A 72,089-nucleotide genomic window follows, 5' to 3' on the forward strand; every position below is an offset into this window, starting at 1 on the left:
TTTGTTGATTTTAATAGGTGTAGGAAGTTTCTCTCCACTATGTCTAGTTTTTTCAGTAATGAGGATCCCAAGATATTCAAATTCATGGGTATTAGTTGTTAAAGAAAAAACCTCTTGGATTCTCTTATATGATTGAGAATCTATATTCTTGCCTTGGGCAATAGTTTTGTTTAAATTTAGCTTATAATTAGATACTCTACTAAAGTCTTTTACTTCTTGTAAAAAATGAGACATTGAGCTAAGTGGATTTGATAATGAGATGACCACATCATCCGCATACATTAATATCTTATAATCTTCTGTACCTAAGTTAAGACCTTTTATGTCTTCATTGTTCCGCACTTTCTTAGCAAAGAGTTCGAGAGAGTGAATGTATAATAAGGGTGAGAGGGGGCATCCTTGACGGGTACCGTTCTGCATGTCAAACCATTCCGAGCAGAGCCCCGAGCCAACATAAAAAACATCATCATCAGTCTTATCATTTTACTCAACTCTTTGTGAAGGCTATGTAAATCTTTGCATTATTCTCTAAACACTGTGGCAAGCTGGCTAAAGCTACCCATGGCATAAGTAAAAGCTTAAGAAGCTATTACCACCAGCTATTAAGTTGCAGGTTCTGCAACCATGGGGTCCATGTTTTATAAAATGGGGAGCATGAACCAGTAAGGTTAGTTTCTCCATTTTAGTTAATTGCATCTAGAATCAGAGTAACTAGGGGGTTGTCTGGTTTAGAGCAGAAAGTAGCAATAGTCTGTCAAGTCCGAAGCACAATCTTTCAAAGTAGTTTGTTCTCATGATGAGTGAGATTCAGGAGAGGTCTAGCTAATAAAAAGAACCATTCAAAAGATCATTTGGTATCTCATTATCGTTGAGTACACAAGACCCTGAGCTGCTCCCAGAATGGTAGGACACTCGTACAACCCTACCAGACACAAAAGTTAACACTTTTTGTTAACACTCCTTCCATTACAAGTCTGAGGGCTTAAAATACATATTATGAAGCTGCAATAAAGTACCAACTAAAGAGGGGTTTATACCATGCTTTTTGGGGTAACACAAGAAGAAGCTTTAGACGCAGCCTCCCATATCTCTTGCCAGAGATATGATAGTTCCCCTTCCCATTTGGAAAAAAATGTCAACAGAGCTATAGGAGACTGAGAAAGAATATGGGTGTAAAGTTGTCAAATTAATTGTTTTGGCATCTCTTAGAACATGCTTCTTAAAAAAAATAGAGACCTTAGCATGACAAAAACTCGATCGTTGCATATAGCAAAACTCGATTGTTGCATATAGCAAAACATGTCTGAAGGTGTAAAGTGAATTGAGGGGAAAGATCAAAGGAAAGAGTATAGTACTGGTGCTCGCCATATCAGAGAATCAAAGTCAACTAAGTTCCAAAGGGAGCAGGTTACATATATGGTGGAAAGGCCCTATTTCTTAAAAGTGGAGTAAGGGGATATGTGAGAGATTGACATTTCCCAGAGTGGGTAGCCTTATCCCAGACTTGTAGAGAATTAAGTATGGAGGGGTAATTCATTCTAAGAAGAAGATGGCAAGGACAGGTAAACCACACATAATGGGAAAGATTACCTGAGGCCATCAAGAATCTCTGTAAGTACATTTCCGAGTGCCTGTTGGAGCATGTCACACTTAGACTTTGGTAAGATTGACCACTTGGTAGAAAATAACAAAAACTGGATAAAGGCCTCCCCTGAGAAGTAGGAAATTACATGACACTTCTGGACACTTTCCTCCTTTCATTTGACCAAGTAAAGCTATAAATTCTCCTTTGAATGGTCTCATAATTCAAAGGAGAGCTAACATTCATCCCTACCCCGATAACTCCATGTATATGGTACAGTAGAGGAGTGTAGAGTACAGATCTTTGTGCTCATTCATCAGGAAGACCACCAAATACTTCACGATTCTTAGAGAAGTTACAGTTTAGGGACATTAGCTATTGTTAATCAGGGGAACTTTGATTTATGCTTCAGTCCCACTTGGTTACAGTATGTAGAGAGCATCGAAAAGAGGCATCGCTAATATGATAAAGGTTGACAACCCTTGTATGACTACAATAAGAAGCATCACCTGTGCTGTCAGGGAGTGGTTAACTGCCTTAAGAACGGTTGTGATGGTCAGGGTAAAATTAGTCTAAAAAAAAAAAAAAAAAAAAGGAATTTGGTTGGCTTTAGTGTACCACAATAGATTACGGTAATATACCTACATGTGTTTTTTGTAAACCTGACAAGGAGTAAAACCCACGTGATCCGGATAAATTAGAGAGCATAAAAAGGGGTTTAGTGTATCCGCCAATATTTTCATTGAAATTGTAAGGTCTGTGTTAGGCTACAATATGGGTCTATAGCTGCTTGGATTAGTAAGGTCCTTTCTTCTTTGGGGATAAAAGCAATATTAGCTTCTAGCATATCCTGGTGGAAGAGGGAACTCTCTGAGATGCTCCTGAATAATTTAATCCAGTTGCTAGATGAAGGAGTAATAAATCAGAAAAACATTTACAATAGAAATTAACAAAACCATCAGCTCAAGACAGTTTATAAAGCTTTAATCCCTGTTACGCGCGCCGCCGCGGCTCCCTCTCCGGCTGCTAACGCCGGCTCGCCGGGCGTCGGCAACCCCACCTCCGTCCCGCACGCGGGTTGCCGACGGGTTACACGCGCCGCCGCTGCACGTACCTTGGCCACTCACGCTGGGTCCCCCGACGTCGGCGGCTCCGCCTCCGGTGCTGCCGCGGTCTCTCGGGGGGCTTGCGGTCGGGAACACGGCGGAAGTGCGCCATCTTGTGGTGGTTCCAGATAACGCACCTAAAATCAATTTAGGGCGCGACACGCTCTACGGCGCGGCTGATGACGTGAGTGTTTCCTTTTCTATTTAAACCCCATTCGTTTGCCTTGTCTTTGCCCGTTCTAAACGTTCTCTAGCGTTGGGTGTGCTATAGGTTTCATTCTATTTTGATCTCTACCTTGTGTACCGACCTCTTGCCTGTTTAAACGACCACGATTCTTCTCTGCCTGCCTACGAACCCGGACCTGTTTACCGTTTTGCACCTGATCTACCAGCCCTGACCTCGGATTGTTTTTGACCTTGCTGCCTGCTGTTGCCCTCGACCTCGGACTGTGTTCTGGACTTTCTTTAGCTGTGCTTACCTGCATTGTTGGATCCCTCGTCTACCTGACCGTAACAATCCCTTGATGGTACAGTCTACATCCATACTTGTAATAGCAAAACTTAGAGACTCTATGTGGTCCTTTCTTGGGGTAGGCAAGTTTATAGAGGCTAATTAACAGTCTATATGCTCCTGAGTTGTAGCATTCCCAGACGTACAAGTGTTGAAATGATGGTATAAAAATGGAGCACAATATTTTCCCAATTTCAGAGGGGATGCTAGTAAAACTGACACTTGGAGAAAAGTGAGGGGGATATGCTTTCTAGCTTGTCTATCCTATAACCTACAGTTATGCTGTGGGCTTGAGATGTATCATCGTCTGTATCGTCTGTATAGATTCGTAGAAATTGCCTGACTTGTCGATTCTGTGGGAGAACATTTATTTAAATGTTCTTACCTCCTTAGTAATAAGAGAGCCTCATATTACTGCCTTATGTTTTACCCAGCCACAGCTGCCTCAGGAGACTGACTCGGAATAATATTTAATCAGCTCAGTGATGCACCAAATTGTGATGACAAAACTCTCTATAAACTCATTCAGAGAGGAAGTGCCCATACGATGAGGTAGCGTTCATGTCCCCATTTACTATTAGAGGTCCCTTAACTTTCCCTATAAAGAGATTTGTATGTGAGAACCAAAGGAGGGAGCGGGACATCACGTGTCAAAATACAATATGGTTTATTTAAGTCCCTGCTGGAAGTAAAAATTGACTTTTCTCATTTCGATAAGTGTCACAAACCACAAAAGGACATATATTAAGTAAGATAATAGCTACTCCACCTTTTTTATTCCATGCATTGGAGTAGTAACCTCTGTCAAACACATGGTTTGTAAGGGCAATTGGTCGAGCCCTAGGTAGTCATGTCTGTTTTAAGAGTGTAATGTCTGTATGTGACCTACTCATTTATGAAGCCATTTATAATTACATAGTTGTTTGGCTCCTTTTTAAATCATAATAATAACAGATATCACCCAAATGGCCCTGATCAAAAGTTTACATACCCTTGAATGTTTGGCCTTCTTACATACACACAAGGTGACACATACAGGTTAAAATGGCAATTAAAGGTTAAGTTCCCACACCTGTGGCTTTTTAAATTGTCTGTGTATAAATAGTTAATGAGTTTAAAGATGGAAAATGATATAAAAAGATATCCAAAGCCTCGAAAATGCCAGTCAGTAATGTTCAAGGTCAGGTAGACCAAGAAAGATTTCAGCCACAACTGCCAGAAGAATTGTTCTGGATACAAAGAAAAACCCATAGGCAACCTCTGGAAAAATACGTTGTGGTTGTTTCAAGAAGCACCATACGACAATACTTGAACAAAAATGAGGTGCATGGTCGAGTTGCCAGAAAGAAGGCTTTACTGCGCCAATGCCACAAAAAAGCCCAGTTACGATATGCCTTGAAATGCCTCACAGCTTCTGGCACACTGTAATTTGGAGTGACAAGACCAAAATAGAGCTTTATGGTCACGAACATAAACTCTATGTTTGGAGAGGGGTCAACAAGGCCTATAGGAAAAAAATACCATCACAGTCTCCTGAACTTGGAGTGGCCATCACAGTCTCCTGAACTTAATATCATCGAGTCACTCTGGGGAGGTCTCAAACATGTGGTTCATGTAAGACCTGGAGGCATTTTGCCATGATGAATGGGGAGCTATACTACCTGCAAGAATTTGAGGCCTCGTAGACAAGTATTACAAAAGACTGCACACTGTCATTGATACAAAAGGGGGGCAATACACAGTGTGACGGGGCCGTCACACACAGTATTAAAAACTAAAGGTATGCAGGCTTTTGAACAGGGGTTATTTTTTATGTGCTGTTCTGTTATAACCTACAGTTGAATATGAATCCCATAAGAAATAAAAAAATGTGTTTTGCCTGCATACTCATGTTTTCTTTAACCCCTTCAGTCCCCTATAGACGTACCTGTACATCCTAAAAATGCATGTAGTAAAGCCCTTTAGGACATACAGGTACGTCCTGACTTTCTTGCAGCAGCAGAGAAACATCTGTCGTTTGACAGCCTGAACTCCACCCTGTCAGCAGAAGCCAGCATCACTGCCTTTCTGCTGCTGCCCAATCGCTTGTAACGGATGCCGGCGTGACGTCACCAGGAAAGTCAACGGAGGACAGGATATATATATCCCCAGCAGGGTCTGTCTAGATGACTATTGCTCTGATGACACATCGATCACGGACACTGTGAACTCCATGTAAGTCTCTGTAGACTTGTATTGGGGATCACAGTGTCTGTGATCAGTGCAGGGGGGGTCGCAGGGAGGAGAGTTTCTCACTCTGTTTCTCATGTTTCTCACTCTTCTCACAAGCTGGGGGGGGGGGGAAAGTGTTTACCAATAAAAAAATCAATAAAATAATACAATAAAGTGAGCTAAGTGATGTCATTGTGACATCATTGGTATTAATAACATGTTTAAGAGGTCCCTAGGAGGGTTCTGTTTTACCCCTACACTAAGTGCTTGGGGGAATATGAAGGGTTAATCCCTTGAGCTTTCAGCGGCAAGGACGATCTCTACGGAGGAGCTATTCGGACTGTATAGGGATCCCCATCACATAGATAACATGGTATTGACGTGTATGCTTAAGCCTTTAATTTGTAAGTGTCAGATGGCATGGTGAGGTCATGAGGAAGTAAATGCAATAGTCATTAAGTAAAGTCTCTACAAAAGTTCAGCCCTCAGGACTCTAGGAATAACCCACAGCCTCTGGGGTTATCCGAGTAAGAATATGAGGAAATTTATTTTAAGACAGATAAGGGGAGATGAAAGTGATGTTCTGAACTGCCACCTTTCTTATGCTAGAAAACCACAGTGATGGGTTTTTGTTTTGTTTTCTTGGTTCAACTTGGAGCAAAAGGTTTGATAGCCATGTCAGACGACTGACCATCACACCTTTATGAGCTTGTTGGACATCCCATTCTAAAACCATGGGCATTAATATGGAATTGCCCCCCCATCTTTGTGGCTATATCCTTGTGGTTAAATTTTCTGGGAAAGTTTTCCACAAGATTTTGGAGTGAGTCTGTGGGAATTTGTGCCCAATAAGCCAAAAGAGCATTTGTAAGGCCAGGCCGAGAAGGCCTGGCTTGCAATCTGGGTTCTAATGCATCCCAAATGTTCAGTGGGGTTAAGGTCAGGGCTCTATCCAGGCCACTCGACTCTCTCCACACCAAACTTGTCACACCATGTCTTTATGGACCTTGCTTTATGTACAGGCGCACAGTCATGTTGGAACAAGAATGGGCCTTCCACAAACTGGTGCTACAAAGTTGAAACTCAAAGTCTAAAATGTCTTCACTGTAACTAAGGGGACTAGCCCAAACCATGCAACAGCACATGCATTAGGCACTATGTATTACGCTAGGTAGCATTCTTCCGGAATCCGCCAAGCCCAGATTAGTCCATCAGACTCCAAGATAGTGAAGCATGATTCATGACTGCAGAAAACTAAATTCCAATGCTTCAGAGCCGAGTGGAGGTGTGCTCTACAACACTCCAGCCGACGCTTCAGATTGTTTGCAGTTGCCCAGCCCTGGAAACTCATTTCATGAAGCTACAGATGCACAGTACTTGTGCTGATGTTGCTTCCAGAGGCAGTTTGGAACTCTGTAGCCCTGCTCTGCATGGTCTACCACTTTGTGGCTAAACTGTTGTTTTCCCTAAACGCTTACACTTCACATTAATAGCTAATCAAGCAAGGTAGAAAACTGACTTGTGGCAAAGGTAGCTGCTTATGACAGTGTCACGTTTAATGTCCCTGAACTCTTCAGTACCATCCATTGCATTGCCAATGTTTGTCTATAGTGATGCTATGCCTATGTGCTTGATTTGATATACCTGTTAGCAATGGGTGTGGCCAGGGCTGGTGCAAGGATTTTTGCCACCCTAGGCAAAACATAATCCCCTCCTGCAGGGCAGGAGCATAATTACAATAAGGGGCGCCGCGCAAGCGTGCTGTGGCGCTCCCATAAGGTCCTCCTAACTGGCTGACTCGCTCCCACTACTCCCCATAGTGACCGTGAGCCACGTTTGCTGAATGACCGCGGCCACGCTTCTAATGAATGACCGCGGGCGGCGGTTCGGTGTGGCTGAAACACCTGAAATCAATAATTAGAAGGGGCATCCATATACTTAAAGTCATATAGTGTATGTTCAACGTTCCTACAAACTCCCAGTTCAGTGCATTTGACTGTGGGGATTATGAGGCTTATTTACATAAATGTGAGTTTCTCCTCACTGACTGCCCAAGCGTTATGAAATGCAGAGCTAAAATGACTCTATTCACATGAAAAACATCCAGCAGCTTGCCCTTTGCATTTCCATAATAAATGTGACATATTCATCTCTCTTACAAACTCAAATCTGAGTAGCATCACTCAAAATAGGACTCAGACAAAAATAGATTAGTGCAAATTATATAACTGACAGAAAAGTATGTTTTCTTTCATCTCCAAATGCATCAGTCCTGACTTATTTTCATTCATTTCATATAAATTCCTTACGGCTAGAAACAAATAGATTTGTATTAATTTCCTCCAGCAGCACTAATATTCTAAATGTTGATATATCTGTGGAATAATAATCTTTTACGTATAATCCCCCCAGGTCTTTGTATTGTATACACTACTACCTGGCTCCATGAATGTAAGAACACCATCTGGTCGTTGACTCCCAGTGGTATGGACTTCCTCTTCCTCCAGCTGGTAACTGTCAAAACTGAAGCTTGTGACCACATTAACTTCTGGAGTCAGAGCTGGGCTTAGTCCTTTGCCACTGTTTCTTCTAACAGAGGGCATTGCCATCTCTTTGGATTCAATAAGATGACCCCTGCAAATGAAGCAGACCAATGATTCATTACAGATATTTCTCTTGGTATAGTTATCGATTCATTGAAATTATATTATTTACAAAATTAATTTATTTCTTGTAAATACTATTTATTTTTCTCAAGTCATAATATTGCAATTTGGCACAATGTTACATTTTGTTTTTTTTCACTGGTCCTCTGAGGATGCTTCGGATGCTAGAGACAATCAGGAGCAGCTGAAGTTGGATCCCCAAACTTGATGGCTCCTGAAGTGCCATCAGAATAGACTGGGTAACAGGCAACTGTAAGCAAGCTGCCCATCTTATGCACCAATGGCTATTATGTTAGGACACAGCAACCAAAATGCAACATTTATCCCATTTATCAACATAGATAGATGACACATTTTAACAACTGTTAAGGAAGCAAGACAAGATGGAGATTTGGATGTAATGTTCATCTAGGGACAAATGATTTGTCAAGTAAGCAAGTCAGCGTGGTAACGGATGTTTTCAGTAAACTAGGCAAGGATCTGAAACAGGTTTCATCCACAGTATCTTTTTCTGATGTTTTATCTTTGTATGGGCCATCCTGAATCTCAACTTACTTTGAAATCACAAGCCTCCTGAAAGCACATGTCACTTTTCATCTAGGTGCCATTTTCCATCTAAATCCATCAGTTTCCTAAGTGCCATTAAACATGAGTTTACCAATGGAATAATTCCACTGCATACTCTGTTGATTAGCAATTCTACACTCTCCTCCATGTGTCTGCAATTTTATTGCAGGGCAATTAATCAGTTAGTAAATACCTGACACGGAGCTATCCGTTATATCTCTACTGACGTTTGACAGACCTGCTGGCGTTTTGATGTTCCGTTCTAGCCACGTGAGCATACATAAACAGGGAAATAGCTGGGCCATAACCAAGCCCTTACTTGTGGGTGTCCTTAAAGTGAAGGTCCTTAAAGCTACCCCCTTTGTTTGTTCTACTCCCTTTATTCTTCACTAGCATTTCACTCCTATCACCATGATTCTCCAAGTACCATGTCCACAATCCTCTTGTTGCTTTTCTCAATTTTATCTATTGTTAACAGAATGGTGCAATCATATCCCTGTCTTCTCACATTTGCTGCCTTGGTGTCACCCTTGACTCTGACCTCTCATTCACCCCCCACATCCTGTCTGTCTCCAACAATTGCCATCTCCACCTTACAAACACTGTCCCCATTTGTCTCTTCCTAACACAAGATGCCACAAAGGCACTTGTTCATGTCCCATCTTGACTGCTAACCCTGTCTTAGCTGGTCTTCCTCATACCTATCTTGCCCCTCTACAATCCACCATGAACGCTGTTTCCAGACTTATCTTCCTCAGTCGTCACTTTACTAACACCTCTTCCCTCTGTCAGTCTCTTCACTGGCTGTCTGTGTGTTTCAGGTCCCTTTTCAAAATCCTGCCTCTTGCTTTCAAAGCTCTTTATAGCGGTTTCCATACTCACTCATCTCCAAATACACTCCTTTGTCTGATGTTTTATATGTGTATGGGAGAGAGTATGCTATACACTGTGAATAAGAGGTTTTCATTTATGACTTGGGAAATGGTGCCAAGAACAGAGATTTTACACACTAGACCTATATGGTGTATTAAGGAATTCTATAAAAAAGAGTCTAGTGAGCAGTTCAACAGTTTAATTAATGGGTATTTAAATTAGGAAGAGGACAATGGGATGCTACAGGATGACACTACTTGAGGAATACAGGTTAGCTTGACTCATGTTTACTCCAATCAAATAAATTCCGTAGAAGTTTCTGCCACGCTGATTAAAAGTAAAGTTTAAATAAATTTACAATTGCATTTTTAATGGGTGTGTGCATAAGTAGGGAGGAATTACACAGTTGTAAAGTATATGCATAAAAATCTATGAATGGGGCTAAATGAAGAATTTAAATGGAAAATTTTAAAAAACAAAAAGCAGAATAAAAGTTAACTAAACTACTGCTAAAAAATGAAGTATAATAAATCCAATACGCTAAATATAATGAAAATAATGAAAATAGTCTGTGACTCCAAATGATCCTGTATAGATATATATATATATGTTGTAAAAGAATAAAAAAGTCCTAGTAAACTAACTATTCCCACAAATATACAAACAACTAATTTAAAAGTCCAAAAAGGAATATGTAATGAAATAGTTAAAACTAATAAAAAGAGCTGTATACAGAAAAACATATTTGACAAACATGAATATGAAAATGCAGCTAATCCCTCGCCAACACTACCAATATACAGTATAATGACCAGTTATAGTAAATAAATCATAAGTTAATAAAAGTCATAAATCACTAAAGCAATAAATTTATTGGTTTATTTATGAATATATTTACACAGTACCATATGTATTTATTTATTTCCTGATGGATTGTTTTTGCTATTATGAATTGTCTTACAGAGTGTTTATCTATTTATCTACTTACTAATTAATTCATTTGGTGTTTTACTTGAATTGTAACTGCTTATTATTATTACGGATATGCATATGTAGCATTTATTTATCGATTTAGTGATTTATTCACTTATTGATTATTTCCTTGGTTTGATGAAAATATGCATTTTTATATTGTCTCCTATAGGTCTTTTATTTTTACCATAACAGAACATTTTCCCACATATAAGATAATACTGAAATACAAGAGCGTAAGCAACTACAAACATTAAAATGTGCACATGGCAGTCCTCAAATAACTTGGTATAGCTACCTGCACACCTGAGAACTTAGTACCACTGTTTAATAAGATTCAGGACACAAAAATATAGTATAACCTGCAAACCTCACATCCATGGTCTACCTTGCATTATTTAGGTTTCTGGACAGGAGATCTAGCAAGAAGTTTGTTGCAGAATTCAGTCTTAAGCGTGCTGTAGGAGGAACGTTAGATTTCATATAAACATACTAATATTCACTAGAAAGTAATGGCCAAGAAGAAACAAATGATAATACTAATATATTTGTTGAGGTTTAACAGGATTCTCAGATCACTGTGCAGCATCACTCGATTATCAGAGAAGGCAATGGGCGTGCTGTGTCCTGCAGCAACATTTTATCATCCCAATTGTTGCATATGGCAAATTGAAATCGGGTTAGCTTATCAACAAACAGTTGCCATTTGCTATGTTTACAAACAAAAAACAAATTGAAATACTGCAATTGTTTACTTTCATTTAACCCCATGAATTCCACAATTCGTTTTAGATTAAACTAGAATGTTGCGTGGGGCATTCTCTCATATAGTAAATATGTTCTTCTTCCTCTTGAAACTCACAGCCAGTAAATGCCGGGGAAACGCATCCGATTGCAGGAAAACATAAAAAGCACAGTATATGACACAGTATGTAATATTTGACCATCTAATGCTATAGGAAGTATATACAAGGGAAGGAGATGCAAACATGGAGGAAAAACAGTAAGCGCATTTGCCATAAGAGAGATACTGTTCCTACCTAGAGAGACTGCTTCCAGGAAGCGGCTCAAGGTACCATCCAACACAAATGATGGAGACTGGATAGAAAGATGGAGGCGTGAGGCAGACTATGATTTGCAGAAACAAAACCTCGGCAATGATAACGAGAGAGCTCAGCTCATTCGCGTACACCTATGCAGATCACGCTCGCTCCTCTCCCTCTTGCTTTTGTAGCCTGACAGAAGACAGCTTGGGGGTTTCCAGTCCTCGACAATCCCCTTTCACCCTCCCCCAACGCTCTGTGACTAGTGTTGTCTGTGTACCTAAACAAACAGTGCACAGCTGCCGGCCCGGAGACACTTGTTTACGGGGAGATATTGTGATGGCTGTCTTCTCATATTCAATACCCGCTAAATGCAATCCTTGAACATGCAACTAAAGGAAGTATTGAACACTCTACCCCCTGCCTCAAAGGATGCCACTAACCTCCCATGTGCTAACTGAAAGGGCAGTGCCTATCCGTCACATTAATAAACATACTAATTTGATTATTCTCTAAAGCGCCTTTATTTTATGTATTGTACTGGCCTCCAGGACACGTGAGAGAATACACTGAAAAAAGATGTCTCTACAAAAAGGTCTGTTGGTTATATGAATTCATCTGAGGGAGTACATATTACACTGAACCCCTAGCAATAGGTAGCAAAGTGACCTAACAAGATTCAGTTAAGAGTTATGCTCTATGCCATACTTCTATCCATCAACAAGTGTTCATCTTCAAATCCATCATTTGAAATGTTGAAAGAAATGTGTAGATTTACTTCACTAATTGTACGTTTTGCTATGCAACCTTGTAATATACACATACAACTCGCTCATTCTGAGCTCCAATTAATGACAAGTGTCACAAGAAGAATAGTGACATATGGATTTAAATAGACAATGTAGTATCCCCTACAGTTCCACCGTATGAATGCATAATATAGTAATTTGAAGGTATCTTAATATGCATTCTTTAACCTGTTTGGAAGAAAAGACAAACTACTTACCTTAAGGATAATATCTGTAAAATATAATAAAATACACTATAATTTCTTTTAACACAATTTAACATTTTATGTAACCAGAAAAAAGTTACACATGATATTAGTGTTCCTCTGAGTATCTCTAGCCCTGAGGTTCTTAACCTGTGGGCATACACCACACCAGGTGAGGTTTGGACAGACTCCAGGGGAGGTGCGCGTAGCCTCTCAATTATAAATTGTTTATCCAAACCCATCCTGCCTAAGCCTAAATTCTGGGCCGTTAGAACATGGGAAGGTCGGTCATAAGATTTTTCACAAGGGAGGTGTGACCAGGGCCGGCCTTTGGGGTGTGCGACCTGTGCGACCGCACAGGGCGCCACACTCCAGGGGGCGCCGCCGCCACCGTAGCGTACCGCTGCCGCCAGCAGCGTACCTAGCGGCGGGGGGGGCGAGCGGCACCCGGTGCTGCTCATCAGGGGGGCACCCGGCACCCCTCCAGAGACGGACAGTAATGTCCGCCGCTGGAGGAGCAGGCTCGCAAGGGAGCGGTATCGGAGGTCTTTAACCCCTTCGTGACAACGGCTGATTTTACTTTTTGTACCCTTCGTGACAATGGCTGTTTTATCGTTTCTGCGGTGTTTGTGTTTAGCTGTAATTTTCTCTTAACCCATTTACTAAACCCACACAAGTTATATATTGTTTTTTTCAGGACAAGAAGGGCTTTCTTCAGACACCAAATTTTTTTCATATGATGTAATTTCCTATAATAAAAATAATAAAATATGACGAAAAATTGAAAAAAAAACACATTTTCTCACTTTTATTTGAAAAATCTTTTATTCATCATAAAAAACTACTGAAAAAACCTGCTAAATAGATTCTACTATTTGTCCCGAGTTTAGAAATACCCAATGTTTTTATGTTTTTTTGCTTTCTTCTACACGTTATGGGGCAATAAGTACAAGTAGCGTTTTGCTAATTCAAAACCATTTTTCTCTGAATCTGGTAATTCTGTCTCTATGTGGTATTTGGGGCATCTTTGAAGCCAGCAAATTAAATTTACCCCACCAAACCATATATTTTTGAAAACTAGACACCCCAGGGTATTTTAGATGCTGATAGTTTAACCCTTTCCATGCACTAATCCTACCACCAACCCTTGTCAAAGTTTGGGATAGTAATTGTTTTTGGTGTTTTTTTCACATACTTTGTACTTCAGGTGTGAAATTACAGCTCCTGGTATATGTTGCTGTCACACAACACCCAGATATGTGTCCAGCAACATCTCCTGAGTACATTGATACCCCACATGCATGGGTTTGTCAGATTGTTTAGGGGCAAAAGGGCCACATTTGGAACATGAGCAATTCAAATTCAGTAGGAATTTTACATCTGGGTAAAGAAAAATGCTTGTACCCAACTATCAGTAGGGACAGGTTACAAGAAAGCCTGGCCTATCTCCAAGAAGGGATTTGATCTAGCACCTTAAGTGGTCCCTCATGCCACGGAATGGACACAGGGGTCGCTTGACAGTGCAAATAAAAACGCTTAAAAATGGTGGAGCAAATAAAAGCTAAAAAACAGTAAATGTAACAAAAAATTAAAAAAAAATACAAAAATGGAGCAGGAACAAAAAAAAAATTAAAAATGGGAAACTGTGTGATACAGCTTGAAGCAGTCACTGACACAGAGTGCAGGTTTTCCAGGGCAATCTGGACAGTAAAATGTGGTGTCCTTTCTTTGCCCCCTGCTGTAGCATACCCTGCATCTCTTTTGGGGATTCTGCTTCTTTGCTGTAGGGGGGATTTTAAAAATAAAATGGGTAGCCCCAATTCTGTTGGTTCCCATCACTACTTGGGGACCAGGTGCATCACGGTACAAGATACCTGAAATTACTTCGAGCTGAAACTGCAAAAAAGACAGCTTCAGCCCAGTGTCTGCTTTTTTGTGCAGCAAAAAAGCGTTATAGGTTGCAATTTGCATTAGATAAATTGCAACCTTCTTGTACCAGGCCTTTGTCTTCCTCATAATGAGGTAGGGCTGTAGGAGTTGATCTGACAGATCAACTCCACCCATGTGCTTGTTATAGGCCCTGATGCACACTGGCTTTGTAGTGACCCCAGCTCTGCCACGGACAGAAACCTCCACGGTTCTCTCATCGTGGATGGTGCTCAGCATGCACACCTCTTTTCTGTCCCTGAACTTCAATGCCAAAAGCTCCTCTTGGCGTAGAGCTGAGGTCTCCCCCTTTCCTAGCCGGGTTCGTACAATACAGCAGCTTGAACAAAGGGACGCTTGTATAGAAGTTATCTACATACAAGTGGTAGCCTTTGTTCATAAGGGGGAATATTAGGTCCCAAACAATCTTGGCACTGGTGCCCAGATGATCTGGGCAACCTGGAGGGTCAAGGTAGCTATCCTTACCCTCGTATACCCGGAAGGCATGAGTATATCCTGTCTCGCTCTCGCAGAGCTTATACACCTTCACTCCATACCTGGAGCGCTTGGAAGGAATATACTGCTTGAATCCCAACCTTCCTTTATATTTCATTAGGGATTCATCCACGCAGATATTCTTTCCAGGTGTATAAACCTCTGGAAACCTGGCAGCGAGATGGGTAATCAGGGGGCGGATTTTGTACAGCCTATCAAACTGGGGGTCCTCCTTAGGGGGGCACAGGCTGTTGTCGCTAAAATGCATGAAACGAAGAATCATTTCATACCTTTGCCTAGTTATAGTTTGGGCAAAAATGGGGGTACTAAAGATGGGGCTGGTGCTCCAGTAGGAGCGGATGGAGGGCTTTTTTATAATGCCCATTAACATTGTGAGTGCCCAGAATTTAAGAAATTCTGGCACGTCAATGGGAGTCCATGGCTGTTTTGCCCAAAAAGAATTAGGGCTAGCAGCACGGTGCTGCTGGGCATAAATGTTTGTTTGTGTGACAATGTCTCCCAATACATCGTCTCCCAAAAAAACCTGCACAAATTGCAGTGGAGTGAATCTTGTAACATCAATATTGATGCCAGGAATTCCAGAAAAAGGAGGGATAGCTGGCTTGTACCTATTAGGCGCTACCCATGCCTCTGGTGCACTGCCACGACTACGTGTGGTAGGCGTCCTAACAGCCACAGATACATCACTAGATGTATCTGTGAACTGACCAACGTCAAAATCTGACGCTGTATCAGTGGCCTCAGAATCTGTGGCCAAAAAGGCATACGCCTCCTCAGCCGTATACCGCTGCATGGTAACAATTGCAGCAAAAATAGTGGGGAAGGAAAGGGTTAATGGCTATAATAAAAAATAAAAAAAAAACCTAAAAAAAGTAAAAAAAACTAAAAAAAGTAAAAAAAACATGTAAAAAAAAAAACAACCCAAAAACAATTGCCACTATGCAAGATCACTGTTTATGCAGTGATCAATGGCAATGAAGGGGTTAATATTATATGGGTGGCTCTTATAAGAGCCTTTGGATCAATATATATATATTTTTATTAGGGAATACCTGAAATACCAGAACACACCGATCTGTCTCTCTCCCTCACTAGAAGCAAGTGAAGGAGGGGGGCAGATCCAATACTGATCAAAGGCAATGTTTAGAAAACATTGCCTTTGATTTATCAAATCATGATCACTCTTATGAGTGATCTGACCACTAGGGGTGTTATTCACTGGATGTCCATGACATCCAGCAACACCCCCCCGATGATGTCAGCAGGCTCCGCCCCCCGGCTTGATGGGCGCCGCCATCTTGAAACACCGCGTGTGTTTCGAAGACACCGGCACCGGGAAGGTAAGTTGAGCATTTAGGAAGCGATCGCGAGTCGCTTCCTTTGCTAAACAGGTGTTGCAAAGATGCCTCGATACTGAGGCATCTTAGCAACACCAGCTAAGCAAAGGAAGCGACTCGCGATCGCTTCCTAAACCCGTTTTTCGGCGGCGGGCGCCGCCATGTTTGAAAGACGTGCTGTGAGGATCGTCTTACCAGAAGGAATCCGGGATGCAGGAAAGGAACACGCTTGCTCAGTACAGGACACGCACAAGGGGCCTGAGGTGGATAACAGGGCACTTGGCGGTGTTGCTGTAAGCACGGGTGATCAGGACAGCGCCGTTAAGCAGACCAGGGTCAGGATACCGGAGGTTCTCAGAGTCGTTAGGAAAGCCAGGGTCAGGATACCAGAAATACACAGGAGCCGAATGGAAAGCCGAGGTCAGGATGCCAGAGATACACAAGTCGTAAGAATAGCCAGGGTCAGGATTCCAGAAGTTCACGATAGCCGTTGAGCAGACCAGGGTCAGGATACCAGCAATAGTAACAAGATACAGGGAAAATACGAGGGGCTCAAAAGGTACGGAAGCACCAGTACAACTGAGCACTGGTGGATAGGTTTGAGAAGTTTAAATAGCCCGGGGGGGCGTTCCCCGGCTTCCCTGACGTAACCCTGCCCACCGTCGCCATAGCGACGCAGCGGAATCCAGGCGGCGGTCAGCCGCATAAATATTCATGAAGCGGCCGCGCGTGCGAGCGGCTGCTTCATGTAGCAGGGAACGGTGCCGGCGTTTCTGCCGGGAGGATGGAGAGGAACTTCCCCGCGTCTGCCAGGTAAGTGCCTTACAGGATCCCCCCGCAAGATGCGACCTCTGGGGGCGTGGAGAACCCGGCTTGAGAGGATGCAGCTTGTGGAATCTGCGAACACAGACGGGGGCATGCACCTGATCTGCCGGTTCCCAGGTTCTTTCTTCTGGGCTATACCCCTTCCAGTGTATCAGGTATTCCAAGTGTCCACGATGGATCCTGGAGTCAACAATCTTTTGTACCACATATTCCTCCACCCCATTGATGACAACAGGAGCAGGTGGAGGAGGTACACGGCCAGGAAAGGGGTTAGCTACCCATGGCTTGACTAGAGATACGTGGAACACGGGATGAACCCGACATGTAGCGGGCAGTTTCAGCTGCACTGTTACTGGATTGATGATCCTGGTGATGACATAAGGACCGATAAACTTGGGTCCTAATTTTTTCGATGGCACCTGCAGGCGCAGGTTACTTGTGGACAACCAGACTTTGTCACCGCAATGGTAGGTTGGTGGGCTGGATCTATGACGATCTGCATATAATTTGTATGTTTTACGAGCCTTGATCAGGTTCTCTTTCAGGGTCCGAAATTGTCTGGCGAGAGCGGTGACTCGGTCCGTAATTCCAGGAACCGTAGGTCCGGTGGGTAGGCCCGGAATCATGGTAGGATGGTAGCCGTAATTAGCAAAAAATGGTGACATTTGTATGGAACGTTGTTTTTGGTTGTTGTAGGTAAACTCCGCAGAGGGGAGGAACTGGAGCCAGTCAGTCTGGAGGTGAGTGGTGTAACATCTCAAATATTGTTCCAATATTTGGTTTAAACGTTCTGTTTGACCGTTGGTTTGAGGATGGAAGGCTGTGGACAGCGTGGGACGAATGTGCAGATCTCGACAGAAGATCTTCCAGAAGCGTGATGTAAATTGTACCCCCCGGTCAGAAGTGATGGTCTGTGGTAGTCCATGGAGCCGAAAAACGGTATTCAGGAACAAGGTGGCTGTGGTCGCTGCTGAGGGAATACCAATGGTGGGAATAAAATGTGCCATCTTAGTAAATCTGTCTACCACCACCATTATTGTGTCGTGTTTCTTTGAGGGTGGTAGATCCACAATAAAGTCCATAGAAATTTTCGACCAGGGGGCCGATGGGATAGGTAACGGGCGGAGGAGGCCTACCGGTTTTTTGCGTGTGGTCTTGGTTCGGGCACAGGTGGTACACGAGCGGACAAACGAGGTAACGTCTCGATCCAGTGAAGGCCACCAAAAATGACGTCGGACGAGATCTAGGGTCTTCTTAATGCCCCCATGTCCAGAAAGGAGGGAGTCATGACAGGTTTGTAATACCCTTAGACGGGCCGGTCGTGGTACAAATATCATGTTACGGTAGTAGAGAAGGTTCCTGGTACGACGGATAGGAGGATGAGTTCTTGGTATTGGCACGCCGCGGGATGAAGTACGGATGTAGTCCATAAGGGGTGGTTGGTGAGTGAGAAACAAATTGGATGGGAGAATGGTATCGGACTGACTCTTAGGGTGATATGAAGTAACTGGTATTCGGGACAAGGCATCTGCTTTAATATTTCGGGATCCAGGGCGGTAGGTGATGTGTAAATTAAATCTTGTAAAGAAGAGAGCCCACCTTGCCTGTCTCGGGCACAACCTACGTGCAGAACGGAGATACTCGAGGTTCCGATGGTCGGTATAAACCGTCACGGGGTGTATGGTACCTTCAAGAAGATGACGCCAAGCTTCTAGTGCCTGCTTGATGGCCAACAATTCTCTATCCCCCACAACGTAGTTCATTTCCGAAGGGGTGAGTTTGCGAGAGTAATAGGCTACTGGGTGTAGACTCTGTTTTTCTCCATGTCTCTGAGATAAGATTGCCCCTACGGCTACATCCGAAGCGTCTACCTCCACATAAAAGGGTTCAGCAACGTTAGGTTGGATGAGAATAGGAGCCGTGGTAAAATACCGTTTCAAGATGTCAAATGCCTTCTGAGCGTCAGGTGACCATGCGAAATGAGAGGACTGGCGAGTAAGTCTCGTGATGGGTGCGATGACATGAGAGAAATTTCGAATGAATTTGCGATAGTAATTCGCGAAGCCGATGAAGCGTTGGATCGCTTTTTTATCAGAGGGTATCGGCCATTCCAATATTGCTGACACTTTCTTAGGATCCATTTGTAGACTCCCCGGCGTGATAATGAACCCCAGGAATTCTACAAAGAAGATTCCTGCACCGGCGGGGGAGGTAGACGGACGAATAAAACCCTTGGCTAAATTTTCTTGGATATAGTCTTTGAGGTAACGTAGTTCAGGTTCCGACAATGGAAATATTCTGCCAAAGGGAATGGGAGCTCCTGGGAGAAGATCGACAGGACAATCATAAGTCCTTTGGGGAGGAAGAGAGTCGGCTCCCTTCTTATCGAACACGTCGCTGAACTCTGCATATTGCTTGGGGAGACGTAGGACCGGAGAAGAGGATGAATCGTCAGGGAGTAGCAGGAGTGATTGGCGATTGGAGAGACAACGAGTGTGACAAAAAAAAGATTGGAAAGAGAGGGTGCCTGTGGCCCAGTTTATCGTAGGATTATGAAGCCTCAGCCAGGATAGTCCGAGAATAATTGGGAACATAGGTGATGGGATCAAGTCAAAGTTCAGATGTTCCATATGATTATTTCCCAGTAGTACCTGGAGTCGTGGTGTTTCTTGGGTGATGGGTCCAGAGGATAGCGGAGTGCCATCTACCACTTGGATATGTATTGGAGCTGCTTTGGTCAATGTTGGTATGTGCAATTGCTTAGCAAAGTCTTGATCCATAAAGCAGCTACTGGCACCGGAGTCAATGATGGCAGACACGGTAGTAGAATTACTGGTCCACTGCAGAAACAAAGTAATGGAAAGGTGAGGAGACCCGTCTCTAGGAAAGGAACTCAAGCAAACTGTAGTATGTGTGGGCTTACCCTTAGGAGGGCGTCGAGGACAGGAGTGGATCAGATGACCGGGTTCACCACAGTATAGGCACAGATTGTTTCTCCGACGACGGGTTTTCTCAGCTTCGGATAGTGGGCCGCGTGCCAATCCGATCTGCATCGGTTCTTCCGGAGGGGGCATGATCGCTGGTAACTGGAGAGGAGGAAGGGTAGGAGCCGTAGGAGCAGTATGAGCCACAGGAGGGAAGTGGCGTCTTGGGGCAGGAACGGCTGAAGCAGCGCGTTCCAGGCGTCTTTCCCGAAACCTGCGGTCAAGCTGGATAGTCAGATATATTAAATCCTCTAATGAATTGGGGATACCCACACGGGCCAGTTCATCCTTTAAGCTCTCGGATAAACCCAGACGGAATTGGTCCAGAAGTGCTGGTTCGTTCCATGTACTTTCAAAAGCCAGGCTCCGGAATTCTGTGACGTATTCCTCCACAGGCCTTTTGCCTTGGTGTAACGCACGTAAGGCTGCTTGTGCAGAGGTGGAACGAAACGGGTCATCAAACAAGGTATCCATAGCATGACTGAAATCAGCCCAGGAGTTCAGGACGGAGTTATTAGTGTGAAGCAAATGATGGGCCCACAGTTGGGGTTCACCAGAGAGCAGGGAGATCACAGTTCGTACTTTAACATGGTCAGAGGCGTACGTTCTAGGTTGTAGTGAGAACAGGATCTGGCAGGATGTCATGAATGTGCGATAACGCGTTCTGTCCCCAGAGAAACGTTCAGGTAAAGGCACCTTAGGTTCAGGAGCCGTAGCACCGATTTCCTCCATCACCGGGGGCGGAGCTGTTCCCGAAGGGGATCCCCCGGAGGCAGGTAGATTTGTCTGGAGTTCCTGAAGTTGACGCTGCATGTGTGCGTGGCTAGTTTGGAGGTCTTGAAGAGAACGAGTAAGGGAGGCAATTTGTCCCGTGAGAGCCGAGAGTGCGTCAGCAATTCCTGCGGATTCCATGTTTTAGGGCTCAGTTGTTCTGTGAGGATCGTCTTACCAGAAGGAATCCGGGATGCAGGAAAGGAACACGCTTGCTCAGTACAGGACACGCACAAGGGGCCTGAGGTGGATAACAGGGCACTTGGCGGTGTTGCTGTAAGCACGGGTGATCAGGACAGCGCCGTTAAGCAGACCAGGGTCAGGATACCGGAGGTTCTCAGAGTCGTTAGGAAAGCCAGGGTCAGGATACCAGAAATACACAGGAGCCGAATGGAAAGCCGAGGTCAGGATGCCAGAGATACACAAGTCGTAAGAATAGCCAGGGTCAGGATTCCAGAAGTTCACGATAGCCGTTGAGCAGACCAGGGTCAGGATACCAGCAATAGTAACAAGATACAGGGAAAATACGAGGGGCTCAAAAGGTACGGAAGCACCAGTACAACTGAGCACTGGTGGATAGGTTTGAGAAGTTTAAATAGCCCGGGGGGGCGTTCCCCGGCTTCCCTGACGTAACCCTGCCCACCGTCGCCATAGCGACGCAGCGGAATCCAGGCGGCGGTCAGCCGCATAAATATTCATGAAGCGGCCGCGCGTGCGAGCGGCTGCTTCATGTAGCAGGGGACGGTGCCGGCGTTTCTGCCGGGAGGATGGAGAGGAACTTCCCCGCGTCTGCCAGGTAAGTGCCTTACACGTGCAGTCTTTCAAACATGTTTTTTTTTTGCTCCTAGGAGCGATCGGGGGGGGGCGGGAATGTTTTTTTTGGTGTTGCTCAATGCCTCGATGTCGAGGCATTAGAGCAACACCGTTTGAGTGAAAAAATCGATCACGGATCGATTTTTTCACCCGTTTAAAGACGTGCCGGTCCTGGCACGTCAATTGTCATAATCGTCACGATTTTCAGTGACGTGCCTGGACCGGCAATTGTCACGAAGGGGTTAACAGACCTCCGGCTCCCTTGAGTGATTTTAAGCCGGTTCAAGGATCTCCGATACCGCTCCCTTGTGATCCGCGCGGCAACAGCTGCTGTGCGCCGGGGTTTGTTGTCAGATCCCGGCGCACAGCACTGAAGCCGTGCCCACCGCTGTCCGTGCCCTCTGACCCGGAAGAAGACAGAAGAACTGAAGAAGAAGAACGAAGAGGAGGAAAAGGAGCTGTAAGGAGAAAAGAGGAAAGGTAGGAAAGCATTCAGTGAGAGTGGATTGGTATGTGTGTGGATTAGTGTATATATGTGTGGATTGGTATATATGTGTGGATTGGTATATATGTGTGGATTGGTATATATGTGGATTGGTATACATGTGGATTGGTATACGTCTGGATTGGTATGTGTGTGGATTGGTATATATGTGTGGATTGGTATATATGTGTGGATTGGTATATATGTGGATTGGTATACATGTGGATTGGTATACGTCTGGATTGGTATGTGTGTGGATTGGTATATATGTGTGGATTGGTATATATGTGTGGATTGGTATATATGTGCGGATTGGTATACGTGTGGATTGATATACATGTGTGGATTGGTAAGTGTGGATTGGTATATATGTGTAGATTAGTGTATACGTGTGGATTGGTATACGTGTGGATTGGCATACGTGTGGATTGGTATGCGTGTAGATTGGTATGCGTGTGGATTGGTATGCGTGTGGATTAGTATATGTGTGGATTGGTAAGTGTGTGAGAGTGATGGGTGTTATGCTGTACCATTTCCAATGTCTTTTTCATGATCTAATTATGCTCTAAAAGTACATCATAACTCCCATCACTCTATACTGTTCCATACAGTGGCAGAGCTGGGAGGCAGAGGCTTTGCACCCCCACCGCAGGACTCCTGAAAGGTAAGTGAACTTCAAAGAGGGAAAGGGTAGATAGTTAGGAGGCCGTATATAGGGAGAAGGGAGTGAGACAGGGGAAAGGGGGTAGATAGGGAGAAGGGAGTGAGAAGGGGTAGATACGGCAGAAGAGAGTGAGAAGGGGTAGATAGGGCAATCATACTCCTATCATGCCAAGTCTGCGAGTAAATCCTGGAATCTGGGTATGCCTGGGCATGATAGGAATGTGATTGCTGTTAATCATATATATATATGATATATATATAGACTTGAAAACCGAAGTTGTTTGTGTGGTTATTTGGAAAGTCCCTGGAGTGCCGGTAACTATTTTTGGACTTTATATATATATATATATATATATATATAATATTATTTAATTGTTTTCTCCTATTTTGGTGTGTTACTTACTTTAAATAAAAGTGTTAGATTTTTTATGGTGTTGGGGGGGTCATATTCGGTTTTGGCCAGGTAAATGCTGCACTTTCGGTTTCAGTCCAGAATTTGTTTCGGTGCATCCCTACTACTAAGCCAGACAATTAAGTGGTAGGCCTAGACCACATCAATGTTTGGCGTAGTATATAGTGATTGGGGTTTTGTTACAAGTTTTTATTCCTTTCTTTTTTTGGGATGGGGGGGCGCCAGAGGAGTAGTCCGCACAGGGCGCCAGAACACCTAAGGCCGGCTCTGGGTGTGACACCAAAAAAGTTAAGAACCACTGCTTTAGGCTTTGAAATTGTTCAGGGGCTATTCATTTCTGATACTGGTTGAAAAGAGAGATCTTATCCAAAATACATTTTTTCAGTTAAAGGATACTCACATCTGGGGGGGGGGGGACAGGTAAGCTACTGTTGCTGGTGTCTGACCTCTCCTGTAGTCCTGTAAAGCCTTTCCCCGCCTCCTGTTCGGCTTCTCTGCCAGCACTCTGTGTGCCACACTACTGGTCAGAGAAGAGAACAGGGATAATATATCACATTGTTCTCACTGTCAGACTTTCTCACTATGGAAGACATCAAACGCCTACAGAGTAACCTTACTGTCGAGTGCTTCGAAGTCTAATGTGTTTCACTGTGCTACATGGCTTCATCCCCTGACATGCATTAAAGTAATGTGACCAGATTTTTAAAATGAAATCCTGGGACATTTTTTCTAATTGGCAAAGGGTAAAAAAAACTATTTTATAAGCATATTTTCTTCAAAGTATATATGCAGTGTATTTGGTATGTGTTTATGAAGTGATTGTATGATATATACCTTATTTCTCACATTATGTCCATGAAAAAAATACTTTTTAGAATCTTTTAGGCAGATTTAGAGTGTCATGGGCCTGGTGCTGAGGATTAAAATAGACAGAATCTTAACTCCTGGGCATCTGTGTATACTGTATAAAGATGACATCAGTGCGAGGCAGATAATATCTCTGGATTTTTATCTCTGGATAAATAAAAATGACATAGTTATATTTATTCCTACAGTAAGTAAAGTGCCAAGAAACAGATGTCCAAATACACAACAAGACAGGCTGTGCCACATCGACACCCAAACACGCACCAGGACAGGCTCTCCCACACAGACACCCACACCAGGACAAGGCTCTCCCACACAGACACCCACACCAGGACAAGGCTCTGCCACACCAACAGCTGCACCAGGACAGGCTCTGCCGACACCCAGACACACACACACCAGGACAGGCTCTGCCACACGGACACCCAAACACGCACCAGGACAGGCTCTCCCACACAGACACCCACACCAGGACAAGGCTCTGCCACACCAACAGCCGCACCAGAACAGGCTCTGCCGACACCCAGACAGACACACACCAGGACAGGCTCTCCCACACAGACACCCACACCAGGACAAGGCTCTGCCACACCAACAGCTGCACCAGGACAGGCTCTGCCGACACCCAGACACACACACCAGGACAGGCTCTGCCACACGGACACCCAAACACACACACCAGGACAGGCTCTCCCACACTGACACCCAAACACACACACCAGGACAGGCTCTGCTTTACCAACACACATACACGGACAGGCTCTGCCACACTGACTACCACATCTGGACGAGCTAAGCTACAAAAAAAAGTATTTTCCACACTGCTTTGTCGTTGACCCTTCTCTTTTGTGTTTTTGCCCCCTGCCAGCACTATGTGTATTTATGCCAACAGCCTGTCCCTCGCTTTAATATTGATTTATGTAATGGCCCCAGCTGCCCCCCTTGTGTATTAATGCTGCCGGCCCAGATAAAAAAAAGCCCTTTATATCTGACTTGTTGGTTCCCTTCCATGGGTCTATACATCCCCCATACTGCAGGGCAGCATTTTATCTGGGCTTGTCAGCAATATGTAAAAGGTAATGCCCTCATACCCTTGCATATTGCCCCCCTTTAGTAATACGTCAGCCATGGCACCCAGATTGAAAGCAGAACGCTATTGGGAGCTGATTGATTCCTGTGCCGGGATGCCATGTGTCTGAGGGAAGGTATCAGAGGAAGGTGCCCAGTAATAGTTACAGGCACTGATACCGCCACTATGCATTTCAGGGGAAGTATTACTTCCATCAAGGGCCCCAACATCTATGTGCACCGTTACCCCAGGGGACTGACAAATATGCAACGGTGAGTTATTATTTGGAGAGGCAGGTGATTTGGACTGGGGTTTAATTTAGCTATATTGTGTTTGCTGTATACCTTTTTACCTTATTGAAATGCTCTTGGTTCCTGATTTAAACTAATGCATTAGAGTACATTTTTTTACAACTTTACATTATAGTGGCTGTTTCCTTGTGTTTGAGTTATATATGTGTCCTACTACACTACACTTTAACTCCCTGGAGTAATTACTAGGTGGAGGCACTGCCAAATGGTCATATTAACCCCCAACTTTCCGCTATGCAGAGGCCAGGATCTCCTGTAGGCTCCAGCCAGGATGACAGGCCCAAAATAAAAAGTGTTACATGAGTTTTGTGACATGGGTACACTGTGGTCTTAAAGGGATGGACATAGTCATCAACAATACTCAGGTAGGCTGTCGTGTTTAACCCCTTAAGGACCGGGCTCATTTTTCGTTTTGTACCCTGTGGGACCGAGGCTGTTTTGACACTTTTGTGGTGCTTGTGTTCAGCTGTAATTTTCTCCTCACCCATTTAGTGTACCCACATATGTTATATATTGTTTTTTTCAGGACAAGATGGGCTTTCTTCAGATACCATTATTTTGATCATATCATCTTATTTACTATAAAAAAATTAAAAAAACATGGTGAAAAATTGAAAAAAAAACACATTTTATGACTTTTATTTGAAAAATCTTTTACTCACCTAAAAAAGCAAGTAAAAAAACTAGCTAAATAGATTCTACTACTTGTCCTGAGTTTAGAAATACCCAATGTTTTTATGTTTTTTTGCTGTTTTTTGTAAGTTATAGGGCAATAAGTACAAGTAGCGTTTTATGATTTCCAAATCTTTTTTAACAAATCTGGTCAGTCTGCCTCCATCTCCTCTTTGGAACATCTTTGAAGCCGGTTAACTCAATTTAACCCATTCAAACCATATATTTTTGAAAACTAGACACCCCAGGGTATTCCAAATGCTGTTATTTTAACCCTTTCCATGCACCAATTATACAACTACACTTTGTCAAACTTTGTAATAGTAATTTTTTTTATTTTTTTTCCCACACAAATTGTACTTTAGTTATAGATATACAGGTGCTGGTATATGTCACTGTCAAACAACACCCCAATATGTGTTCAGCAACATCTCCTGAGTACAGCGATACCCCACATGCATGGGTTTGTCAGATTGTTTGGCTGGTAAAAGGCTACTTTTGGGGCATGCGTAATTCAGGTGGTCATTTGGTCATTGTGCCTCCCTCTCCTCTTTGGAATATCTTTGAAGCTGGTTAACTCAATTTAACCCATTCAAACCATATATTTTTGAAAACTAGACACCCCAGGGTATTCCAAATGCTGTTATTTTAACCCTTTCCATGCACCAATTATAGAACTACACTTTGTCAAACTTTGTAATAGTAATTTTTTTTTTTTTCACACAAATTGTACTTTAGTTATAGATATACAGGTCCTGGTATATGCCACTGTCAAACAACACCCCAATGTGTGTTCAGGAACATCTCCTGAGTACAGTGATACCCGACATGCATGGGTTTGTCGGGTTGTTTCAGATTTAAAATGCCACATTTGGGAAGTGCGCTTTTTTTCTCCATTTTGGTCAGTCTGTACCTATGCCCTATCTTTGAGCTAGGCCACTCCAATTTACCCCATCAGCCATTTTTTTTATATATTAGACACCCCTTGGGTATTTGAAGTGCTTTTTTTTTAACTCTTTGTTGAGATTTTTGAGAAATTTTAGCACTTGCTCAAAATAATAAACTTTATTTTTTAATTTTATTTTTTTAATACTTTTTTTATATTTTTTTTTACACATTTTTCTGGTACTGGATGGTTCATCTAGTGACATCACTGCATAATAATTTTTAAATGTTAGCACATTTTTTTTTTATTTTTTTTTCCATTTTTTATTTATTTTTATTTTTTTTGAATATTTTACTAATCACATAGTGATTAGAAAGCTGGGCTCCATTGACTTGCATGGTTGAATGCAGTACCTGTATTCAACCAGCAAGTGGAGCCAGTTCTCTAGAGGGTCTGGAGACCCTCTAGCGAACTTTTTCGTCTTTATTGTTTTATTTCCCGGGCCGCCGCCATCTTGCTTGATGGCGAAGATCACCGGCAGCGGCGGCTGTGACCGCTCTCCGGAGCGGTCACAGCCCACCCAGAGGTAAGTGTTTGGTGTCGCTGGATGCCTCCTGATCGAGGCATTCCAGCGACACCATTTAAGTTTAGGAGGCGATCGTTGATCGCCTCCTAAACGCTTTTAAAACGGTTTTAAAAATGGCGGCTGTTGACGCCTCCGGGAGGGGCCAGACATGGCCCCCGATGCCGATCTCGGCCTTGCTGAATGCCTCGACATCGAGGCATTACAGTAACGCCGTTTAAGCGAAGAAAGTGATCGTTGATCACTTTCTAAGCTTATTTTACTTTTTGACGGTTCAGGACCGTCAAAGGTCATTTAGTGACCTTCATGTCATGACGGTCCTGAACCGGCAAAGGTCGCGAAGGGGTTAAATGATGCTCAATTGGTACTAAGGGGCCCAAAGTGTGCCAAGAAAATGTCCCCACACCATTACACCACCAGCAGCCTGAACCGTTGATACAAGGCAGGATAGATCCATGCTTTCATGTTGTTTACACCAATGTCTGACCCTGCCACCTGTCGCAGCTGGAATCGAGACTCATCAGACCAGGCAACGTTCTTCCAGTCTTCCATTGTCCAATTTTGGTGAGCCAGTGTGAATTGCGGCCTCCTGTTCTTAGCTGACATGAGTGGCACCTGGTACGGACTTTTGCTGCTGTAGCCCATCTACTTCAAGGTTCAATGTGTTGTGCATTCAGAGATGGTATTCTGGATACCTTGGCAAGTGGTTATTTGAGTTACTGTTGCCTTTCTGTCATCTCAAACCAGTCTGTACATTCTCCTCTGACCTCTGACATCAACAAGGAATTTTCATCCACACAACTGCCGCTCACTGGATATTTTCTATTTTTCGGACCATTCTTGTAAACCCTAGATATGGTTGTGCGTAAAAATCCCAGAGCGGCAGTTTTTTAAATACTCAGACCGGCCCGTATGGCACCAACAACCATTACACATTCAAAGTCACTTATATCCCCTTTTTTCCCCATTCTGATGCTAGATTTGAACTTCAGCAAGTTGTCTTGACCACCTCTACATGCCTAAATGCATTAAGTGGCCGGCATGGGATTGGCTGATTAGCTATTTGTGTTAACAAGTACTGCATTCAACCATGCAATTCAATAGAGCCCAGCTTTCTAATCACAATGTGATAAGTAAAATATTAAAAAAATAATAAAAAAATGGGAAAAAAATAAAAATAGATAAAATGTGGTAACATTTAAAAATAATTACGCAGTGATGTCACCATCAGGAGAACCATCCAGTTCCAGCAAAATGTACAACAAAGTCCAAAAATAATAAAATAAAAAATAAAGTTTATCAGTATGAGCAAGTGCTAAAATTAGCGCTGTATCTTCCCAAAATTCCTGACATTTAAAGAGTTCAAATAAAAGCATTTTAGGGGTATGGTTTTATGGGGTAAATTGGAGTGGCTGATTTCAAAGATAGGGCATAGGCACAGACTGACCAAAATGGAGAAAAGAAAAAAAAACACACTTCCCAAATGTGGCCTTTTAGCCCCCAAACAACCAGACAAACCCATGCATGGGTGGTATCACTGTAATGTTGCTGAACACATATCGGGGTGTTGTTTGACAGGGACATATACCAGGAGCTGTTAATTCACTCCTTAAGTACAAGTTGTGTGATAATTTTGACAAAGGCTGGTGGTAAAATAAGCGCACGGAAAGGGTTAAAATACTGCCATTTTAAATATCCTGGGGATTCTAGTTTTCAAAAATTTATGGTTTGATGGGGTAAATTGAATAAGCTAGCATCAAAGATGGCCCAATTAGGACATTGGGCAGTAGGACCAGATAAAAGATCCAAGTTAAAAAATGCGCACTTCCCAAATGTGGCATTACCCAAACAACAGGGGATCACTGTACTCAGGTTTGCTGAACACATATCGGGTGTTGTTTGATAGTGACGTATACCAGGAGCTATAAATTCATACCTGAAAGAAAAAAAAAAAATAGCTGGTGTGGGTTCACTAAATGGGTTAGGAGAAAATTACTGCTAAACACAAGCACTGCAAATGTGTTAAAACAGCCTTGGTCACAAAGGGTACAAAAAATAAAAAAACAGCCTGGCTCTTAAGGGGTTAAACATATACCGGTACATTTAACAAACGCAAAAGGTATACGGAAAAATAAATAATGCAAAAACCTTGCACTATTACAGGATAAGCTGACCCCTTGTGAAAACTTCCAACATTTCGACACACTGCCTTTGTTAAGGGCAGGATGGGTTTGTTCAATTTACATTTTGATACTTGCCATATTTAGGTAAATATACATTAAACATATATTTTCTTTGTTTTTCGCCTTTATAAATGACCTCGCTGAATTATATAATATACATTCACTTTTTTGTGGATTTTCCTTCTAACGCCTAAAATTACACCTGAGTTGATTCTTTTGTGTTTAGCACTCAGTGGCAGTGGCAGGGCGGTACTGGAAGCATATACTAGGAATGCACATGCGCAGAGAGGTAGTGTGTCGGGGTATTCGTGCATTCACGGAAAAGTAACCGATGAATGCTTGTAAACAAGACGGTATGAGACAGCAAGGCAATTATCGGAGCTGTTGAGTTCTTGCAGCGTTGAACGTGGTTCACTCCCGGGATTCGTTATGAACCTGGCTACTCAGAATGTTGAGGCTGGAGCCTCGCAGCTCTTATTTGCGAACTTCAACCAGGACAACACGTACGTGAGGCCTAGGACTTGGCTACAAAATATTATACCGGCAAAATGGGCTCGATACTGGGAGGGCTGAAAAAGGGCAATGTTTTAATGTATATAAGAGGCAAAACGCGGAATGGACGGCGGGCAGTTTGTCTAAATAAGTTGCGGTTTCACGTTCTATCTTGTTTTGGTCACAGCTATTAAGATAAGCTTGTTTTCCACTTGTAGCTAAAAGTGTTGTATTAGAAGCATTCCCTATGCATTCATTTCTATTTGTTCTATATTATTTAGCAATATTCAGGGTTTGTGTTGTTTGTCAGATGTTATGACAAGTAGAGTTTTGTCTGTAGATTCCTTGTAGCTGCATTGCCAGTGAATATATAGACATGTCATGCAGATAAGAGGGTTTGTTTCATTTTTAAAGCGAACTGCCTGGGTAAGAGTAATCAGAACCCAGTATAACTGAATAGGGCACATAAAAATGTATCGCTCTACATCATGATTTAGCACCATGTTGGCTGAAAGGGAGAGTTGTTGCTTTAACTTTCTCAGCATTATTTGTTATTATGAAGGGCCAATGCTAGGAAATTTCTCCAGGAAAAGGACTGAACTGGTCCTGTTTAATGCAGAATTGAATGAATATAGAGACTTATTTCCCAGGGCCAGCCAAGCTCATCCTGCAAAAGAAGCTCAACCTAAATCATAGCTCAGCTTAACTGTCCTGCCAACTTTACCTTTAAGTGAAGAAACCCAAAAGTGTAGACTTGTTCCAGACCTACTGTTGACATGATCAACCTTGTGTAGGGCAGGGCAAGCTGGTGTTGGCTGAAGCTCATTTTGTGGCCTGGTTTGGCTTAGATGATTTTAGGACATCGGTGATCTGACTCAAAATTCATCTTTGTTTGTACCTGGAAGGCCACTTCAGTTAAACTTAAATATTCAATGAGTCAGGCCTGATTTTTTTTTTTTTGCTTGCCTGTACATTAATACATGACAGGTCCTGCTTTAGACATCCATTTGTATTTTCACAACCTTATAATTTATGTATATTATCCAGGTAAACTGTTTCATGTAATTTGTAACCCTGGGAAATATAGGCACAAGTGTGTAAGGAGGGGGTAATTTTCACCCATAGGCTCCATACCATGGGTCTTTTACTGTTACTGTGTGTATTGTTTTTCCATCCAGACTCTTTAGGGTCAAGGATAATATGTAATATCCTTGAACTTGGATGCATCGGCATTTATGCAATCTTTGTATTTATATTAAAATTGTTTTAGGGAAAAGGTTTGTGTTGCTCTGGTAGTGTGTATTCTTGTCAATTTTAATGAATTGGCTATTTTTGTTGCGGTAAAATGTTTAAGTGGAAATTGTCAGACCTTTAGTGTTCTATTCACAAAAGGCCATGGGCCAAGTTTAACATTTTAGGATATTCTTTTGTTTTAAGTTTAACCTAACCAGACATACAAGCTCAACACCTGGGCTCATTTGCAAGTGTTTTATGAACACAATTTTGGACCAAGTAAGCTTTTATTATCAGAAAGGTTGACAAGTGGCAAACTTTATGTTCTGTCACAGGATGCCATGAAGCTTGATGGAAAAGCAGAAGTCATGAAAGGCACCTGCCTATAAAGCACACATATATAATGTGTGTATATACTGTGTATGTGTGTAGTCTACCTAAACTAAAATTGGATTTGTTCTGTAAAAAGGAGAGTTTGCAGGAAAGCTGTCATCTCACCTCAAGTTGTTTCTTCAAGCAAGAAAGGCTGAGCTGGCCTTGCATAATTTATTATTAAATCAGAGAGATGACATTGAAGAAAATTCACTGATTTAAAGGGACAGTTATTTTCTAATGCATGTTTGAGTCCATTCTACATAGACTGCAATTCATTTTACTGCATGCAAATTAGTATTCTTTAGTTATTAAAGTTAGAAAATGATTTATTTTTAATTTTCTCATTTCCAACTAAAGAATTCTTGCACACATCAGCATGCAGTGAAATGCATTGGGATCCTTCTAAAATACTCCCATATTCATCTACAGTGGATATAAAAAGTCTATACACCCCTGTTTAAATGCCAGGTTCTTGTGATGTTAAAGAATGAGACAAAGATAAATCATGTCAGAACTTTTGCCACCTTTAATGTGACCTATAGCTTGAACAAAACAAACTTAAATCTTGGGGGGGGGGCCTCACAATAACCTGGTTGCATAAGTATGCACACCCTCTTATAACTGGGGCTGTGTTCTGAATTAACCAATCACATTCAAACTCATGTTAAATAGAAGTCATTACACACCTGCCATCATTTAAAGTGACTGATTAATCACAAATGAAGTTCAGCTGTCCTAGTACCTGACATTTGTTTAGTTGCATCTCAGAGCAGAATCCATGGTCCGCAGAGAGCTTCCAGAGCATCCGAGGGATCTCGTTGTTAAAAGATACCAGTCAGGAGAAGGGTACAAAAGAATTTCCAAAGCATTAGCTATACCATGGAACACAGTGAACAGAGATATTAACTGGACGTCCCTCCAAAATTGATGAAAAGACAAGAAGAAAACATGTGACAACAATCTCCCGTATTCTTAATATGAATGGGGTAGGGTGGCAAGACTGATGCCTTTTCTTACAAAGAAAAACATCAAAGCTTAAGATCGGAACAACAAACATCAAGTCCCCCAAAAGCATGTGGGAAAATGTGTTATGGTCTGATGAAACCAAGGTTGAACTTTTTGGCCATAATTCCAAAAGGTATGTTTGGCGCAAAAACAACACTTCACATCACCCAAAAATAAAGCTTACCCACAGTAAAGCATGGTGGTGGCAGCATCATGCTTTAGGGCTGTTTTTCTTTAGCTGGAATCGGGGGGCCTTAGGGTGGAGGGAATTATGAACACTCGCAATTTTGGCACAAAACCTTCAGGCGTCCCTTGAGGAAGTTCACCTTTCAGCATGACAACGACCCAAAGCACAAATCCAAATCCACAAAAGCATGGCTTCACCAGAAAAAGATTAATGTTTTGGAATGGCCCTGCCAGAGCCCAGACCTGAATCCAATTGATCATCTGTGGGGTGATCTGAAGAGGGCTGTGCACAGGAGATGTCATGTGACAGATTTGGAGCGCTTTTGCAAAAAAAAAAAGGGTAGAAAAAGTGTAGACTTTTTATATCCACTGTAGTGCTGAAGTTGTACATTAAATATACAGGGTGAAATAAACGTTTCATTTGGCAGAAGCTCACGTAATATAATGTTAAGTCAAGAAGCTGAAGGGGGGGGGCGTGGCCAACTGCCAACCAAGATGGATGCGTGATCCTGGAGCTCTCTTGAACCTCTCCATATTTAGCTCACAGTAAGGGCATATACGCACCATGGGCAAGTCAAATAAGGCGGCTGCGACCCCACGAACACAAGAGACGAGGGAAAAGACATCTCTTACCTCGGTCCGGGCTTTCTTTCAGGGCAATGCGGACCTGGATTCTCGCGGCTCAGTTGCAGGGAAGGCCGCATCTCCACCTGCAAGTCCAAGTAGCGCATTTTCCGAGGACACGTGCTCAGGGCCTCATTTGGAACTTCCGCACCGCCCGCACGCAGAGTGGCATGATATCCTGACGCAATTACCTACCAAACAAGATATTTCTGAAATTATAGAGGTGGCGACACGGAATATTCGATCTGACCTCTCAGAAATTAAATCAGACGTCCGCCACATCGGTGACCGCGTGGAGACGCTCGAAACAGCCAACACGAAGATTTGCAAGACGGTGGACTTATTAAACTGTCACCTGGCAGAACAGAGGAACACAATAGTACAATTGTCCAGACGAATGGAGGACCTGGATAATAGGGGGCGAAGGAACAACTTGAGGATACGTGGCGTCCCCGAAACGGTAGATCATAATGACATCCCCGCTACTCTAATGGAAATCTTCAATAATATTCTACAACGCCCGCTTAGATCCCGACGTTCAAGTGATCAACCCCCGAGGGATATCATTTGTAGGCTACAGGACTATCCGACAAAAGAAGCTATTTTAAAGGGCTGTCGATCCAGACAAAACATCAGCTGGCGAACGCACACTGTGCTTATATTTCCAGATTTGTCTCCCGCCACCCTGAATACATGACGCCTTCTGAAGCCTATAACGACAGCCTTAAGGTCAGCAAATATCCCATACCAGTGGGCCTTCCCGTTCGCATTGATTGTCCGCAGGGGTGCTGACACATATGTGGTTCGTCAAGCCTCTGACGTACCTAAATTTTTGGAAGATGTAGGGCTCCCAATGATTGACGTCCCGGATTGGGAACTAACCTACTCTGCCCCAGAACATCTTTATGACCAGGCTTCGTCATGGTCGCCTAAGCAACAGAGGCGTAAGCGCCAAAAGACACCGGGGCCTTCGTCCTCCTAAGGGAGTTAGCATGGATGCTTGCTAATTGTTCTCTTTTTTTTTTTTTTTTTTTTTTTGTTTCTCTTTATGGGCCCCTATACAGCGGATTTACACACTGATGGGCTGCTGCTCACTTGATTGGTTCCCCACGAGAGTCATCATCTCCGAATACGCACCACCATTGCCGTTCCACTATTGCCAGGAACAACCCTGGCGGGGGGTGATCCCTTTTTCTGTACACTTCCTCAGAAGCCTTTATTATACTGTGCCCTCCGCGCCAAGATTTAGGAGACTCTCAGCCATGACGGGACCTAGATCCTTTGGACAAATCCTGTTTGTTCTTGATCTTATCTACCTTGCAGACTCAGTGGCCCCCTACGAGGCGGTGAGCGGTTCTCTTGTTGCTATCGGCGAAATGTTTGCCGTATATCTCCCTATTCTACAGTCTGATGTGCTATATATGTTTTCTATTTGTTTTAACTTTCTGTGTTTATTAAGTTGATGGCTTCCATATGGCTATTTCCTGGACTACTTTGTAAAGGTAATTTATGCTGTAACTTGTTATGCTGGGGATGGCTATCCTCTACTCTCCCCCCCCCCCCTTTTCCTTTTCCCTTTCCCTTTTTTTTTTTTTTTTTTTTTTTCTTTTTCCTTTTGTTCACATGTATTGACTTGTCCTCCTTGTTATTGTTATTGTATTTTTTTGCACCACATATACACATTGCCCGTACTGTCCATCTCATGGGTTTATCAGGAGAGGTTCTGGGAGATCGTTTCTCCATCTCTCTCTTTCACCTTGCTACTTACGTGTTCTATAGCGTTGTGCCTACCTTCACAAGAGCTGGCTGATCCTGACCGTTCTCGGTCAGAGGTCTGGGCTAGAGACCTACATTCTGGTCTATTGGCTCAATACCCGATGCATTCGCATCTGGATGACATTTTCTTTGGTTATGTTATCCGTTTTTTCGTTTCTAGACGATGTTTACTATTGTTTGCGTTTCTTTTTGGTTACGGTGTTGTGGTGTGCTGCTGATGTACTTTACGTCCTATTTGCCTCTCATTTACCATGGCGCTAGAACTCCTTAAATTCACTTCTCTCAATGTACGGGGACTTAATAAACCCCAACAACGTTCAAAATTACTATATGTCCTGCAATCATTGAAAACGCATGTTGCTTTTATACAAGAAACTCACTTTTCGGGTACCCGTGAATTCAGATTAACTAACAAACATTTTCATACCGCGTTCCTTGCGAGCTCTCCTGACTCCAAAACCAGGGGAGTGGCAATTTTGATACATAAGTCGGTACCATTCCAACTCCTAGATATATGGAAGGATCGAGATGGCCGAGGTTTATTTGTTAAGGGGTACATCTGTCAACAGAAAGTCACTCTGGCCAATGCGTATGCTCCTAATAGAAATCAGGTTCCCTTTCTGCAAGCCCTTTTATCCCGCTTAGCGGACTACCAGGAGGGTCTCACCGTTTTTGGGGGAGATCTTAATATGGTCTTAGACCCCAGTAGGGATTGCTCTTCTGGGAGGTAGCACATTCCTTTCACGCAGATTAAAAAAGTGAAACGCCGCCTCCATCTCACCCAATTAATTGATTCCTGGAGGGCCCTACATTCCACAGAGCGGGATTTCACATTTTATTCGGCACCTCATAATCGCCACACTAGGATAGACGCTTTATTTTTATCACACCACCACTTGCCTTTATTACATTCCTCTAATATTGGTATTCAAATAATAGGCGATCACGCCCCTGTCCATATGATCCTCAAATTCCCCACAATTTCTAAGAAAGAGTGGCATTGGCGTCTTAATGAAAACCTTCTAAGTAACCCTACCGAGTTGGTTAACCTTTCTTCTCACTTGTCCTCTTATTTTGACACTAACAATACCCCAGATGTTTCCTCTCCCGTGGTGTGGGAAGCTCACAAGGCAGTGATGAGGGGCCATCTTATTCAACTGGGGGCAAAACTTAAGAGGTTGGCATATGGCCAGATCCTGACTGTTTCCCGTGCCATTTCCGAATTGGAATTACAGCATAAGGCGGTCCCTTCACCCTCTGTGCAAGCACAGTTAGATGTGCTGCGTTCGCACTTGTCAAACCTCCTTGATTCCAAATGTAAGAGGAACTTTCTTTGCACTAACCGACTTTTTTATGAATTCGGGGATCGGCCAGGGAAGTTGTTGGCTAGGGCCCTGAGAACTAAGAGGGCTGCGTGTTACATACCGAAAATTTGCGATTCTCGAGGTAAATTGTATTATAACACACAGGAAATCTTGCGCTGCTTCCGGGGATATTATCAAAATCTGTATAACTTACCTGTGGCGGACCATCACGGTCGCCCTCAGAGCTCCCGGATAGACTCTTATCTAGGGCTGCAACTAACGATTATTTTCATAATCGATTAGTTGGCCGATTATTTTTTCGATTAATCGGATAAAAAAAATGAATGTAAATTTTTCATTTATTTAAAATAATGTAATAAACGAATTATATTAAATACAAACAGCATAATAAAAAAACTTTGATAAAATGCATTTCTTGCCTTTATTTCGCTACCAGCCCCCCCCCAATTTATGCACGTTTGAGCCCAGGCTTGCCACGCTGCCTCCCAGACATGCCACTCCCCGATGCCTCCCACATATGCCACTCCACTCTGCCTCCCACATATGCCACTCCACGCTGCCTCCCACATATGCCACTCCACGCTGCCCCCCACATATACCACTCCACTCTGCCTCCCATATATGCCACTCCACGCTGCCTCCCACATATGCCACTCCACGCTGCCTCCCACATATGCCACTCCACGCTGCCTCCCACATATGCCACTCCACGCTGCCTCCCACATATGCCACTCCACGCTGCCTCCCACATATGCCACTCCACTCTGCCTCCCACATATGCCACTCCACTCTGCCTCCCACATATGCCACTCCACGCTGCCTCCCACATATGCCACTCCACGCTGCCTCCCACATATGCCACTCCACGCTGCCTCCCACATATGCCACTCCACTCTGCGTCCCACATATGTCACTCCACTCTGCCTCCCACATATGTCACTCCACTCTACCCCCACATATGCCACTGTGCCTGATACACCTTATACCCCGATACACCACTCCATCCTCCCCAGACATTCCACACTGCCCTCCCCACATATGCCACTCCACTCTACCCCCAGATAAGCCACTCCACTCTACCCCCAGATATGCCACTGTGGCCCCAGATCTGCCTTATACACCCTGATACACCACTCTGTCCTCCCCAGACATGCCACACTGCCCTCCCCACATATGCCTTATATACCCTATATGCCTTATACCCCCAGATATGTCACTCCGTCCTCCCCAGATATGCCGTATAGCCCCCAGATATCTCATAGTCCCCTCATAGAGTCACAGACCATACTTTTATAAATAAGTACTGGGTTAATCTTCACTGCCCCCAGGATTTAGATTCCCCTTAGTTTGCCCCCTTTATCTCTAACTGCACCTTAAGTTAACTTTAATAAATTAATAAAATTAACCCTCAGTCCTCATCATTAAATTAACCCTAAACACCCCATTAACCATAGCTGCTCCTAAATTAACCCTAAACACACCATTAACCATAGCTGCCCCTAAATTAACCCTAAACACCCCATTAACCATAACTGTCCCTAAATTAACCCTAAACACCCTATTAACCATAACTGTCCCTAAATTAACCCTAAACACCCCATTAACCATAACTGCCCCTAAATGAACCCTAAACACCCCATTAACCATAACAGCCCCTAAATTAACTCCCACCTCCCCTAACTTTCAGTAGCCCAAATATTAATTTTATACTTACAGTTAGATGAGTGTCACAGCCATGTGGTTCTGGCCTTCTGGGAGAAGGAAGGGGGCGGGGCCAATTGTCACAGTGATTACAGGGAGGGGCTGGTAAGCAGGAGTTGCTGCTGTGAGTCAGACTAAACGGATTATATAATGAGGGGTATTTTTCAGAGCGTTTGCTCTGAAAAAACCCTCATTTAATAATCGATTCAACTAATCGATAATGAAATTCGTTGGCAACGATTTTCATTATCGATTATTATCGATTTTATCGATTAGTTGTTGCAGCCCTACTCTTATCTAGATAAATTTCTTCTCAGGAAACTGAACGCTGATGATGGGAGGTCTTTGGAGGCCCCGATTAGCCTGCAGGAGGTTGAATCAGTAATAAAATCTCTCCCGCAGGGCAAGAGCCCGGGCCCCGACGGATTCACCTCCATTTATTATAAGAAATTCTTGCCAATACTAGGTCCCCATTTGGTTACATTCTTCAACGATCTTGCCTCCGGATGCCCCTTGGCTCCCCACTCGAACCTCGCACACATAACAGTTATCCCTAAACCCGGGAAAGATGGTGAGCTCTGCGGCAGCTACCGCCCAATTTCTCTACTTAATGTAGACCTCAAGATTCTGGCGAAACTTCTGGCCGTCAGGTTACAGCCCTTTCTCCCGAACTTGATCCATCCGGATCAGGTGGGTTTCGTCCCTGGTAGGGAGGGTAGGGACAACATTATGAGGGTCGTCAACCTTCTGACCCTGGCTATGCACTCTGATGCCCCCTTCGCTTTAGTGTCCATGGACGCGGAAAAAGCCTTTGACAGGGTGGCTTGGTCTTACCTGTTTAGGGTCCTGCGCGGCGTGGGCCTGGGTCCCGCCTTTCTGCAACTTGTCGGTGCATTGTATACTACCCCATCTGCCCGGATCATGGTGAATGGTTCTCTATCGGAGCAATTCACTTTATCAAACGGTACTCGGCAGGGTTGTCCGTTATCGCCTCTGCTTTTCATCTTAGCGTTGGAACCTTTAACGAACGCTCTGAGGAGCAACACTGAGATTTTGGGAGTGTCAGTGCTTAATCAAGTCCACAAACTCTCAGTATATGCGGACGATATGTTGTTTATGATTCAAGAGCCGCTTAACTCCCTTTCCCATATCATTTCAGAATTAAATTATTTTCGTACCCTTTCCAATTACAAAATAAACATTCAAAAGTCTGAGGTGTTAGGTTTCAACATACCTACATCATTGGGACAACAAATTAAAGATACATTCCCTTTTCGTTGGTGCGCGACCTCCTTGCGTTACTTAGGGATACAGCTCCCATCGGATTTCTCTCAAATAGCTTCCTTGAATTACTGGCCCCTCCTCTCCTCAATTACTTCTGACCTGCGTAGGTGGGTCTTCCCACATATATCATGGTTCGGCAGAATGGGTGTGGTCAAAATGAATATTCTCCCTAAACTTTTATATTTAATACAATCTTTACCCATCTACCTGCCGAAATCTTATTTCAAAGCTTGCCATAAAGCCTTTCGTCATTACATATGGGGAGGCAAACAGCCCAGATTGGCTTATAACCATTTGACCCGACCACGACGTTGGGGAGGTATGGGTCTACCAGATATTGAGCTATACTGGGTTGCATCTCACTTGAGGAGGGCAGTGGAGTGGTCCCGGGGCACACCCAAGCCTTGGTTGCATATTGAGAGTCACTTTTTTATGCACCCTATCTCAAATATCCCCTGGTTGCCTCCCCAATACCGTCGTCCCTCTATACCAAATCATCCCCTTATTGCCCCTACTCTGAAGGTGTTGCAACGGCCTATAAGGGGACACCATTTAGTAACCTTCCCCAGTCCGCTTTTACCCCTAACGGGTAATCCGGATTTCGCTCCAGGGCTGGAGAGTAATTGTTTACGTCCTCTGACCCCTGTGGATGCACAGACCCTACGGATACACCATATTGCTCGCCTTGGCGCGCTTAGGCCCCTTGAGGAATTGTTACACTCTCACCCTGTCACGTTTCGTTTACAATTTCTTTTTCATCAACTAAAACATTGTTAGCCCATTACTCTCGGACCCTAATGTCAACAGGCCATTGTCTTCTTTGGAGAGAATCTGTACCGCCGATGCAGAACCTACCCACCTTCTTTCGTACCTTTACACCACCTCATTACTTACTTCTTTGGATACCAAACCATACTATATGAGCTTGTGGGAACGGGATCTGGAGATTAGTTTGGAGTCAGAGGAATAGGATAAGATTGTCCTGATCACACACAAAGGCTCTATCTCGAGCAAAATACAAGAATCGGGTTTTAAATTACTAGTTCGGTGGTATAGGGTACCGGCAGAACTGCATCACTTTTTACCTCAGGTATCGCCGCTTTGTTGGAGTTGTGGATCCGCTCCAGGGACTTACTTGCATCTCTGGTGGTCCTGCCCTCTAATTCAAGTGTTTTGGGAGAAGATTTTGAAAGTCATACATTTTGTGGTGGACCCGGATTTCTCGAGCTCTCCAGCAGCTTTCCTATTGCATCACAACAATATACCTTTTGGGAGATATAGGGGATCTCTTACTTTCCACATGATTAGCACTGCTAAATCTGTAATCCCCAGGTTCTGGAGGCATCCCAGTTCTCCTCCTATTGGGGCATGGCTCCAAAAAATGTCTTTTGTGTGTCAGATGGAAAGTTTGACCATGTCCTCGAAAGGCTTGGGTTATAAGAACGAATTAAAGTGGCTCCCGTGGCAGGAGTTTATTGCCTCCTCTGCCTTCCCTTCACTTATAGGCGATGTTTCCTAGATTCTACCTGAGTTGTACCTGGGGAATACTCCGTCTAATGAAGTACAGACGCATCTTTTTACTGTCCCTTAACTAGCGCCTCCTACATATGGGTGGTTTTTGTATCGACCTCCGCATACCATGTCCACTCATACACACCTGGTATGACTGAACGGTACCTCACACACCGTTTTTTTGGTTATGTTGTTTATTTGTTTATGGTTCTATCTTCATTCTCCACAGGGAATATGTTGTCACTGGATGTACTGATTGTTCAGATACTTGCTTCGATACGTATTATCTTTAATTTTTTGATGTTAATCCATCGGCCGCTACATGTATCTTATTTGTATACCAGCTTTCTCACATTGTATTACTGCGCTGTAATATGTTGGGTGACGGATGTATTTGTCTGACTATATATTTGATTCACTTCCTATTGTATCAAGTCTTTCTGTTATGTATCAATAAACGGTGAATTGAGAAGTCAAGAAGCTGAAACGATAACTCTCTTTCCAACTCCCATTTGTGAGCAGACCCTGTTGAATCTCATGTGGTACTGTGCCAATCCTCCAGTGAATATCTGATTGCAGTGGGGATGTTGGCTGGTTTGTAGGAAATGGTTAATTTCATCTATCACAAAGAACCACCTTCTCCGCCCAGTAGTTGGTGATTCCTTCAAAGGAGTTGAACCTTGCACAGAGGACGTAGTATAAAATCCATCTTTTTATCCTTTTAATCCTAATAGAGCATAGGCAGAGTTGTACGAACTTAGCCCCAATACCCCAAATAAATCAGCGTGTGGTAGTCGCCTGTGACATTTCGGCCTTCCGTCTTGGACGTCCTTTCGTCTAGGTGGGGAAAGCCTTGTTTACTTTTTTGGGCTTTTTCATGCCATGCAATTTCTCGCAAACGAGGAAAGCTGTGATCAGTATAACACCTAGTATTTATGATTTTGGCCAACTCATTGCTGCAAGGGGTTTGCACTGAATGTTAAGGCAGCAACTTATATTTTATTTACTTACAGCCAACTTATATTTTATTTACTTCAGGGAAACGCACATGTAAAATCAATAAAAGATGGTATGGTTATATCTATATAGAATAAGGAGATTATTAAGGTTTGAGAGAGAAAATAGGCAGATAAGAATCATATGACCCATCTAACCAGCTGTGAAATTCTGTGTATATCTAGTTCATAACCCATGATTGTGGAACATCACCGAAACTGAAGTGAAGATGGGTTTGGGGTTTTTTTTGTTCGTTTGTTTTTTTCCACACATTTAGTGTGCTGAATTTGTTTTCAGTGTTATTGCTGGTAGTAAGTAAGCAAATGTTCTATCAGGAAATTTATAAGAACAAAAAATATCAGCTAAAAATGATGCTTCTTTGTCATTGTTCTGAAAGAATCATCAGGAATGTAATCTTGTTGTAGCTGGGAATCCTTATGGAAAGGCGCTGCTATGAACAGAGAGGTGAATGTTGATTGCCACGTAAATAATTCAGGAAAAAAAACATAACATTAAGATGCACAATATTTCATTGAAGCACATACACAATATGCAATGCAATTTTTAATTCGGTAATAAACTTAGTGAATGGTGAACTTTTATTTTGAAAATTTTGGAGTATGTTCTAAACATAGAGTTTAAAGATAAGAACCATTGGGTCCACCTAGCCTGCCCATATAATCATTTCCCTTTTTATATGAGCCCAACAATAAAATGAAATACCAAAAGTATGGATTCTTTGTATATTTAATGGCTATACATTTTCCATGGACTGCAATTAAGTTTCTGGCAATCTTTAGTTATTGTTAGAAAATGTGGTTATAATCTGTGTTTTCCTCCTCCCCTTGCCTCTACTGAAACTAGGAAGTTTTAGCTAGAAACAGTGAAGTTCTACTGTTTTCAGCAGGGGCATCCAGGGTCTCATTTTCTAACCAGTAACTAAAATAAATGATGCACTAATTTGCATGCTATAAAATACTTTGGGAAATATGCAAAAATGGTCTCCAAAATGCATTTGTTTCTTAATGTTACCAATATATACACTTGGTAAAGTGTATTATAGTGGATTGACAGTTTCTAGCACCTAAAAAACATCAGTTCACTATGGAAAGCTGAAGTTACAGACTTTTACTGATTGTCTCTTAGCTGATAAACTTTGATTTGGAGGATCTGTTTTATGCTGTGTATTGCCTATACTGTTTTACAGGTCACTGGCTGTTGGCAGTAAATCTGGGTTCAAGTTTTTCTCCCTCTCATCTGTGGACAAACTTGAGCAGATATATGAATGCAGTAAGTGTCTTTTTTCTAACACTCTATCCTAGAAATGATTGCCATGATATGGGTGCATAATGTCACAGCTATGTTTATATTGCAATAACAGTCTAAGCTGTCAATAGTATGTGTAATTTTAGCTTTGATCATGCCATTTTTTAGTTAGAATGAGAGGAAAGTGCATATGAATATATGAACAACATAATGTCAGTCCACAGCTATAATGATTTTCTGGCTAAGGCCATCTTTTAATTAACCACATATTTGCAAACATTAGACCTCCCAGATGGAGATAAAAGCCTGTCTTCCAGCTTTCATAATCAACATTGAGACATTAAAGAGACAGTCTACTGCCCAGAACAGTATTACCAATAGGGCTGCAACTAACGATTATTTTCATAATCGATTAGTTGGCCGATTAACACTTTTTTCTCTATCACAATAGAATTTCTCTATTCGCCTTATTTTACTGACATAATAATTAAAGCTGTCTTTTAAAGGTACAAGAACCCAAAACACATTATTTCTCAAACTAAGTTTTACCAAAATACCAAAAAAGTTTTACATATTTAATAAAAGCTATGATTGAGAAAAATGCCTCTTGTTTATATTTTCTTTTATTTGCTACTCTGCCCCCAGTTATGCACATCTCTACACAGTCTGACTATTGTCCTAAAAAGGACAATAAAGTATCATAGCAGTCCACCCCAAGCATCAGACAGCACTCATGTTGAAATGAAAACAGGACCAGTATTTAAACAGTGCAAGGGGGTAATTTACATACAATAGACACGGCAAACCTCACAGTTCTTCATCAGGTCCTCCTTTCCACATGGCTCAGTATTTGCACTCAGCCCACCTCAGCCTGCTGGTTATGAGATCCAGGTGCCATGGAGGTCTCTGTCCTGTAAGTCCTGACCTGATGGAGAGTAACACCACACATAAACCCCATAAACAAAATGCAGGTGACCCAAATCTGTGTCCACAGTCTTTAGAGTCTCTGGTACTTAGGTAAACGTGGCACTCTGTACCAGGGGAAGAAGTAGTCCTAATGGACCCCCTGTACCCACCCCCCCCCCCAAAAAACAGAACCCCTTCCAAGTCCAGGGCCCATAGTCTGTAGGGGAGGCTGGCCCTCAGGCCCCTCCAGGAGCCCACGAGCCCTCCAGGACACGGCATACATTTAATTGTGAACTGGCTTACTAGGTTGTTGCAAGATGTCAAATAGTTTTTTTGTTAGTAATTCAGATTTTTTTGTCCTGTTTCCCTACCAAGCTGACACAGAGGATATCTGTATAGTGGAACGACTCTTCTCCAGCAGCTTAGTTGCAATTGTCAGCCTCAAAGCTCCTCGCAAGCTAAAAGTTTGTCATTTTAAGAAAGGGACTGAAATATGCAACTACAGCTATTCGAACACAATTTTGGCTGTGAAACTGAACCGCCAGGTGAGCTGCTGGTAGGACCTACAGTACTGAACAGACACCAAAATGCATTGATTTGATTCCTACTCTGTTTTTAATGGTTATAGTATGAAATTGGCTAATTAAAACAGTATTTTAAAGAATTATAAGAAATAAATATACCTTAGTCAATTTACTTTAAGTAGGTATGTGTGAGGAGGTTTGGTGCTTTCCATTATAACAAAAGACTTTCTGAATTTAAAAATCCTTAATTAAAACAAAAAAAAATCCGGGAAGGGCTTGGGCATTGGGAGTTCTATTTGTAATTCTGTGTTTAGTTAGAAGATTTTACATTTATAGTCATGTGCAAGACATTTGTAGTAGAATAGGAAGAAAACAATTATTCCTCATCTACATATGTGTGCATGAGCATCCTCTAGCTAATTACATATGATATCTCTGACTCACCAATAATAAGGATTCTATTGCTGTCAACCAAGAATATCCTGAAAGTCTGGTCTGTTTTGAGGTCAGGACGAATGACGTTGAGCATCGCACTACAATTGCTTCTAAACTGATTGCATTCTAATTCTTGTATTTTAGTACAGGTGCACCAAATGCTTTTATGCCTGTTTTTTTTTACTCTTTTTATGTATTTGACACCTGAGAATCATAATGAAATTCAGTTTTGTACAAGAAGTTTTGTTGCATTTCATATATATATCAGTACCCCAATTTTATATGAGCTACGCTAAATACAATGAGGTTAATGTAAATGAAGCACGAATACTGCAAATAAATAGATAACTAAACTCTGCTTGTTTGAATGTTTATTCTTGAGCAATACTTGCCTATAGATAACTGCAGAATTATTTCCATTACATAACAGCATTTGTGGCCAAAGATTTATGAGAGTTGGTAGGATGATGTCGATGGGAACAGGAGGAATGCTGTGAGGCAGGTGTATAAGACTCCTGATACTAGATGTGTTTAAGATGTTTATTAAGTTGTGGACAAAGTGCAATATGCATTTTATGTAATCTAAAGTTATTAGCTGTTAAGCCTAGTTTTAGGACAGGGAAAATACTAGCCAGAAACTTAAGGTGCTTAGAAAGCATCTATTAGTTTGTTTTCATTTTTCTTAATGCTTTGTTCTCATTGGTCTATTGGGTAATGTTTGTGAGCCCAGGCCATTGTTTCTAAATGCTATGAAAAGAGATCCAAAAAATTAATATATATTGCTAGAATTATTATTATTATTGCTATTATATTACATCATTAATAATGCCTCATTAAGTTTCCTATCCTCTGTTGTTAGGTTGCTTTTGGCTGTTATTACATTGAGTCCTCCATTAGCTTCTTGCTTGCAAATGACAACAACAATGGAAAACAATGCTGGTGCATGAAGCAATGAGCTTTACCCTTTAATGACACTGAGCTAGTAAAAGCTAATAGTTTTTTTGCTTTTAGTTTTGTTTTTGTGGTCACTTTATTTTTGTCGTCTCTGCAGAGGCTTATTGTATGCCTGGAAGAATCACTGTACATACACAACATAAGGGATATGAAAGTTCTGCACACAATTAGAGAAACTCCACCTAACCCATCAGGTTTGTGTTATACAAAAAAAAAATCTCACTGAGATTGTGAAAGTATTTATTGAAGTTGTTTTGCTTCTTCAGTGCTTTTCAAGGCATTTCATTACCAAAATGTTGTTAATGTTAATGATAATAATTGTTCTAGAACAAGTTTTCGATGTGTCACTGCAGTGTAGTGACGTTATCAGTGCTTACTTATAAAATTATACTATCTTGTGCATAGGGACTTGGTATTTTCTTTGATACGCTACATCTGCACTTTCTATTGATAGGAAATTAATAAACCGGATAACCTACATATTTAGTGTTCATACAAAATGTATGTGAAGCCATTGTTTTTCTGCCTGATAATATGGAAGTTTTTTTTTTGCCAGCTCTTTGTGAATTGATAAAATGTTAGGGTTTAAAGAAATAAACAAATGTAAAATCCTTATGATTATAATTATCGTTTTGATCTGTTCTGATATAAATAATGTTCTACCAAAATAATGTAATCTTAATATGCCAGGTAGCAATTATCATTACATTATTTTGGTGGAACATTAGAGAGCCCAATACCATACATAATGAAAAAGGGCATTTAGTATGCCAAAATTGTGTTTACTAACCATTACAGTAGACATAGAAACACTTCAACTTTACACAGGAATCTTATTCCTTTCTGTCTTTAAGGTCTGTGTGCTTTGTCTATTAATGGTGATAATTGCTACCTTGCATATCCTGGAAGTACGTCTATTGGAGAAGTTCAGGTCTTTGACACTGTTAATCTGGTGAGTGCTAAATTCTTACTTAGTTTTTTTACTTCCGAAAATATTATGATGGACCTTTTTTTTCCCCCCCATATCCAAAATGTTTAAAGCCCGTATACTAAATAAACCCATGAAACTGTATTTAGAGAGTAACAATGCATGTATTTACAAATCGGCAGGTAGAATGCACAGATGTTGAAATCTGTATGTTGTTTTACAATGTCACCCATCATAAAGCATAGTTTTATGTTAATAATTGCAACTTAATCTTTTCAGAGAGCTGCTAACATGATCCCTGCCCATGACAGCCCTCTTGCAGCTTTGGCTTTTGATGCAAGTGGCACAAAGCTCGCGACAGCATCAGAAAAGGTATTCTCTTTGTTTTTTGTCTGCAGATAAGCTTATTAATCTAATCTAAATCGTGAGTACAATTTGGAATGTACCAAAGCATCATATATCTTTAACACTTATTGATGATATAATATATTCAGTAAACACAATACAATTATATAACGTTTATTAAGGAAATGTTTGCTTAAGTCAAAGTACCCCAATTTTGCAGAGTCCGATCTAATTTTTATGGCACCCATTTCTTACCAAGGAGCTGAAAGGTGGGGCTGCTTTGCATTTAAACCCAAAAGAGGCTCTCAAGCAATATAAGGCCTTCTCTGGGCATCATTAATAATTCACCTGTGTGGCAGGAGGGCTACTCAACCTTAAGGTTTGGTCAGAACCTGCAAACATGCATAGCACAAAAAAAATATAGTTCACAGTATTTATGCCTTAGGTGTGTTTTTGATCGTATTCGCTGGGTGTATGTATTGGTCATTATTATTCTAGCAGTAATCCGAATAGGTTGTGCGCTCCTTTATTTTTGTATTTTTTTGTGCTATGTATATAAGTCACTAATGGGAAAAAAACTAAAAAATTGGCCCAGCCGCTCAGCATTTTAAAGAAACAAACAAAAAAAAACCTCTAGCACTAAAATGGCTAAAATAAGGGGACTAGGTGTGGGTAATACCTGAATCAAAAACCGGTTAAATAATTACAACACTACTTCTTCTGAAAGCTGGGTACCACAGGACTCTGTGTGGTCCTTTTGTCATTTGTGGTTACTGAAATATGTCTGAAAGGAGTAATCATCACACTGGGCAAATGGTCTGAGAAATGGCAGATGAGGTATTGATAAATGTAAAGTAATGCCTATGGATTGTAAAACCACACTTGCTAAACGGGATCATACTGTGGGAATCATCACTTGAAAAAAATGTGTGGGTACAAATTGACTCTAAATTCAGTACTTATATGAAGTTACGCAGTAATCATGTGCAATTCAAAATCAAAGAATGTGATTATACCTTAGACCAAAAGGAGAAGACTCAGAGCTGTTGTCTTGGTGAAGGGAGGTACCACAGAGTATTGATTAAAAGGGTGCCAATGATTGTGCCACAGATATATTTAAATCAATTAACCTTTTATTGACAAGTTGAAGATACATTGTTTCATACATATGGCATGTTACAAGGAGTCATGCAATTAGTACACACAAAATCTGTTAAACTTTTGTGAGAAAGGTGCAATACAGTGTACAATTAACACAACCTTTGAAAATGCAATCCAGAGATGCTCAAGATGTTAAAACTGATGCATTGGTCTCCCACTTCAGGAGCATCTCCCTGGGCTCCTAAAAAGGAAAATTTAAAACAAGTAAACAGAACTTGGAGAAACAGAAAGTAGAATAACAAAAAATAAAATAAGCTCCAGTTCTAGAACAAAGTTGCCAGTGTAACATCTGACAGGGTTACTCAACCCAGGTAAGTAGATATTCATGAGGCCTATCAGGATGGGATCTAAGGAGTATGTGTGCACTTAGAGCTATAATAAAGGATCCACAGAAAGTATACACATTTAAATCAAAGGGAATTACACATTTCATTGAGTAAAGGGGAGGAAAGAAACTAATTCCAAGGCAGCCATATAAGCCCATTCTTGTAGGCTAGCACCTTTGCAGACATTACCATGTCCTCCCTCCAAAATTTGGGGAATTGACCGACTTTGCAGCATTAATCAAATGTATCATGAGTAACCTCTTACATCTCGCAAATAGGAGGCTTGATTGGTGTAAGAGACAGCAGATGGAGAGGGCTCAAAGTCAGGGTCGTCAACCTCCAGCACCACACAAGCCACTTTACCCCAATATGGGCGAATATCCGAACAAAGATGAGACCAGAGTATTTTTGTCTATTTTTGAAGGAAAGATCAAATAGTTAAACAATAAAGACAATTTTTCACAGCCTTCTTTGCTCATATTTACCAAGGGTGCCAATATTGGTGGAGGGCAGTGTTTAACTATGAGTTATATTTAAACTTGATTTATTTACTCAGAAAATACATGCCTATGGGGTCTCGCGTTACAACAATGGATACACCAAACCATTTTACAAAAATAACTAAGGAAAAGAAAAAGGGAAAACCGAAGAAAGAAGAGAAGTGGTTCTTGCATTTTGTTTTACCCTGTATGATAGCTGAGTTTTTGTTTTTCCCCACATAGTGTGTCACTGGTTGATAGCATGAGTTGTGATTCCAAATCCACTATGCATTATAAAGGGCTACCTCTGACAAATTTATGTTCCATCATATAGGCGACTCAAATGTTACTGATTTCAATATGAAAAATTTAAATAAATTGGTATGCTTGGTTTATATGCAGTCTTTACAAGGGGGGGGGCAACATTTTAATTGCACCACTCAATTGTATTTTTACTTCTGTTCCACAATCTAGTATACTGTTTGAGCATACTATATACTGATTTTAAAATGTTTTACACGACAGTCCAAGCTGTTCTTGTAGGAGAAATTCACTTACGTTACGAAGGGCCAACCCCAGTGAATAGATATCTGCTCAATATAAAGTAAGGTCCTTGAGTTTACTGAAAAGTTGTGGTGTCAAGTGCTTGACTTCGCTTTACGCTGTGAAATGCTGCTGCTGCAGCAAGAGCTTGGCCGGCGCTGTTTATAGGTTAATCATTTAGAGTTCTTCAGTCCCACCCGTTGGACTGTGATCAAGGTCAGTTCAGCCTTTCTTGATGGGAAAACTTACCACTGTTTGTCCTTCATAATAAATAGTGTAGGGACAATTCTCCCTTTAGTGAATAAACCCATCTGATTTGACATAGATTTTACTGTTTGTTTATCTGCTGGCAACCTTGTAACATCTGTTTATTTTTCTGTTGTAGGGTACAGTGATCCGTGTATTTTCCATTCCAGAGGGACAGAAAATATTTGAGTTTCGGAGGGGTGTTAAACGGCAAGTTTAAGAATGACTTGGAAAAGTTTTTGTTTTGTTTTGTTTTTGTTTTTTTTTATCAATGAGGTAACATATTTGCTTTCTGTTTAGGTGTGTGAACATTTGCTCTCTGGCATTCAGCTTAGACGGTCTATTTCTTTCTGCATCCAGTAACACAGAAACTGTCCACATCTTCAAGCTGGAGACTGTTAAGGAGAAGTAAGTCTCCTCATATTTAGTTCAAATGTTACTTTGTCATCTTTGTACCCGGCTTTATATTGTGACCCCCCAAGTACTACGTTTTAGACTTGTCTTCATATCGCAATTGAAACTTATTTAAATGTCATACTTCAAAATGTTGTTTGCTTAGACACATGTACCCCTTTAAAGGCTATGCTACCTTTCCCTTTCTGTGTTTTCCATCTTTACCGGCATTGCTACTGATGTGACTTTGGCAAAAGATTAAGACCTCATTTGTTCTCCAAACCCAAATAAACATAGAAATGTTTAATTGTAATGTATTAAGAGTTGTTTGAGTGTGTGTATGAGAAAATGTCATAATATATAAAAACTTTCAGTGCTTTCTTCCTGACAAAACTGGAAACCTGGAAAAATGAGTTCTAACATTTCCTACTTCAGACCTCCTGAAGAACCAAGTACTTGGACTGGCTATTTTGGAAAGGTAATAATGGCTTCCACCAGCTATTTGCCTTCACAAGTAACTGAAATGTTCAACCAGGGAAGGGCGTTTGCTACTGTTCGACTACCCTTCTGCGGACACAAAAATATCTGTGCGTTGGCATTGTAAGTAGATTTCTTGGTGTACCATATGTCCATTGTTGTTATTAAAATTTGATTCTACCTGTTCAATCTACCAAATCAATTAAAATGAAAAATATTGAAAATATTTAACTTGATGAGTACAGCTTAGTTTCTCAAAAGTGGTGTTGATATCATGATTGAGGACCAGGGCTATTTTATGCTACAGGACCAGAGGAATTTTTTGTGTGTTTCTTCAACTGTCATTTCCCTCTGTTTCCATTTAGTCAACCTACACAAATGTTTTCTTTTGGACTTTTATTATGGCTTTTTTTTTTTTAAACCATATATAAAAAATAAACTACACACACACTATATTTAACCTGTCCTGATTTATAAACCACCCAATATTCATACATAACTTTCATTTTAAAGCCCCAACGTAACACTATTTAATTCCATGCTAACTCTATATACCATATTAACGTGAAAGTGTGTGTGTAATTTAAAAAAAAAAAACTGTCCTTTCTCTCTTGGCTTACGATCACAAGCACTGGCTTTGTCATTTAACTGTATCGTTGCATGTGATCACTTTTACAGTCCGTTTTTAACCCAGATAAGTTGTTGGTCCTCTAGGGACATCTTTTCGTGACATACTTGGTACATCATTAGTCACGATAGGATTTAGAAGCGGAAAAACTTAAATGAGACATGGTAAACAACAAAGCATTCTGTATTGTTTGATGTCTTTACCCAACTGGAAATCATTTATTTGCATTCATAATCTTTCCAATATCTTATTCAAGGATTCAAAAGATACCGCGCTTGTTAGTTGCAGCAGCTGATGGGTATCTTTACATCTATAACCTGGACCCACAGGAAGGTGGCGAATGCACTTTAATGAAGCAACACAAGTAAGTTGTGGTATAACTGTTGCAATTAATGGCACCAATTTGATAAACCTTTTGTAGATACAGTTTAATTACTCTCAGGTTTCAAAATAGGTGGTCTTTTTATAAAAGTTCACACAAACCTACACTATACCTCATAAAATGGACCTTGTCATTCTTGTGTTTATGTAGAACAGGGTCAGAAAAAGTAAATACACAGTGGACACTCAACGAAAAATGAACAAATCGTATTTGCTCGATTATAAGACGAGGTTTTTTCCAGAGTAAATGCTCTGAAAAATACCCCTCGTCTTATAATCGAGGATTTCTTCTAATCAGACCTCAAAAAAAATGTCTGCTGGGGCCATGCTGCTTACCGGGCTTTGGTCGCGTGCAGCGTCTCTGCTACTAGCAGCAGGAGAACAGGAAGCTAGCACAGTCTTCACATAACTCTACCTCCCCCTCCTTCCTCTGGGGGCGGGGCCAGAGAAGTTGCTCGCACAGCCGGGCCCCTGCAGAAGTCTGCGAGTGGGAGATCTGCAGTTCAGGTAAGGGGGTGGGGGGGTTTGAGCAAGTATGTGTGATTAATGGAATGAATGAGTATTTAAATGTTTGTGAATGAGTGTGTGTGTGTGTGATAGCATGGATGTGTAAGGGGGGGGTGGCATGGCATAGGGAGGCTGTAATCACACTACTTTCATCCCCAGGTTCCAGCATGTACTGGCTGCCTTGGCTTGATAGGAGTGTGATTGCTATTAGCAGTATACATATATATATATATATATATATATATATATATATATATATATATATATATACCTCCATATATATATACCTCCAGAAATGCCTTTTAACCCCCTATATGCCAGAGTGGCATATAGGGGTAAAAGGCATATCATGGGGCAGAGGGGCATATAGGTGGTTAAAAGGCATATCATGGGGCAGAGTGGCAAATAGGGGGGTATAAGGCATTTCTGGGGGCAGAGTGGCAAGCCTGGGGCAGATGTGCATAACTGGGGGGTGGGCAGGTTGGCAAATAAAAGGAAATAAAGAAATATATATATTTCTCAATCATAGCTTTTATTAAATGTGGAAAAATAGTACATGAATTAATATTTACTAGTAAAACTTTTTTCCTATAGTGTAGTCTTATATTCAGGCTTTTTGTTTTTTTCCTAAATTAATATTTTGATTTTGGGGGGTCGTCTTATAATCAGGGTCGTCTTATAATCGAGCAAATATGGTATATTTTTGTATTTTGTTCTTTTGTGTCCTGATAATGACCCTTAGTTAGGGTTGAAACGTACGCAGGAGTAGCTTGCTGCAACTTTGGTGTTTCAAAATGTAAATTTCCTTCATTAAGTGTGTGTGATTTCTTTCTTTTTTTTTTTTTTTTTTTTTTTTACTAATCTTTTGAGAGTTCTGTATTCCTTTTCCTTTTTTTATTGTGATTTTTTTTGGTGTGTTATATTTTAATAGATGTTGGTAAGAGCTTAATTTAAATTTTTTAACTAAGTATTTAGTAATTTTGTCACTAAACCTGCAGCGAGCTATTTATTTAAAGAAACACAAAATTCCAGGGTTGGTTATGTTGAACTATGTTAGTGCAACCTAATTGATTTTCAATGGTCTGCTTTTTGTGTAGTAGTTTCTTGTCATAACGTGTCTGTCTCTTTTTTTTAAGATTGGATGGAAGCTTGGAGCCTGGCAATGAAATCATTGAGTCTGCATCGCATGATAGGCCCCTAGTGACGCAAGTGTATAATGCATCATCTCCAACACGACATGGTATGCAAGGCTTCTCTTGATGGTTGTAGCAATGAAGAGTTGTGAACGGTGATTGTTCAGAAATTTTATTTTCATTTGGTGCTGTAGGAGTGTATAAAGACCAGTTCTGATGGGCACAAACAGAGCACCTTTATGGTAATTTATAACATTGCAAGTTCTTAAGCTGACGCAGTGTCTAACACCTTAACGTTTCCGCTCATCTGTAGTCAGTACACACCTGGGAGTATGAGTTGTTTAGTCAATGTTGGCGTACCAAGAATCTATAGGACTCCATGTCTGCTGCCATCAAATTTGTAGGAAAAAAAGGGCAAAACACTTTATATATATACCCTGCTGGCTTGGAACTTCCGTGTAAGTCTCAGGATTTTGTGTCATTCCTTCTGATTAATTATGAGCATTTCCAAAATCTTTATGCTTGTTAATGTATTCTGAAAGCTCATGTCCATTATTGTAGTTGTTACTATAAATGCTTGCTGACAACTAGGGGGATTATCAACTTTGATGGAAAAACTGAATTTGTGACACTGGCACCCCTCCAAAAAGTGCGCATGCATATGTAATATAGATTTTTAGAAACGTGTGTAGCAAAATATATTTGCTGAGAACAACTTGGACACTGCTTGTCTGTGAAATGACTACATGCAGTTGCATGCAGTGACGGGGTAACTGTTACAGTCTGATTGAATTACATAAATGAAGGAGCAGCAAAACAATATAAGTGAAGTAAGGGAAAACAATGTCCATGTGTGTTTCTGCCAAATAATAGACTATTGTTGCTAATAGAAACTGCACAATTAAAATGGTATTTAGCTGTAATGTAAGGGATTGTTTGAGGTGTAGTATATCTCTATTTTTCCCAGCTTATCCTGAAGACATGGGAGCTGCGGGAGGCTCCAGCTTGGAAAATGAAACCTGTGCACTACGGCTAGATGAAGACAGCGAGAATCCACCTATGATCCTAAGGACAGAGTGAGCACCTACCGGCAGACTTCTAACTACAGTCTGACTTATAAAGGAATTCCTAGAGCTTGTCTGTATGAACTTGAAAAAAATTTGGAGAGGATTTAGAGACTATGTACAATATATATTGACTAGTGTAGTCACTATGTTTGAGGTAAATGTATGTATGTGTATATACAGATATGCACACTCACACAAGTATGTCAGGTGTGCATACATTTTTCTCTTCCGTGGCTTTTAAATTTTAAACATTTTAACTATAGCCTTTTGTTTTTGTCAAATTGTGCTTTGAACTCCCACCTTGCATGTGCCAAGCAAGCCTAGGAAAAGTAGATGCTGGTAATCTAACCTTACTTTGGATTCTTTTTCTTATACTTTCTTATCACATGTGGGTGCAAACTATCTTAAAAAAAAAAACAACAAAAAAACCCCCACAAAAATAGTGTATGTATAATTATATATACATACACAAACATACTTCTGTTTAATTTATACATATATTTTTTTGTTAAAAGTTAATGCATCAGGGCAAGTAGGTTTTTTGGTTCCTTCACTGTAAATGCAAAAGGCCTCGATGTGGCTAATGTCTAATGCTTCAACTTCAATTATTTCCTTTTCTGCTGGACCATTTAGCTAAATAAAAATTATTCTAACTGAGTTTTGTGTACATTGAATGTGTTAAAAAGTCCAAAAGTACCGGTTTCATAGTAGGTTTACTAGATATATATTTGCCAGCAAGTAAGCGTGCACACATGCTCAGATATGATCCACTCAGTTAAACAAACTCTTGTAACTATGATATGGGTGTTCTATAAATGTTAAACATATAGCTTTTAGTGAGCTTTGGAATAATTCATTAAATTTATTTAAAGTTTGTAACTTGTAGGACTAAGGGTGTCTGAGCCTTATGTTTTTGTAAAGCATATTTTAAGTTTTATATTTTTCATGGAAACATAGGATGTATGAGACAATTCTGAAGCCTGAAGATGAGAAGGTATCACACGATAATAAGTGATAACTAACACAACACAGTTTTTGCTAATTCAGTCTTTGGATAGGTGTTAAATTACATGCAAGGTTATCAAATTGCACTGTCAATTTGATGGAAGGTAGTCAGAGTAATTAAAGGGGAATGCCACCTTTTTCCCCTGTATAAGGCATATTTATATTGTCAGTGCTAGATCACATCAGATTGTTAGAGCAAGAAAACCTTATATGGAATTTTACTAGTGTCCTTTATTTCCTGTTTTCCTAGTGTTACCTGCAGCAAATCCGGAGTTCACTACAGTTGTGTATTGCCTTTTCTATCTGAACTTGGGACATTAATGGATAATAGTCCGAGTTGATGTAGTACATGAAGCCAGAGTACTGTTGCCAATAATTTAGTATATAATGTATTTGCAATTATGTTCAGATCTCCAAGAGGGTTCTTTTGTTAGAACTAGCTTCACAAATAGGGGATCATGGTAGGTAGATGAGTACTTGCAATAAATGATAGTTACTATGTATTGGTTCTTACAACCACAGACAATAACTAAAGGTTATAAAAGTATGGTGGGAGTTCACTGAGTATTCGGTGGATAAAAAAGAATTGGTATGTGACAAAAACAAAAGTGGGGTTAGGGTGGAGAGGAAGGGGGGACTGACTACACCATCCCATTTCTCACATTCCTATCCTGTACAGTTCATTGGTTTAGCAGGGTAGAATCCTTAAGCAGTTTTGGTGAAACATTTAAATTCTGAAGAGGTGGTAAATTCAAGCCAAGTATACCAGGTTGCCATGTATTTTTCAATCTTTTCAGTGGAGTGGGAGGTGTCCTCTAATGTGTGCTCCTGCTCTACTTTCTGAATCTAGAATTGCTGTTTGGAATTTCTGCGTGTTGAAAGGAAAAAATTTGCTCCGCATAGAACATTCTACAGACATGAACCAACTCCTTATGTGTAGCAGGTGAAATCCTAGGTGACAGGATTCAGTTCCTAGTTGCCATGGCAATCTGGCACTGGGTTTGCATACTTCAGGTGTACAGCTGGCTATAACTGCTCCAGTTCTCCCTTCCTTTTGCCTCCGAGTAGGACAGGTTGTAGGTCCGAGTAGGTTTGGAATGAGGCTACAATCTAATTTGGCATATATGTAATGCACATATTCTACAAAATATTTGGATAACTGTTTTGTAACTTCTGTGCAGCATTTTGACAAGCAATTTACCGCATTTGTTTCTGTATTTACTCTTAGGTGTCAGGAAGTATCTATGTATCTTCAGAATGTTAACTGTCGCCTCTGAGCCTGTTACCTCGTTTTTCCCACAAAGCATTGTATGAGGGCGTCCCTGGTAATGCATTTTTAACCTCTTGACTGCTAACGACGGCATGGTGCCAGTCAGGTGCTAACAACGCAAGACAAAAATGGTTAGAAAAAACATATTTTCTAGCCAAAGCGACATATTCTGTCTATTTGTGCACTCAACTTTTGTCCTAGAAATACATGTTGCCCCTCATTTGAAGCGCCAAGGGGTGTAGTTTCTTGAAATGTATACTTTATGTACCCTAATTTATCTTCCCAGATGTCTAGACCACTTTAACTTCAGATATGGCAGATTTGAAAATCTTGTTAAAAAATTGTCTTAAAACATTTAGGGGTGATGCCTGCAATTAGACAGCTCCAAACAGCTGGAAAGTTAAATTATGGTACATAAAGTATACATTTTCAGAAACTACACCCCCTGGCGCATCAAATGAGGGGCTGCATGTATTAGTAGCACAAGACTGGAGTGTGCAAGACATAAATGAACTTGTCGCTTTTAATTTAATTTATTTTTTATTTTTATAAGTGTGATATTAATTTATTTGTTGTGCACGTCATATTTGTGATACAGATACAAATAAGACCTCATTTGCTGCAGCTGGGGTGTAGTTTCTAAAAATATATAGTTTTGTTGGCATATTTTAACATCCCAGGCAGCTAGAGCTGTTTAATTGATGGCAGCCATGCATTAAATTTAAAGATGTCTTTTTAGCAATAAAATATTAGTCTACTGTTCTAAATTTTTGGCTATATTTTGCAAACCTAATGAGATTATATAATCTGCTGGGTGTGCTGAAAAAAAAAACCAATATATGGTTTGTATATTTTATTCCCAAGAAATTTACTTCTAAACGCGTTTAAACGTGACATGCACCAAAATGCAGAAAACCAGCTTAGCACCAGGGTGGGAAATGGCTTAGCAGCCAAGGGGTTAAGGTCTCCTTTGTAACTATTGAAAAAATGCCTGCTGGTTTGTTGTCTTCAATTTGAGTGCCATTTTTTGTTGTGTCTGTTAGAAGTGCCTCTAGCAGGAGGATTTTGTTGAGCTGCCAGGGGAAGAATCAGGGGGACTTTTCTCAGCTACACGGTCATGGTAAAAGAGTAACGCTATGTTCACAAGGGGATTATCGTGGTCTGTGAAAGAAAACTGTTAGGAGGCATCGGCATCATCATCACAAGCTGCACCCTCCCTGGCACAGTTAATAAATTTGACATAAGGATGCTCGCAAAGACATGCACCGGACATACTAGATCTTCTATACCAGTCTACAGTCTCATTCATGGTTTTGCGAATATATATACTGTACTAAGTCCAGGACATAATGTTTGGGCTTGGCTGGGACAGGGCCTACCCTTCTGCTGTGTTTCATATGACGCACTTGGTGCGTCTTGTAAATTCCAGTGTCACTTGATGTTCTTTTCAGGACTGTCTCTTTATGGACATCAATGTAGCAAGGGATGGGTTCATTTATGGCTCTTCTCCAACAGTCCCAATCAAGCACAAACATTATGTTGCATTGATTCACAAAACCATGTGCTGTGGCTCAGCATGTTATATCACATTACGTATGCATTTGTTCAGGGCTAACCAAACAAGGGTGAGTTTACAGCTCAGTGCAATAGAACTCTACAGTCACAAACACTATTACTCCATGAAAAGCGATATTGAAACAATTGTAGTTTCCTTCTTGAATGTTTGTATATTTGTTTAGACCAGACTTAAGGGTTAAGAACCCTTCCTACCACCCAGGTGCCTCATTAATTCCGGCCAAAAAGAGCTTTGAATTGCAGGATGGTCTAGTGAATTAAAATGCAATGTAGTCCCACTGATTACCAGCTCAATGGTAAGCAATACAGGCATGTCAGGATTATATTGGATTTGTCTAAATTGTGATGTAGTGGTGGTCTGAGCAATATATGGCTTAGAATAGTTAGAATAGGAAACATCATCTACCTGAAGCGACCAGACTCAGAGTCAGAGAAACCTGTGCCTAGATGTGAAATCCCCTTACCAAAGTATGAGCCACAAACCATAACAGGCCCCATGGAAACAATTGTAAATCAGAATAAATCAGTTCTATGGTTGCCATGCTCAATATGGCCAGGTCTAGATTGTTAGAACCCATTAGCACTTAAGGCTGCCCAGGGGGACTGAAGAGATGTGAAAACTGCCCTGATTCAATCTTCTCCACATAGTTTTTGACCCTTTAACAAACAATGAAGTGTCAGGCATGTCACGGAAAAACAGTTAATAACGATGATGTGCCTGGTCCGTCGTGGCATTAAACAAGCTTAAACGGTATTGCTGTAATGAGGTACTCAACAACACCGAGATTTGCAGGAGGTCCGTGTGGCCCCGGACATTAGTGTCCTCCTCCTAAGCTTCAATGGTGTCGCTGAAGTAACTAAATATTAAGGCATAATAATAAAAAAAAAAATATTAAGGAACTCCAAAATTTTACTGGATGAATGGGCAAAAAGTCCCATAAACACTCTCCCAAAATCTTGTGGAAAGCCTTCTCAGAAGAACAGAAGCTGTTATAGCAGCAAAAGGGAGAGCAACTACATATATTAACGTCTATGAATTTAGAATGCGATAAAAGTCCCTGTTGGTATAATGGTCAGATGGCCCAATACTTTTGTCCATGTAGTTTACCGACAATTAACTAAAGGCTTCCTTAAAGTGTCACAATTAGAGATGCACTTGAGAGAGTACTTTGCTAATACTACTACAACCGATGTTTTGCCGGCAGTAGTGTGGGAAGCACACAAGGCTGTCATCAAGGAATACCTTATTTGCATACATAGGAACTTTGTAAATTAGCTGACCCTGAGACCCTGGAAACGGTAATCCTTAAATAGCCCATTGTGAACAGTATATGTAGTGACTCACCAAGCATACCCAAATGGCTCCTCATGGAAACCTTGACTTGTCATTATTTAAAGATACACTTAGTAGATTCCCCAGCATTCAAGCAGGACATCAGCCATGACATACTGGGAGCAAAAACAACATTTGGGAGTCATATATGATCCCAGGAGTGTAAAATATGAGATAACACACAGGAGGTGGAGGAGCTAATGAAAACATCCCCAGTGGGCAAGAGCTAGGTGTTACCTATGAGCCCCAGTGGTGGCCTGGCTCCAGAGACCCCAGAGGTTATGTGCAGCTAAAGACTCCACTATACCACCAATACTAAGGGTCTGGAATGAGCTTGCTTTAGGCACCAGGTTGATTTCCTCTATTTACCACAACCTTATAATGCCAGGCTTTATCAGAATGTGGGAGAGGGACTTTGGCCCACTTGGCCTCCCTCAGAGGCCAAGTGGGCCAAAATAATAGCTATGACACAGAAATGTTCCATTCAAGAGACAGCCTATAACCTACTGACCCTGTGTTACCTGTTCCATCTGATTTAGCTAAGATCTACCCAGATAGATTTGACAGGTGTTGGAGATGTATGGAAGCTTCCAGCTCATATGGTTGGTGGAGTTGTCCTAAAATGAAGCACTACTGGAATACAGTAATTAACATAGTAAAACATATGTCCACCATAAGGTTTAAAGCAACCCTAGCTTCTGTTCTGCTACACCACAAACACTAAGCTAAATATACAATACCCCAGGTACGTGAAACAAACCGCCTTCAAAACTGCATGACCAAAAAGGGAGGTCTTCCTTGGACATAGCGTCAAGTGTATAATGTTGAGCAAAAGTATGTAGATTACCCAAGGTAGAATATCTGTTCTTTCAGTCCATAAATTCCCACCAAAAAAGGCCAGAAACCGCTCCAAAGACGTCCTAAAGGACTAGGTGCGCTTTCGATAAATTGAAAAACATTTTTAAATCCAGGGAATGCAGAGCAATCTCTTCCGAGATAAAAAGAATGTAGGTAAATTCATTTCCTGATTCTTGTGGAAAGCAAAAAAGGACTTTGGGTGAAAATTCAGGCGGTAACAAAAGCACCACTTTATCCAAGAAGAAAAGCAGAAAGGAATTCTTTATTGGATAGGGCCTGTAGCTCCCAGGTGCATCTAGCATAGGTGATTGCTACCACAAATGCTGTCTTCAGGGATAAAAGATGTGGAGATACTGTTTGAAGAGGTTCAAACTGCATGAACATGAGGCTGAAACACCAGATTAAGGTCCCAAGGAACCATTTTGGAAATAGGACGAGGTCTAATCCAGACGAGAGCCTTAGAAAAATATTTGAACGCAGATAAGGCAACCCAAAAAGGCGCTGATGATTGTGTACCTTAATGGAAGAAGGTGGCAATCCGGAAATGAAATCTGAGTAAACTGCAAAATTAAATTAGGAGGACATGAAGTAGCAGATAAACCCTTGGTACTACACCAAGAAAGGAATGTCTTCAGAGAGGGGACACGTTTAACAAAGGGGTCTTGGTGGCTGAAGAGGAAAACCCTTTAGCCCTCAAAAGTTTCCGCTCAACATCTAAGCTGTCAAATGAAATAGTTCTGAAGGTTCCTTAGGAACAGAAGACGCAGAGTAAGTCTGGAACAGAGGGAGATCAAGTCCGCATACCTAACCCCGGCAATTCTGGCGCTATGAGGATAACTGAAGCCTGATTGTGCTTGATCTTTTGCAGAACCCTGGAGATTAGAGGAAAGTGTGGAAACACATAAGCGAGCTGGAAATTCCAAGTCTGGGAAAAGACATTCACCACTAGAGGCTGATCTCCCAGGTTGAGGGAGGTTGAGTTAAGCATTGCATCTGGAGTCCATTAAGTCAATAAATCTGAAGATTTCCAGATTCAGAGACCATTCTCCTGTCAAGACTGGGGCTCTGCCCAAAAAATCTGCTTAAGTGTTCAAGGAAGTGTTCAAGGTACCTTTGACATGGACTGAGGTCAATGTGATGGAATGTGTTTCTGCCCATAGGAACAGCCTGAGAGAAATCCAGCAGGAGTGGATGCTTTGGTGCCGCCCTGCTTTTTATGTAGGCTACTATGGACCGATTGTCTGAGCGTTCCAAGACGTTTTTGCCATGCCTTGAGACTTGCATCTGCAGTCACAATGTCTGTCAGGAAAAGACCACATTCTTCCTATTGATAAAGTGTCTGAGTCCACCGGGTAAGAGAGGCTTGGACATAGTCAAGGGTAAAAGGCTAGCAGGATGTAATTCTGAAGTGGGCCAGAACCCAGAGACCCACGTACCTTGCAGAAGCCATTTTGCCAATTAAAGTCATACAAGTCCTTACAGAGGTCTTTCGGGAGGAAAGCACTCAAATCAGCTACTGAATGCTTTATATCTTGGCGACAGGAAGAAAGGCCTTTCTTAGGCAAGTATCCAGCTGAAGTCCCAAGAACGTCCACGGCCAGAAGTTTTGTAAAAACCCTGGGTGCTGACGTGAGGCCTGAAACTGGAAATAAGTCTCTGCCTCCCAAGGAATTGCTATATGAAGAATCTTCTGATGAGATGGGTGGATAGGAACATGAAGATAAGCATCCTTTAGGTCTATTAAGACTAGGAATTTGATGCATAAAGTGTCAAGAACAGACTTCATATTTTCCATCCTAAACCTGAAAAAAGAGTAGATTCCTAACTTCGACTCTTGCGCGGCTACGGGTATAATAGCCTAAGAATCTAGGAACTGATTGATAGCCAACAGGAGAAAGGGACACCTTAAGGAAGGTGAGAAATCAGAAAACCGTAGTCAGTAGCCTTCTCAAATGACGCACCTGACCCAGGGATTTTGAGTAATTGAAAACCAGTAGTCTGAAAAATCTGAGCCATCCCCCCACTGGGATACTGGTGGCGTCATGCTGAGCTGTAAGGATTCAGGGGCTTTTTGAAGAAGGAAAGTCTGTCCGAACTTACTCTTTCATGAAAGGAATGGTGTCTGTGACCCTGCTCCCTATTAGGCCTTTGATGCCTGGAGCTATGCCCCAGGGCTGACCAGGAAGGTGCTAACGGAAAGGCTGAAATCTTATTTTTGCTACTGCCTTTCTCTGGGGCATATAATGCATATCACCTGCAGTTATTTCTAACAGGGATTCAATATCTTCCCTTCCCTTTAACCATACAGCTCTTCTGGCAACAGAAAAAGCAGAAGCCCTGGCTGATGTTCTAATGGATTCAATAGAAAGGTCACACAAAAAGTCCACTGCTAATTTGACTGAAGCAATGTTCTTGAGAATCTCTTATCTAGATGCTTTAGCGATGATGTTATCATCAAGCTCTGTCAGCCATGGCCTGACAGCTCTAGCCACCAAAGCAGAGGCAATTCTTTTTTCTTTTTATAGACACTTCTAAATTCTTCTCCATCTGATCAGAAACGTGTGAGCAATCTTCTAGCGGCAAGGTGGTCTTTTTAGAAACTTTTAGAACTTTAGAAAAAGGGGTCGCATTTAGAAGGAGTGACATCTTCTGAAATAGGCATTGCAGACGGGAAAAAGGAAAAGGAGCTTTCCTCTCTGATTTCACCTTCCTCTGAAGAAATACTTTCTAGCTTAGAATAATTCAAACCTGACTGAGGTGATTGGGAAATTAAAAGAGCCGGGTCCTGTGTCATAGGGTGCAAATACGAGGAGGACAATGCTGCTGTGCATACCCTGAACAAATAGTCCAGGGATCTGAAGTAATATTGGTCCATTCCTGGAGAAAAAAACAAAGCATGAGCTTTGGTGTCAGAATCTGAGCGGGGGGTTGTCACCCCTGTGTCAGGGTACCAAGAATCAGAACGGAGACAGAAATGCTAGTTAACACACCTTTATTGGTAAATAAATATACAGCAAGTAAATAATAAACATAAGACGAGTCAACATTAGGAACCAGAATAGGTAGTCATACACGCCGAGATCAGGAAAGGAGAGGTACTCGTAGCAAGGAACAGGCAGGAGTCAGTATACAGTAATCAGGAACATCAGCCAGGCTGGGTCATACACAGGAATCAACACACCAAAAACAGGAAGTCAGCTGATCGGGTGTGATACCACGAAAGGGCAATCACAAATCAGCTCAGCAATTATAGCCACAGCCTGATGGAAGAGGGGGGGATAGCTGGGTTCAAAGGCTATAAAGGGAAGTAGGTGTGGCCTAAGAGAAATTATGAGGCAAGCAACCCTCTGTGGTTGATCTCTGGGGCGCTGATAGGGTTTATCGTGAAAAGAACTGGATTCCCCTAACCCCAGAGAAACTAAAGGGATTAGATTTGAACTTGGCAGACAATTTCTATCTCTAGTGGTTCTCTCCAAGAGGTTTTCGAGTTTAGATCCAAACAGATCTTTTCCATGAAAGGGAATGCAGCAGAGGCAGTTCTTGAAAGCATTGTCTGCTAACCAAGCCTTAAGCCACAGGGTTCTCCTAGAGACGACAGAGCCGTCACACATGCTGTAGTACATACTGACTCATTAGCTGCATTGGAAATAACGTCAACAGCCAGGCAAGTTCCAGATATTCCTAGCCACTTGTTCGGACCCAGGCATAGCAGACAGATCTTCAAGGGCAGATCTGACAGTGGATGCAATGGCAATGCTTAAACGGAAGTTAGCCGCAGCTGCTTCGAAGGATCTCTTTTGCCACCTTCTTATCAAAGGATCCTTGAAGTAAGCAGCGTCTTCCTAGTGGCTCCAGCCACCAAAGCATCGAGGAGCGGCCCAGAGTTCCTCATTATTAAGAGTAGAAAGGGAAAAGCTTCTTAACTCTCCTAGAGAAAGTAAGTCTCTCTTCCGGTTGCATCCACTGATCAGATGATAGCAGCCTGACGCTCATGCACTGGAAAGGTTTCACACTCTCTCGGAGAGCCCAGAAAAAGATCTGACTTTTTGAAAACAACCTGTCGACCCATGTCCAAAGTACATGGCTAAAGTGTGTTGATATCTTCTACAGGGAAGAAAAAGGCATCTTCTTTGACCTCCTCTTCCGAAGAGGGAGTGTAGTACGGGAGCAGGTTTGAGTTAGTGCCGGCTTCACCCCCTTGCTGGAACAGACAAGCCTGAGGCAACACCGGAGATAAGGCAGGGTGATGTACGAGTCTCCATAAATGCTCAAAGGTCGACTGGAGATCTTCTTTCAGCCAGGAGACAAATTCTACTGCTTAGCAGAAAAGCACAGCTTCCTAAAAAGGGTCCCTTTAAGGGTCTCTTTGAATGAGGAACAAGCCTGGTGCTTGGTTTCAGAGGAGGCCTTCCTAGGGACATCATTCTGTACTGAACTCTCTATCCCATAGTTAGCAGACATCATGGAAGACTCAGAGAAATAACAGCCAGCAAAGCATAGAGGAGAAGGCAACACAAAATAAAACAATCTCACCAAAATACAAATTTGGTGCCCAAACAGCGACCTATGACCCACTTCCTCCTCCATTGGAGTAGAGTTACGAATGAGGATAGAGTGGCTAGAAGGTACCATAGAGGTACGCACGTCCAAAAGTGACACTGGGAAGAAGCGGCAGGACCGTGCGTCCCGCAGCTGGACTCTCTCAGTGGACACCTCGACCCAAGGGCCCAAATCGTGTCCCCAAACAATCATGCTTCCATAAAGCATATAGTGGGTGAGGGATCCAGGCTCCCCAAGAGCCCTGTGAAAAAAGTTCCTAAGAGATGATAGCCCCTAGTTTTATTTGTTTATCCCCTACCTGATAGGCGGAGTTCTCTTTATCTGTGCCACTAGAAATGGCAAGGAAACCGACCAGAAATAGCCCAGACAGGGGCTAACAGTGCAGAAGGTATCCCCAGACCACCTGAACCAGGCTCAACCGAGAGCTGAAAAAGTAACAAGAGTCCTCCCTACCTAGATTAGAAAGGGAAAAAATGGTGGTCCAGAGGGGAGGGGTTTCATGTTATATTTATATACATATATACACACACACGTATATATACACACACAAACATATATATATATATATATACATATACAGTATCTCACAAAATTGAGTTCACCCCTCACATTTTTGTAAATATTTTATTATATCTTTTCATGTGACAACACTAAAGAAATGACTGGTACAATGTTAAGTAGGAGATAAGTATAGTTAAAATGATACCATTTATTGGCTAACAGAGTTTAATTGCGAGCTTTTGAGACCAAGTTGTTTGGTCCCTTTCGCAGGCATTAATGAAGCTAAAACAGAATTTTCGATATACAAGTATATTCAAGTAGAGGGGGGCGTGGCTAGCCGGCGAGGAAGATGGCGGCTTGACCCGTTTGCTCCGCGCCGCCCGCCCTAATATTCGCTACCGTTCCGGAGCCATAAGCTGTGGGCCGCACCAAGAAGGGTCCACCGGAGCCGGTTACCCCGGCGCCTAGCGGCAGGTCCCAATCCGCTTCGCTGAAGGAGTATTTTTCTACTCCCCAGCCTCTGCAGACTCAGCAGGGAAGAACCCATTATGGCGCGTGCTCCCGGGCCTCGGAGGAAGGTGATCCCCTGCTGCCCTCAGCGAGTTCCTCTGCTCCACCCTCGCCTGACTGGCGCCGGCTGTTCTCCTCGCTGCCTACCAAGGACGACTTCAGTCTCCTCGTTGCTGAGGTTAAGCAGACAGTCCGGGCCGAGGTTGCGGCCTTGCGGGCTGAAGTTTCCCGCCTCGATGAGAGGGTCTCCGGTGTTGACACCAGGACCAGGGATGTTGAACGACAGCTCTCGCTCCATTGCCGCTCCTGCTCCCACCAACTGGCTGACCTCTTTTACCACCTTGAGGACCTGGACAACCGGGGACGGAGGTCCAATATTAGGGTGAGGGGCCTTCCTGAGGGTGAGCGACCCGAGGACCTTAAGGCGGTTCTGGATAGGCTTTTCTCCATGATCCTGGGGCGGCCTGTGGACCCTGAGAGGCTTCCTATAAAGTTTGAACGCGCCCATAGAGCCCTGCGCTCAAGTGGCGGCCCGGGGGACCCCCCAAGGGATGTAATTTGTAGTCTCCACAGTTATGCGCTGAAAGAGGAGATTATGCTGAAGGCGCGCGCCCATCACTTTTGGGCCTTCGAGGGCCACGAGGTATCCTTGTACCAGGACCTCTCCCACTACACGCTGTTGGCCAGACGGGCACTCCGCCCAGTGACTGCCGCGCTCCAGGAGAGGAAGATTGCCTACCGGTGGGGCCATCCGTTTGCTCTGATCGCCCGCCCGGGCTCGTTCACAGCCACGATCCGCAGGCCTACGGATGTTCGGCCTTTTTTGATGGAGATGGAGCTGCCACAGCTTGAGATTGCCGACTGGACCGCCCGGGACGTGATGCCTCGACAACAACGCGGTAGATCCGCGCATCGCGGACCCCCCGTACCAGACCTTCTCGGCGGGCTGTCGGGGCTGGCGACCGTGCTCATCCGCCGGTGGAGTGATCGGCGACCGCATTGTTCCGGTGAAGGCCCCGCTGAGACTCACCTGTATCCTTACGGTTTGTCTGCACCGTTCCGTCGGCAGGGACTGTTCTTCCTAGCGGACTGTTTTTTTACCCGGGGTGTACCCATGGTTACCGTTTGACTTTCCTTATTTTATTTTATTTTAGATTTTTTTTTATTTTTAGATATATATATTTATTTCGGCACTTGGGGCTGCCTGCCATGTCCGGGTCCCGGGGGTGTCTGGGGGTGGGGGGGGTCGCTCCCTGCTCTTGGCCCTCCTCGCCTTCGGAGGCTTCCCGCTCGGATCGTGCAGTTTTGCCGCGCGTCGTTTGCATGGGCTGGCCCTTGTGGGCCATGCTGGCCTCGACGTGGGCTTGAGTTTGTCCCTCTGCCGCAGGTGGATCGCGGAGTGTGTTTATGTACTATGTTGCGGCTCTCTTGCTCCTTACGACCCGGGTGCCGTCCTTCTAGCCATTGTATCGCCTGCGGCGACATGCCGCATCCTGCACACACGCCACTACATACCATACCATACATACCCCACCAATGCCATCACTTTTCTCCAGGTGGGGCTGCCGCCCGTGCGTGTCCCGCCGTGTTGTGTACTCTGCATACTCGGCCGGGAGCCATTTGACCTCCCTTGTGTTGGCTTCTCTGCCTGGGATCCCTGCCGGGGCTGGGGTTCTTATGTCTGCCCTGCCTGGCCCGGCGGCGTGCACGTGTGCAGACCCCTGCTGGGTTGCCTGTACGTTTCTGTATACCGCACTACTACACACACACACATTTTTTTTTTTATTTTTTTTTTATATATATATATATATTTATATATATATATACCTGTATATCTCACAGGCCATGGCATTTCCAGGACAATGCTACGCAGGGGATGTCCCCTCTGGTGGTGTGGGAGGCTCACAAGTGCGTGCTCCGGTGTTTTTTCATACAACAGGGTGCGCGGAGGAAGCGGGAGCGTGCGCTGGAGATTGATAGGCTGACCACGCAAATTCAGCACTTAGAATCCACGCACAAGGATACCCTAGACGATGAGACCTATGCTGAATTGACTTCCCTACGGTGTCGTTTATCTGACATTCTAAACTCTCGGTTTCGGCGGGCCTCCTTGTACAGTCAGCGTTTTTTCAGGGAGCACGGCAACAAATGCGGCAAATTGTTAGCCAAGATGATTAACCCCCTTAAGCGTACCACTCATATTCCTAAAATCCGGACGCCCACCGGGGATTTGTCCCCGTACCCCTCTAAGATAGTTGATGCGTTCCACGCATACTACTCCTCCCTTTACGGGTCCACACGGGTTTCTGACGGCGAGGCCCGTCACGCTCACCGGGCCCGTATCAACAGCTATCTTGCGGAACATAGTGTGCATAGGCTTACTCGCGAACAAGCGGAGTCCTTGGAGGACCCGTTCACGGCTGAGGAGCTCTCCTTAGCTTTGAAGGCCACTCAGCGGGGCAAGTGTCCGGGCCCGGATGGTCTACTCCTGGGGTACTATCGCACCTTTTCGGCGCACCTTTTCCCTCATCTGCTTGCGGCGCTTAACGCCCTCCGCGATGGCCACGGGTTCACCCCCCAGTCATTGGCTGCCACGATCACGGTTATTCCGAAGGAGGGTAAGGACTGGTCTGTGTCAAAGTTACCGACCCATCTCGCTCCTCAACGCCAATTTAAAGCTCTTCTCTAAGATGATGGCTTTGCGCCTGGCTCGCTTCCTGCCGCAACTGGTTCACCCCGACCAAGCGCGGTTCATCCCTCGGCGTGAGGCGCGTGACAATACCACAAGGCTTCTCTCCATCGTCCACAGGGCGCGGGCGGACACCCGTAGCATTTTATTTTTATCGACCGACACGGAGAAGGCCTTCGATAGGGTGGACTGGGTGTTCTTGGAGGCTACCCTGGTGCACCTGGGCCTGGGTCCCTCTATGCTGACTTGGATAGGGGCCCTTTATTCCTCGCCGACCGCGCACGTTCGGGTTAACGGCGCTTTATCCCCCCCATAGCGATAAGGAACGGGACTAGACAGGGGTGTCCCCTGTCCCCGATGCTTTTTGCTCTGTCTTTGGAACCTTTCTTGGAGGCCATCCGCTCGGACCCGAACATATTGGGGTTCCAGGAAGGCGGTAGACATCACAAGGTAGCGGCCTATGCCGACGACCTTCTCTTTATTGTGGATCGCCCCAGTATTACGCTCCCGAATATCCTCGCAGCGTTTCGTTTATACGGTGAGCTGTCCAACCTTAAAATAAACTACCAGAAGTCTGAAATTTTGAATGTCTCCCTGCCCCTGCGGGAGGCGACCGCGCTCCTCCCTTGTTTCCCCTTTAAGTGGTGCCCGGAGAAGCTGAAGTATTTGGGGATCTGGCTAACCGCCGACCCTGCCCGCCTTTACCATGTGAACTTTGCGCCATTGCTCGCCACCCTGTCCGGGGACCTGCGGCGGTGGACGCCGTTGTATCTCTCATGGATAGGACGAGTTAATGTTGTCAAGATGAACCTTTTACCGCGGGTGTTGTATTTGTTCCAGACACTTCCGATTTGGGTTCCGCAAGAGTTTTTCCGGACGCTGCGGTCTTTGGTCACAAGGTTTGTCTGGGGCAATAAGAGCCCTCGGCTGCGTTTTTCTCAGCTCACGAGACCCAAAGCCTCGGGCGGCCTTGCCTTGCCAGATTTTCTAGGGTACTACCGGGCTGCCCACCTGCTTCATATTTTGGAGTGGGGTGCCGTTGGCCCCCTCACTAAGCCGTGGGTCGCTCTGGAGCTTGGCGATTTGAGGGGACGTGTGTTTCATGCCCTGTGGGGCCCTGGTGGTGGTCGTGGTGGGGTGTCGCACCCCTTCATTCTGGCGACCGTGGCGGTTTGGAGGGATGTATGCCAGCGTGCCCGCCTCTCTACTGCGCCCTCGCCCTTGTTGCCCCTTTGGGGGAACCCAGATTTTGCGCCGGGGTGCGTGGGGGGCCGACTGGACTTCCTCGGGGTCCTTGTCCCTGTTCGGGTCCAGGCACTCCTGGGGGAGGGGGGTCTGGTATCTTTGGAGTCTTTGGTGCCGGGCCGCTCGCCTACTTGGCTGGAGCGCTTTACATATCACCAAATTAGGCACTACCTCTCCACTTTGCCACTTGGGGACCATCTCTTCCGGCCTCTCACGGGCTTTGAAACCTTGTGCACAAGAGATCACCCACCGGAGAGGGCCGTCTCCCTGCTCTACTCCTTGCTTTTGACTGCGACGCACACGACTCGACCGCCCTTTTGCGCGACCTGGGAGTCCATCTGCGACGTTCGGCTTTCCGACGCTGACTGGGATAAGATTTTCATTTTCACCCACAAAAGTTCTAGGTCGACTAAGACGCAGGAGACTAATTTGCTAACGAATTGGTACAGAATGCCGGAGAGGCTCCATAGAATGTTTCTGGGCACCTCTGATAGATGTTGGAGGTGTGATGGGGAGGTGGGTACCATGCTACACATATGGTGGTCATGCCCTCTGATACAGCCCTACTGGAAAGAGATTCACCGGGTGATTTCGGAGCTCTCTGATTCCCCCCCGCCCTTCCAGCCTCTGCCCATGCTCCTGCACCACACATCCTGCTCACTCTCACATTACAAACGATCTGTAGTGCGGCATCTGCTTGACGCCGCTAAAAGCCTTATACCCCTACATTGGAAACGTCCACACCCTCCCTCTCATCGGGACTGGGTGGCAAGGGTGGAGGAGATCAGGAGGATTGAGGATCTTTCTGCATTGACTCCGAAACTCAGGGAGGCCTACACGGCCACTTGGTTTTATTGGTTGTCCACTTTTGTTGGGCATGATGCATAGATGCCTTATACTGTCGGGCTGTTTGGCTGGTCGGCGTACTTACCTGCGATGTGTATGGGGCTGTCGGGACCCGCACGGTTTTCTCGCTCTGTATGCTCTGCTACCGTTACAAATTTTTCTGATACTACTCTCTGTCGTCTGTGGACCGCCCGCTGTTCCCGTGTACTTGTAGACGGTGCCTGGCATTGTGTTCTTGCATTCCTTTGTCTCATACCATGTGTTCCTGTTTCCCTATGTCCCCACCCCCACACCTTTTCCTTTCTGTACCCCTATCCCCTCTCCTTCCCAAAATTTTTGAAAAACTAAATAAAACACGATTCTGAAAAAACCCAGAATTTTCTAAATACAAAAGCACAATTCACAGTAGTGAGTGTACAGCCTTTATAACAGTTCAATTAGCTGTTCCCTTAAAAATAACAAAACACATCCACATCCCGCCCACTTCCTTTTTCCAGTCCCTCCCTGCAGTCACTGCCGATTGGCTGCAAGGAGGGACAGGGAGAAAGGGGCGGGGCCAAAGTGCCGAATGGCCTCACCCATTTCCTATACCGTCGACATGGCTCAAGAACTCATCTAACTGGTGAGTATAAAATTAATATTTGGGCTGCCGAAAGTTAGGG

General features: G+C 42.8%; 1 protein-coding gene and 1 non-coding gene across 3 annotated transcripts; one reads left to right on the plus strand and one right to left on the minus strand.

The window, feature by feature from the left end:
- Nucleotides 1–13,921: 13,921 nt before the first annotated feature.
- On the minus strand, nucleotides 13,922–14,051 carry LOC149290673 (small nucleolar RNA SNORA35). The gene has a single exon (XR_016272739.1). It is a non-coding gene; the product is annotated as a small nucleolar RNA SNORA35 (small nucleolar RNA).
- Nucleotides 14,052–30,256: 16,205 nt separating this feature from the next.
- On the plus strand, nucleotides 30,257–55,048 carry LOC149290674 (WD repeat domain phosphoinositide-interacting protein 2-like). 2 transcript variants are annotated; one of them, XM_089488473.1, is made up of 14 exons: nucleotides 30,257–30,339; nucleotides 30,429–30,456; nucleotides 42,407–42,414; nucleotides 43,544–43,626; nucleotides 44,884–45,053; nucleotides 46,519–46,615; nucleotides 47,276–47,373; nucleotides 47,629–47,721; nucleotides 50,589–50,659; nucleotides 50,750–50,857; nucleotides 51,278–51,442; nucleotides 52,204–52,311; nucleotides 53,972–54,075; nucleotides 54,936–55,048. In XM_089488473.1, exons 1-14 carry the CDS (start codon nucleotides 30,257–30,259, stop codon nucleotides 55,046–55,048), a joined length of 1,329 nt encoding a protein of 442 aa, XP_089344599.1. The 2 variants fall into 2 exon arrangements, with proteins under 2 accessions (XP_089344599.1, XP_089344600.1); XM_089488474.1 differs by lacking the exons at nucleotides 30,429–30,456; nucleotides 42,407–42,414 and having other exon boundaries at nucleotides 30,257–30,330.
- Nucleotides 55,049–72,089: the final 17,041 nt, after the last annotated feature.

Source organism: Sceloporus occidentalis, unplaced genomic scaffold, assembly GCF_023333645.1.
Source record: "Sceloporus occidentalis isolate IW3139 unplaced genomic scaffold, rSceOcc1.0.p SCAF_38, whole genome shotgun sequence".
NCBI classification, from domain to species: Eukaryota; Metazoa; Chordata; class Lepidosauria; order Squamata; family Phrynosomatidae; genus Sceloporus; species Sceloporus occidentalis.

Bases quoted from the DNA above. Each gene is read 5' to 3' on its own strand.
- LOC149290674 (XM_089488473.1), top strand. From the start codon at position 30,257: ATGAACCTGGCTACTCAGAATGTTGAGGCTGGAGCCTCGCAGCTCTTA. The intron at 43,627-44,883 runs GTAAGTGTCTTT...TTCCCTACCAAG, and splicing joins TGAGCAGATATATGAATGCA to CTGACACAGAGGATATCTGT. The intron at 50,858-51,277 runs GTAAGTCTCCTC...TTCCTACTTCAG, and splicing joins CTGGAGACTGTTAAGGAGAA to ACCTCCTGAAGAACCAAGTA.